Source organism: Salvia splendens, chromosome 1 (genome assembly GCF_004379255.2).
Source record: "Salvia splendens isolate huo1 chromosome 1, SspV2, whole genome shotgun sequence".
NCBI classification, from domain to species: Eukaryota; Viridiplantae; Streptophyta; class Magnoliopsida; order Lamiales; family Lamiaceae; genus Salvia; species Salvia splendens.
The window spans coordinates 5,299,293-5,364,463 of record NC_056032.1 but is presented as its reverse complement, the minus strand read 5'-3'; the positions used below and the strand labels follow the sequence as shown (position 1 = coordinate 5,364,463).

Here is a 65,171-nt window from a genome sequence, read left to right as displayed (position 1 = left end):
GCTTGGAGAGCATATCGTTCCTCTGAAAATGGAAAAAGGAAAGAGTCAACAGGGGCCACCAAAAAAATACAGGAAAAAAGCAAGGCCAGAAAATCAAGAAGAGAATTCACCTCGGCAAAATCTGTGGGCCATAAAAATGGCTCACAGATATGTTCCGAAGGAGGCGCCAAGACCACGTCTTTCTCTGGCGCTCTTGGGGGCTTCTGGGTCTTCCCCTTCCCCTTTGCCGAAGTCGACTCCGGCTTTTTTGGATCCGAAGAAGAGGTCTTTTGCCTCTTCGGATTCTTCTCGGCATCAGGCGCCGAGCTGGTAGCCTTCTCTTTCTCCGGCCTCTTAAGCTCGGAGGATTTGCGGCTAATCTTGTTTAGCAAGTTCACTGCCAAAAAGCAAGAAAACAAGGTTAGTTTTCGTCGTCAAGGCAGTAATGCATAAAAAAGAAATCCTCACCCTCAGTCTCTTCGTCCGAAGACGAGGAGTCGAACACGAAGTCGCCCTTGACGAGCTCAGACTCCGAGTACTGCTTCCTAATCATGGGAATCTTATTGAGCTCGGCCTCGAGCTCGTCCAACGGTTCTACCCGAGGATGAGGAATAACGGACTTCGGCCCTCTCCAGGAAAAGTCCGAAGCCGAAGTCCTATTATAAAAAAAGAAGCGATTTTGCCATTTCGGCCATTTGGTTTTGCAGAAGGCCCTAAAGGGCTGTAAAGGGATCAAGTAAAACCAAGATCCCTTCCTCTTAAACTGGAAGAAATTAAGGATTGCCCTCAGAGACAGATCCTTATCTAGCCTACGCAGTTCGGCAGCAAAGGCCGATAAGTGCCTCCAAGAGTTCGGAGTCACCTGACCTAAAGGGAGTTGAAAAAAATCTAGCAGCTCTACAAAGGCAGGGGGAAGAGGGAAACGAAGCCCGCATTCCAAGCTGGCTTCATAAACGGTGGCGTAACCCTCCGGCGGCGAGTCAGCCCTATGAAGGTCGTCGGGAATCGCAACCTTCCCCCCAGGAAAAAAATATTTTTCGTGTAAGGATATCACAGTATCCTTACTCAAGATGCTGTGAAAATACTCTACGGTCTTCTCCCCGGATTCTTTCCGGCTAGAAGACCCCTTACCCCCTTTCCTACCGCTACCTGACTCAGAAGAAGAAGAAGAAGACATGGTTCTTACTCTTTGAAAGTCTGAAAAAATTCTGAAGAAATTCTTGAAAGCGGAAGGAAATTTTTTCGCAAAAGAGAGAGAATGCAGAAGAAGCAATAGCAAAAGTGATCAAATGATGAAGAAAGGACGTATTTATCAGATTCGGAGAAGATTTCAAAATCATCGCACCGTTTCGAATCCCACCTTTTCAGGATTCAACGGCCGGATTTTACTGTCGCATTTAATGCAGTCACGCGCAAGGCACGTCCCCTGACGTCAGCCTCCCCCGTACCTTTATCCAGAATGCCGAAGTGACTCGCTTCGCCGAAGTGATTCACTTCGCTTTTCGGGGGGGGGGTAGTGATGGGGTACGTACTAAACAAGCCCAATAGCAGTGACGGCCCATCAGCCCAAAGCCCAAGGAAGAGTATCAGTTCGGCATTACCAAAGAGTTCGGCCCCAGCCTACAGCTCGGTAAAAGCCAACCAATCAGTTCGGCATTACCAAAGAGTCCGGCTCCAGCCTACAGCTCGGTAAAAGCCGACCAATCAAGCTCTACTCTCAGATCGGCAAAAGCTGCTCGGCAATAGTTCAGAAGTTCGGTCTCAGTATTCGACCGAACTGGGAGATAGTGGACTCATGCAGAACCTCCACGACCTCCACTACATGATCTATTTAGTGGTGTCAACTCATGCAGGATAGCGGACCAAACAAAGAGATAGTGGACCCATGCAGGATCTCATGACCTCCACGACATCCACTACTTAGTTAGTGGTGATGCAAGCCACGACCTAGTTAGTGGTGATGCAAGCCACGATCTTAGTTCAATGTATAAATAGAACTTAGATCAGATAGAAGAGGGCTTCTCTAGACATAAAATATCATATAGCAAGTCTGTATTTGTAAGCTGGAAAACCAGATCAAGCAATACAATCTTGCCCTCCTTTCTTCCCGTGGACGTAGATTTACCTCAGTAAATCGAACCACGTAAATCTCTGTGTCGTGATCTGTATTTTCCTGCATTCATCACTATCAAAAATTCGCCCAACCATCAATTATCATTATCAAATTATAGAATTCTCCCACTAATTATTGAAAAGTCGTACTGAAATACTGAAATCAAACTAGGATTAATTCCTAAAATTTGTCATGTGATCAATATGGAAATTAATTCCTAAAATTTGTCATGTGATCAATATGGAAATGGAAATGGAAATGGTATGGATAAGCCACAAACGACCGGCCAATCACGGCTTCTTCACGTTCATTGGTCCACGTAATTATTCTTCTTTTTTATTTATGTATTTGTTTTTGGAAAATGCTTTGCCCAATTTGAGCTATGCCCACACCGAGAGATTAGAGATACAACCCGGATTTCCACCAAGGCCCGAAATGGGATATTTGGGCCAGCGAGTTTATACTCGGCTGCGCCGCCAACCAGAATAAAAATTACGCTCTGTTGACGTGGCAAGACCTAATTCGGTAGATCTACACCCTCTCGTCTCTCTCTCTCACACACACACAACACACACAACCCGTCTCCAGTGCTTAGCTCGGAAGCAAGCGTCAGATTTTCGTCTTCAGCTCAAATTTGGAGAATTGGAGTGATTTCAATCTGAATATTGTTACGAACTTGTATCTATTTTAACTATTCATAAATTTTAGAATTTGGTAATCTTCTCCCCCCCTCCCCCAAATAGCTTTAAGATCTTTTCTCCTTCTGTCAATATTTGATTTGAAGATATGATATTTTCGGCCTGCGCTCTAATAAATTTGAATTAAATCCTTGGTGGTAAAGTGCATCTAGTGCTGATCAATTGTATTAGTAGTTTGCTTATTAGAATTTGATTGCGTATCTCATTCCCTGTTTAACAGTTGTGCCGTGTGATCTATATATATTATCCCCATTTGCTGAGATTTTACTTATATATGGTGCGCTTATTGGAATGTTCTTATTCTGTTTACTCATTGCCATGATATATGTCAGTGTTCAATCACATTGTTTCTTGTATCAGCAAGCGTTGCTTTATAGTTTATGATTTGCATATATATGTACGTGTACAAATTAAGGGACGCATTTATGATTTCAATGACATCCAATTTTTAATTTCGAATTGATGCTTATTTTCAACAGATGAAACATTTGAGATATGCAGACTTGTTTAGTGATTCTTTAAGAATTAGAAATCTAAATTATTGTATATCATATTCATATTTGTTCTTATTTAGTTATTGATGTGTGCCTTTTGAAATTTCTTTATGTCAGTGAGTGTCTTATACATCCTTAGATATACTGGGTGGCAGAGAAATAACTCAGCAAGGATAGTTCAAACATGGTGAGTTTCTTATTTCTGGAAGACGATATGATATTTGTGTACCACTCTTGTTTGCATTCTCATAGCTACATAAATATTGGTTCTGATGTTATGCTTAATGAATTTTCAGTCAGCTCTCTTCAATTTCCATTCATTCCTGACAGTAGTATTGTTAGGCATCTGTTCCTGCACATATGTGAAGATGCAGTTTCCTGCACTTCTTGAACAGAGAACTGGGTAAGTTTTTTTCACGTTCACTGCTAGTTTCAAATAAAATGGTAAGCCGTTTCCATTGGACTTGGTCCAGTTAGCTGCTCTTATTTATTTATCCACCTTCACACAATAGCAACTTGTCACATGTAATGATAGGCCAATTGCTGCAGCAGGGTTTAGAAACTTGAAATCTTGATTTTATTGTTGCTATGTGACTGCTCCTCGGTGCTTATTGCCATTTCTGTGCAAAAGTTATTTTGGCTTTGGTGTTCTAGACTAGACTCCAGATAAATGCTTGTTATCTCTACAATCAAATGGCGAGTGAGAAAATTGAAAATGTATTGTTTTAAATCCGGTCCACCATCTTTTGGAACTTTATGCCATCATACTTTTTAATTGGCTATCTGGGCTGGTTATATGTCATGTCTCTGAAAACATGATGCTACTTCCATTCTGATATTTTGTTGTTATGGCAGGTTTCGAGGCGTTTTCTGGAAAGCTGCTAGAATAGGTATCCTCTAATAATAATTTCCAATGCTGATTGAGTTGTAGGACTCGTTTATTCAGAAAAGCGTGTTGTGGAAAAGCACTCGGACTGAAATTTTTATAAAATCGATAATGCCACTACAAGTTTTAAGCACAAAAGCCCAGCATTTGCTTTCTTATTTACCCAAGACCATGGATCATTTGAGAATATTGGTTTCTGAGGGATGTAATGTCTTTGTGAGGGTATATCTAGTGTGAAACTAATATAATAGGAGTAATAGTTTGATTCTAAAAATCATATTCTATTTTTTAATTATTACCGGTGAAAGTTATACTCTGCTGAACTAACAAATTCCACTAGCTGGTCTATTATTAGGTTAATAACTATGGTTCATAACTTGAGATTTTATCGATGCTTGTCAAAGGCTCAAATGTACTTGGGCTCTGAACAAGCGATAATTGATCCTATTTACAGGTGAGAGACTCAGTCCTTGGGTAGCCGTGGGGAGCTTTGCAATGGGAGTTTCAATAATTTTCTTCTAAACAGACATCACTGTATGTTAAACATTATTACTGATTCTATCATGTAGCTGAATGGTTTGAGATTCGCCTTGGAATTTTTGGTTCTGGATGGTGTATTTTCTACTACTTTGAGTTGGATCATGATACTATTTGTATGATAATTGAATGGAAGATGCAGCATAGTACTTTTTTCTGGCGTTTCTTCCAAAACTGTACTTTTCTAAGAGTAAATGCTTCTTCTTTTTTTTGCGTGATTTGAGTTTATTGGGTACTTAAAAAAATATCAGCCAGCATGATGCGCAATGTTTTGTGGGAACATCATGGTGTTAATTGCCTGTGGTTAGCCTACACCTTGGTTTGCAGAGGAAATTGGAAGTTCATTTAACCATCTTTACAGTATGAATAGTAATCGAGAGTTCCATTCCTTCCCATCCTCGCCATCCAGCTCCTTTAAAATCATTCTTAGAATGGTTAACGATTGAAACTTTATATAACTACATGGGCTTGTTGTTTATATATTTTTGCCTAAGTTGATTTGTTGGGCATAGACCTGATTGTCATCCTCCTCTAATTCATAAGGTTGGCTGTTTCTCATATGAGTAAGTGCACACAGTCCATCAATTATTATAGTTCCCTGTGTGATGAGAATACATACAATGATACTTGCAACTTCTGGTTTAGAAGTGCTTGTTTTTTTTATAGAATGAGCTCCAGACAAGGGATGACTCCTTGCAAGTTGATATATTTGGACGTGTTCTGTAAAGATTAGCACTCTATATATGCAAGTACACAAGGCTCAAGATCATATGTAAAAACATCAGCTATTTCAGCAAAAGATTCATTTAACTGATATCAGTACAGCAGGTACTTTGAATTGACAGGCACACAATTAACAACATAAATAGTGATCTTATGCTTGAACCTTCTGAATACTAGAATCCTCTCCTCTCCCCATCGGACCGCTGCAAGGACTATCTTCTTAATTGGTTTTTTCCTGTTTATTCTTTTTGTGACTTTTGCAGGTTCTTCTTTGCTGTGCTTAGTTGCTGCTGCTTCAACGCTTTCTTCAGCCTCAGATTCCGTGCCCCAGTGAAGCGGATAACTCCTCAGGAACACCCTTCTTGTGTTGTAGTCTTCGTCCCTGAAACTTTTTGCTCTCAGCCCATCTCCCTCCATGCCTTTGATATCTGTTTTTACCTACTCAGGACACTCTCTTTTATAGGTGTTTTGGTGCAATGAGTGTGTGTGCTGCATTTCTTCTGGGGACAGGGACAAAAGATTTCACAAAATACTAAATTAACAATCCCTTTTGAGTTCCTAATTGTGTTAAACTATGTAGTTTTGTTTATTATAGCGCGATTGTCGTTTCTTTTATGCGCAGCAGAATCGATTTCAGGGGTGAATACTTTAGCAATATGGTGCATTCTATGCTGCTGGACTTCCTAGGTAATTTTTGTTTCATTTTCGTTACTAAGTGCCATGATTGTGCTATTTTGAAATCTTGGGGTCTGTCCAATTTATTGATCTTGTTTGCTTAAAGGTATTTTCTATTACTTTCATGGATATACCTCCTTTTCCATTTTCCTCTTTCTTTAATGGTGTATATGTTGTCTTATCTGGGGTATTTAAAACCTATGTGGTGTTTCTTTCTTGTTTTTTCTCTTATGTTTGCCACTCGCAAGTAGTGATTGGGAACAATTAGAGAGTACAATTGTATCCTCATTTTTTTAGTATCAATTATTAAGTACTAGGAGTACTATTTATTTATATCTAATTATGTATTCCCTAAACTAATTAAAAGTCAAATATAGTGAGACGTTACTTGAGATAGCATGAGAAAAAGAAAGAAAGGATGTTGATGATAGTTTGTTTTCTATCTACTTTCATGATGACTCGAACCTTCGATCTATTGGAGGAGAAACGTCTTATCAACTAAACTGTTATTCACATAAACAAATCGAAAATTCTAGATATGCCATAGCTTGCAAATTTGGGTGGTGTTTGGGTTATCTGGTATATCATATTTGAATGACTCAAAAAAAATTTCGTTTTGAATGACGCCTGTTGAATACGCGTGAAATGAAAAAGGTGTTGATTCATCTTTATCAACTAAGTTACTACATTCGAATTATGTTATGAGGGAAGAATCATATTTATGAGGAAAGCTCGATTCTTGAAAGTACTTTTGTGGGGTGTTCGGTTGGCAAGATTAAATCTCATGATTAAATATGTATCATGTTTGGTTCATAAGATTGAACCCTTCAACTTAATCATAGATGGATAGTCTCATGATAATTAGTCATAGTCTTCCCTCTCCAACTAAAATAATTCCACAACTTAATCCTAGATGGATAGTCTTATGATATTAGTCATGGCAACCGAACGCCACCTTGATAGACTGGCATAACTTAGTTTATATGTATGGTGCAGGATTATATGGAAATATAGAAAATGCCAAATCATCTCTCTCTCTCTCTCTCGACGTGGCTCCATCACTTTGACTACAAACAAGGATAAATGGAAAACTATATTTAGCGTTCCTCTTCAAAATAGTACTAGTATATTACTACTATAATTTATAATCATATTTTATTCCGTAATTAAGAACACATAGACAAGTACCTTCTTTACTTTATTGATTTCTGAGTAACTTTCATAAAACACTAGTATAAATATGTGATTGCTTTATCTTTGAATGACTGCATGCTTTATGATATTGACCAACGAAATAATGATAAGAAGAATATATTTTGCGATCATCGAGGTAAATAGGGTTTATAATTTTACAGGCCTCGTAATGGCAATTGTAATCCTAATTACAAAACGATAACAATTAACAATTTCGTACTCCATTTGATATAATTACATTAGTTAAACACTTAAACTACATGCGTCAGTTTATTGGTTGTTATTCAGTGAGAGTGTCATGTATTTCCACTTCATAAATTATAGATTAATCAAAATGTCATTTAATTAATAAATACAGTCTATAAATATTTATCATCAATAAATTGGATTTGATGTCAATATTAGAATTTGATATAGGATTTACAATCAAGATAAATACATTAAGTAAATTCTATATCAAATTTACAAGTCACCTGTTATTGCTCTTGGGCTTTCATTATAGGACTCCAACCTTCATCACAGAAGTAAGCCCAAGAAGTAAGCCCAATAGGCCTTTTCACTTCAATTTTTATTTTAGTTTTGGTTATTTCCCTCTCATGCTATATATGTACACGTTCATACAATGGACGAATAAAATACTCCAAAATACGCTTTAAGATATACGATTTATTAATACATTAATTTATAGGTGTGTGATCAATTGCTAACTCACTCCTTAATTGTTAACTACAACTAATTTTAGACCATAGGATTTTAGAAATCTAATGATGTATAAATTGTCATGTGTAATTTCATTTTATTATTATTTAAATTTTTAAAAAAATAAAAAACTATAAATTTAGGGTTTTGGATCAAAATATCAATATAGTATTGCCATGCAATATCCCTAACCTAGCTCACCCCAAAAGCTGAATACTTGTAGCTTTGATGTTCTTGAATCCTTCTTCATGCAATATCCCTAACCTAAAACATACACTATTTTATTGCCATTATGTTATCATTGATATTATAGGCAGTATTGTAAAAAAAACGGTACTTTAAGTCTAGAAATGTCCAAATTTGAATATGTATAGTTACAATATAATACTTGTGTGCCTACACTTATATTTATGCATACACTTAACCATGCAAATAAGATTTCAAAGCATTGAAATATAAGTAGCTAACAAAAATAATAAAATACATAATAGATTTTAGCATATATATATATATATATATATATATATAGATGTATTCATTTCCTTTTTGTATCTTTTGTTCTTTGTTCTTTTTAATCTCAGCCCTACGATTTTGTCATCCGACGGTTAGATTGGTGCCACGTGTCATTTAATAATGCAGATTTTCAGTTGAATAATGCACACCGACTAATAATGCACCATTATAGTGTAATAATGCAGATTTTCAATTGAATAATGCACACCGACTAATAATGCACCATTATAGTGTAATAATGCAGATCACCTGGACCGTTGATGAATGAGATCTAACGACCCATATTAAGAAGAATAAAGGATCTAAGGGATGAATAGGAGAATAATGCTCCCATATATATATATATATATATGCATACACGTGTACATCTTTGAGGTTTACAACATTTTACTTGGAGGATATTTACTTTTGCTTCGTATATGACGTGTAACAACTAGTACATGTAAAATTGTGAGTGAGCTTCGCTTATGCTATGTGTATTTTGGTTAGACAATGTGTATAGTCATAGTATCACTAATAGAAAATTTAACTTTGGTAGGATTTTGAAGGAGGAAGCTTTCATATTTTTTGTAAAAAATGCATGATGCTAAAGCTATTAGAAGTGGGTATTCTAGCAGAATTAAAATAGAAAAGTTTTAGTGAAGTTAGTGAAGAATACGAGAGATGCAAAGCAGAATTACATGATTGAGAATTGTAAGTTCAAAAAGTAGAAGTAGGAGATCAGTTACATTATTAGTAATAAGGTGAGTATAAATCACATTATTAATTTTTACATATGTTATTGTTTCGCAGTTCATTGCTATATGTAAGATTGGAGCGAATATTTAAATTGTATGATGTGAACCTAATTTAGAGCATCCGCAATGATGCCCGTCTCGGCGTGCCGGACGTCCGCGCGGGATGTCCGTCATTGTGCAAAGATGACGCGGATACAGACGTCCGCTGTGGACACCGGAGTTCCGCGGCGTTCCCGGGACGTCCGCCATTGCGTTGACCCCACGGACGTCCGCGCGGACGTCCCAATTATTTTATTAATTTTTTTTTTGAAAATTCTATAAATACGGCTCGTTGAATTTCATTTCATTCGCCCCACTTGTATTAACGAGTATCTCTCTCTCTAAATACTTTTCTTTCGAAGATAAATGGAGCACTGTCACGACCACAACTTCCTAGTCAAAGAAAGCGCAGCTATTTCGCGACTAAAAATTCTAAACGGTCTCAACACATCATCATAATTACTGAAATTAAGGAAATACTGTCTAAAAGTCATCAAAATAGCAAATTATTACATCAGAGTGAAAAGGGGGACATTGTCTTTACTGAGACAAAGCTAGGTCTATGCAGCGGAAGAGTTCCAAGACAAGTATAACATGTATGGAGACATACTACACTAGCTACCCTTCTTTTATTTCATCTTCAGTCCCAACACCTCCTCTGCCTCGATCGATCAACCTGCACATTTAGGAAAACAATATGCAGGGCTGAGTACTTGATATACTCAGTGGCTTATGCCGAAAACTGTTTTTCTTTTAATTGTCTGCCAAGCTGAGTAAACGCGGGGTTTTTCTGAAAACAAGTCCCGGTCACTAAAATCTGTTATTTCTTTCTGAAATAGACTGCAGTCTTTTAACTTTCTGATGATATACCATGTCAAGCTGTGTGAATCGGGAATGTGGCCACATTCCACGATCACTGGGTCGGCCAACCTGGCGCTAGCTCACGACCCACGAACCGGCCAACCTTGCGCTAGCTCACGGTCCCTATGTGTACACTAGTCCGAGTAGGATTTACTGACCTACTGGGACCCGAATTCGTTTTAACCATGAATGGCAATCACAAAATAAAACATGGCATGACAATTCATTCAAACGTTCACACTTATTCTCATAGAGTTCTGTAAATAAAAAGGAAAGAAGCCCACACCTCAATTGCTTAACTCTTGCAAAATAGGTGCTTTCCCCTGTTCTGAGATTATGCGTCGAACGACGACGTTCCTTTACAAAATTAATATATTTAAATTAGACCTCAAAAATCTTGCATGAATGCATGCCTAAGCGTGTGCTTATTATTTTAATTTCTGCCTTCTAAAATTAGAAGTCTTAAATCTTTAAATCGGTGATTTAATTTGTTCTGTAACCGGCTGACCCGTTCGGTATTAGAATTCTCGGATTATCTTAAGTATTTAAGAAATACTTTCTGTGACTATTATAGTCCGCCTTAATTATTCACTGGCCTTTATTTCACTCACGGCTTATAAGTTCTTTTCTTCCGTGGCTTAGGAAATAATTTCCATTATACTTGAAAAGAGGCTCTTCACTAAAAGTATTAAACCGAGAACTAATTTCTTAAGTCCAGCAAGGAGTTTACTTAATCTGGGCCAAGGTATTATTTCATTAAGCATTTTCGGTCCAGCTTAACTAATTGGCCCAATTCTTTTCTTCTTCTCATTTAATCTGGCCCAGCTTAATTAATTCCAGGCCCAAGTGATGAATAGTGGAAAAGGCCCAAATACCCCCTTCACCAACCATCGTCACTATCTCTCTCTCATTTCTCAAAAAATCCCCAAATTGAAAATGAGGAACCCTAGCCCCCTTTCTCTCCTTCCTCTCGGCGATTTCGCACCCCGCCACCTTCAGCGCTCCTCGCCGGCGTGTGAGGAACCGGAGTCAGCCCATTTCTATTCCGTTCCTCTCCGCATCGCACGACCGCTCCCACCCTCTGTCTCCTACTCGGCAAGAAGGGGTCTAAAATTCGGAAACCTGGGGAGGTGGAGGACTCGTCGCTGTCTAACCGGCGACCCACTACCCACCATCTCTTCCCCCTTTGAGGCATAACCTTGTACGGGCAATCTTGACGACGTTTTGTTCGCGGAGGGGTCACCCGTGGAGGGAAGACGTCGTATTCTCCGTCCTTCAGCGGCATCCCTCGGTCCACGCTGCCGTCGCCTCCATCTTCCTCCCTTCGGCGACGCTGGACCCCTCGGCTTAGGGGTGACACGCAGACGGCGGTTCTGCCGCTGCGGAGACCCTCGTAGCAGTGCGCCGTTTAATCAGGCAGTCGCCTCGCCGAAGCTAAGTTCCTACTAGTTATCTTCTTTCTCTTGTCATAGTCTAGTCCTAGTTCGCGTTTGAAAAGCAATGTGGTTGTGCTTCTATGTGACTGATTCTGTGTGGAAGACACCATTCCATGGTTCCTTTCCTCCAGTCTCAAAAGTGCTACACTACCCTAGACATGCATCCTAATGAGGCTGGGGTATGTGCAAGGGAGGTTTACTGATTTCTCAGATTCTCATGTTATCATAAATCGTTTCCATGTTTTGTTTCTATCATGCTCGAATGATGCCATTAAACTTGAGATTTAAGCTGATGGGTGTTACCTTTCCCTTGTAACTCCGCTGAACTTGCTAAGCTACTCCCTTCCTTGGTCTTGACCTCTCTTGCTCCTCCGTTTGCTGCTCCGTTTAGTAACTAGTTTGTTGTGTGGTGGGGGATGGAACTGAGGAGGAGATTGGCATATTTATGCACAGCTTGTAACTGAAAGCTGCACAATGACTGAGGTACTTGGCTGACCTTGCAGCATTCTTTAACTGATTTTGGTGTTTTGTGCTGCCTTGTACTCTGATTCATTCATGAATTTGTCTTCTTTTGCAGGTGCACACTAGAGGTGGCACTGTGGGGGCTGATTTCCGGACTATAACCGGTTTGGGTAGGGAAAGCAAGGGCTGTTACCTGCAGCTTTGCAGAGTATTAGCTGGAGGGGAGCCTGCTGGCTGGAGTTTGCTTCTTTCGGTCCAACACTCACTCACATTTCTGCAAGGTATTGTTTCCCCTTCCCTTTCTTAATACACTTCTCTTGTTGTCTCTGTAAACGATTGAGGAGATCTAACGGCTGTTGAAACGAGTTGTCATAACAGCCGAGCTCTTCTTCATGTTTTGATCTTTCTCTCCAGATCACGGAGTTGCCGAGCTTGGTGCCGAACTGCCGAGCTCGGTGCCGAACTGCCGTGCTTGGTGGCGAACTGCCGAACTCGGTGCCGAACTGCCGTGCTTGGTGGCGAACTGCCGAGCTCGGTGCCGAACTGCCGTGCTTGGTGGCGAACTGCCGAACTCGGTGCCGAACTGCCGTGCTTGGTGGCTGCTCGTTTGGCTGGTGTGAGCCGTGGAGTGCAGGGATAAAGCAACCTCTTACCTTTCTTTTTTTTTTCGGTAAGTTTTGGTCTTCAAAGCTCAAAGTAGGTTTGTTCCTTATCCTTGCTTACTTTGCCAACTAAAAGCTTTAGTGTCTTATGTAACCTCTTGTTTATCTTGTTGTTTTCTGGCAGGGACAAGAGGCTGACTCTTCTCGGTTGCTGTCTCGTATGTGATACGAATTGGTATGAAATGAGCACTTTTGGTGAGGCGATCGATTACAACCCAGATGGCCGTGTTTCCCCGTTGTGATTTTGGCAATCCTGTCACAAAATCCATTGCTATATGCTCCCATTTCCATTCTGGAATCTCGAGAGGCTGCAACTTTCCATAGGGTCGTTGATGCAAAGCTTTCACTTGCTGACAAGCCAGGCATTTTTCCACAAATGACGCTATGCTTCTCTTCATGCCATCCCACCAAAATTGCTTCTTCAAGTCCTGATACATGTTCGTACTTCCAGGATGGGCAGTATAGGGTGTCTCATGAGCTTCACTCATGATCTCATTTCTGAGTGTCTCCTTATTGGGTACGCATAATCTCCCTTTGAAAGTGAGAGCATTATCCGCCTCTTCGTGGTAGTATTCCCCTTTTCCCGTCCTTACTCTGAGACGGATCTTTTCTAGAGCGTCATCGTCTCTCTGGGCTTCCACAATTCTGGCTCTTAAATCTGGTTCTATGACCAAGGTGGATATTCTGCTGTCCACTGTCTCCGGGGCTCTTACTATTTCCAGCCGCATCTTGGCGAATTCCCGGATAAGCTCTTCCTCTTGTGTGAGGAAAACAGCTGCTTGAGGCGCTGTCTTTCTGGTCAAAGCATCTGCTACTACATTGGCTTTGCCTGGGTGGTAGTTTATACCACAGTCGTAGTCCTTGACTAGTTCCAGCCATCTGCGCTGTCTCATATTCAGATCTTTCTGTTCGAAAAAGTATTTGAGACTCTTATGATCTGTGAAGATCTCACACCGAACTCCGTAGAGGTGATGTCTCCAAATCTTCAGCGCATGGACCACTGCTGCTAATTCCAGATCGTGCGTCGGATAGTTCAACTCGTGCGGCCTCAATTGGCGTGACGCATATGCTATCACCTTACCCCTCTGCATCAGCACGCACCCGAGTCCGACCTTCGATGCATCTGTATACACCACATAGTCGACTCCCGCCTCTGGTACGGCTAGCACCGGCGCTGTGGTCAACTTTTCCTTAAGCAATTGGAAACTTGCTTCACATTCTGGGGTCCAGTTGACTTTAACTCCTTTCTTGAGTTGTTGAGTCATCGGCCTTGCTATTTTAGAAAACCCCTCAATGAATCTTCGGTAGTATCCTGCCAGTCCTAGGAAACTTCGAATTTCATTGGGCGTTGCTGGTGACTGCCAACGTTGCACGGCTTCAACTTTAGCGGGGTCTACTCGGATCCCTTCTGCTGTCACTATGTGTCCAAGGAAATTCACTTCATTGAGCCAGAACTCACACTTGCTGAACTTAGCATAGAGTTTCTCGGCTCTTAACGTTTCCAAGGTGGCTCTCAAATGTTCCTCGTGTTCCTTTTCGTTCTTCGAATAGATGAGCACATCATCTATGAAGACCAGAACGAACTTGTCCAGGTACGGGTGGAACACGCGGTTCATTAGGTCCATGAACACAGCTGGAGCATTGGTAAGCCCAAAAGGCATTACCGTAAATTCATAATGGCCATATCTGGTGCGGAACGCAGTCTTTGGTATATCGTCTTGTCGAACTCTCAACTGGTGATAACCCGATCTCAAATCCATCTTCGAGAACACTCCAGCTCCTTGCAGCTGATCGAAGAGGTCGTCGATTCTCGGTAAAGGATACTTGTTCTTGAGGGTTATTTTGTTCAGCTCTCGATAGTCGATACACATCCTTAAGGTGCCATCTTTCTTCTTTACAAAAAGTACTGGTGCGCCCCACGGCGACACACTGGGTCGAATGAAGCCCAGGTCTAGTAGTTCTTGTAATTGCATTTTGAGTTCCTCTAACTCCCTTGGTGCCATTCTGTAAGGCGCCTTTGATATTGGAGCTGATCCTGGTTCCAGATCGATGCTGAACTCCAATTGCCTGTTTGGTGGCAAGCCTGGTAGCTTTTCTGGGAATACATCAGGATATTCTCGTACTATTGCCACGTCCTAAATTTTCTTGTCCTTTTTCTCTTCTTCGTTCAAAAAGACGAGGTATGCAGGGCATCCTTTCCTCATCATGGTTGTTGCTTGCAGGGCAGAAATAATCGATTTTCGTTTCCTCATGGAGATCCCATGAAACATTACGGGTTCTGTCCCAGGGTATTGTAGCGCTATCTGTCTCTCCTTACAACGGATTGTGGCGTAGTTCTCGGCTAACCAATCCATTCCTAGTATAATGTCGACGCTCCACATCAACATCACATGTAAGTTATGAGCTACTAGGTTCAGGTTTCCCATGGAAAATTTTATGTTTGAGCACGTTCGTGTGATATCTATCAGGCCTCCTACGGGTGAGGACACCCTCATACTATGTTCCATCACGTCCGTAGGCAAGTTCAAAGTATCCACACAAGATGTTGATATAAAGGAGTGTGATGCACCGGTATCAAACAAAAGGGCGATTGGTACGTTGAGGAGAGTTCCCATACCTGCCAAATTGCCTTGCTCCCGTTTCCCTTCCTCGGCCCTGGCCTGCTTCTGCTGCAGTGCGAAGGCTCTTGCCTGTGGGGGAAGTCTCGGGCGTAGCTGTCGCTGAGGACGTGGTGCAGGGAGCATCGCCTTCTCTCTCCTTGGTTCAACCTGGAGTGCCCGCAGTTGCGGACGCTGTCCTCCCGTTCCAGTCGCCTTGCTCGGGCAGTTTCTGGCAAAATGTCCCTTCTGCCCGCAGTGGAAACATCCACCAGTCCCGGCCTTACACTCGCCGTCATGTCTCTTCGAGCATCTCGCACATAGAGGTGCCTGGGCTCCGCGCTCCGCAGCTGGAGTCGGGGCAGTTTGGTACCAACGGTTCTGCTGTGGCTTAGGGGCAAACTGTGGTTGCTTAGCATCAGTCGGGACTCGGTCTCCTTCCCTTTTCCTCTTTTCTCGAGGGAACCGCTGCTGTGGCGGCGGTGGAGCAGTGGTGACATGTGTCGTCGGCCTCTCTTTGGGCATAGCTGCCTCAATGTCCAGGGCCCGGCCCAATGACTCGACATAAGACAGACCTCCATGACTGGCCAGAGCCATTCTTATTTCCGATCTCAGGCCAGTACAAAACTTTTCGGCCATTTTCTCGTCCGTGTCTACTAGTTCAGGCGCATAGCGTGACATGTCACAGAATAACCTATCGTACTCGGTCACTGTCATCTTTCCCTGTTTCAAACTGTAAAACTCCACCTCTTTGGCCTTGCGGTAGCTCTTGGGGATGTACTTGCCGTACAGCTCATTCTTAAACTCCTCCCAGGTCAGGTGCTCCAACTGTTCGCGAGTCATAACCTTTCGCCTAGCTTCCCACCAGAAGTCGGCGGACTCAACCAGCTGAAACTTCACACATGAGAGTCGCTCTCTGTCGGTGCACCGAAGAAAATCAAAGATGCGCTCGATCGCACGCACCCAGGTCTCTGCTGCAGCAGGATTCCCCAGACCATTGAACACAGGTGGGTTCTGTTTGAGAAATGTTTCTTCCACTCGCCTCTCCGGCACTGCAGGAGGCGGTGGTGGAGGAGGTGGCGGTTGTGCTCCTGCTCCCCCAGCCTGGTCTCTCCTAGGTATCTGCTCTGGTACTTGCGCGTACCTTCTCGGCCTGCCTGCTTGTCTTCTGGGAGGCATTCTGTTTATAAAGTGATGTTAGTACTAGTTATTCACTTTCTTCAATAACAAAGTGTGTATCTCTTTAGGATTCATTTCATATCTTATGCATTTTCTTTCATGCATATACTTAAAATAAATCAATAGGAGCCATAATTTGTGCAACGTCATATGCATTCATCATAGAGTGGAAAATTGCCTCTCGCGAGGTCTTAATATCTTTTACATATGACATCATCGAAGTTCTACAAAAGAAAGGAAACTAATCTACTACGCTAGCACGGCTATGACCCGTCTGACCGACCCCTACTCCAAGTCACTGTCGATCCACATCGGGTCGTCGTGGCTCGTCCCAGGGAGGGGCATCTCTATAGGTGACCATACCTCCTCCTCGCCCTCGGAGGCGACGACCGGCTGCGGGATCTCTGGGGCCATGCAAGGCGCCACTGGTACGTCGAGGTCGGAGACGAAATCCTTGTCCACATGCTTGGCGTAGTAGTATAGCCCCTTGTAGAACGCCTCATCTATTGGGTGGAGGGGCTGCTCCAACTCCTCGGGAAATGGCTCCATGGGTGGTGGAGGAATCTCTGGTGGTGGCTCGAGGGGCTGTGGAGGGTTGACCCCCACTATCTGGTCCGTGAGACTGCCAATCTGCGGCTCCTCGTCATCATCATCGTCCCCTACTATGTCCTCCTCGGGATCCTCCTCCTCTGGATCCTCCTCCTCTGGATCCTCCTCCTCTGGATCCTCCTCCTCTGGATCCTCCTCCTCTGGATCCTCGTTGCTCTCTCCACCTCCTGTGCCACTCTCCATCGGCTCAAACTCGTCGCTGGACTCCGACACATCTCCTATCTCTGCCCTACTCCTGCGACGGCCGGGAACTCGGGACGACTGTCCCTCCTCAAATACCCCGTCTGCCGCCCGCATCAGGGCCAAAGGTGGCAGGCTACGGAACCGCTCACTCCCCGGGGCCTGCATGTCTGGCGGGGGCCCGTTCCCAAAGTGGAAACACCCTGCCGAGACTGCACTCAAGAAACCCGGCATGTCTCCTATCGGCTCATAGGTCGGAGGCCGCGAAGAAGTGTACAACTGGGCTGTGGTTGCCATCCACCCCTGCCACTCCGGTGGGAACAACTCCACCAGTCTCATGATGCCCTCGTAGGGTTTCACCCCATGCCAATTCGCCTCCTCCCATAGCTTACCATAATGGGCGACGAATTCGGCGAGAGTGTCCCCGTGGCAACGCCGGTACGTCCTGTAGTAACGTACCACCGCATCTGGATCAGCACCTGTCCGGAGTGGGCGTCGGTGGGTAAAACGCTGTCGTGCCATCTCTACATAAAAGAAGAAAAGCCCTCAAAACGGCTCGTAACTGAAAGTATGCATATACAAGTATGCGAAAAGCTGTAAAAGATGGTATGAACTGAGTCGTTGTCTCTCGAAGAGGTCGTACTAGATTTGTCTGTGGCTATGTCTCATAACCGGCTGGTATACACATATATCTATATATGTACTATCTGTATGCTCAAAGGAATGGACTTCCTTTCTTTGCTGTCTATTGATATTGCAACGATACTTTCTGGTTCGTTGTTGATTGATTTTTTTTTTTTTTTTTTTTTTTTTTTTTTTGAAATTCTGTGGAATTAGGGGTTCTCCCTAACTGATGAGTTCAGTTGGTCTCGTCGCCGTGGAAGGCGGTAACAAGTTCTCAATCTGCTAATACTTGATTCTGCATGTCTCACCTAAGGTACTTCTCTAAAGCACTCTAGGTTCACATACATAGTCCCCATGACATCTATACATTCATGTCAAGCTCATAAAACACAGATACAGTAAGCATATCTCATGCAAAGTATCAGCTATCACGTTGCATCTTGCAAGCATTTCAAATAAACATTTTCGTTCCCATGAGGGCTGTGAAAATTATTTTCTTTTTCTGGAAAAACTTAGAAAATTTCATTTTCTTTCTCAAAATGAAAAAATATTTTCTTTCTTCAGAATTCTCTTTTCTGGACGAGCGGGCGTCGACCCCTGTTTCTGGTGCAGTTGATCGTGTCGAGCTGAGGTGTTGGGATCTTGTACTGATCATTCTGTTCACTTTCTAGCCTAGTGCTACTGTTCTGGACTGAGGCTTAGAAAGGAGGTTCTTGGGTCAGAGCGAAAGAAAAGTGCTCTGATACCACTCTGTCACGACCACAACTTCCTAGTCAAAGAAAGCGCAGCTATTTCGCGACTAAAAATTCTAAACGGTCTCAACACATCATCATAATTACTGAAATTAAGGAAATACTGTCTAAAAGTCATCAAAATAGCAAATTATTACATCAGAGTGAAAAGGGGGACATTGTCTTTACTGAGACAAAGCTAGGTCTATGCAGCGGAAGAGTTCCAAGACAAGTATAACATGTATGGAGACATACTACACTAGCTACCCTTCTTTTATTTCATCTTCAGTCCCAACACCTCCTCTGCCTCGATCGATCAACCTGCACATTTAGGAAAACAATATGCAGGGCTGAGTACTTGATATACTCAGTGGCTTATGCCGAAAACTGTTTTTCTTTTAATTGTCTGCCAAGCTGAGTGAACGCGGGGTTTTTCTGAAAACAAGTCCCGGTCACTAAAATCTGTTATTTCTTTCTGAAATAGACTGCAGTCTTTTAACTTTCTGATGATATACCATGTCAAGCTGTGTGAATCGGGAATGTGGCCACATTCCACGATCACTGGGTCGGCCAACCTGGCGCTAGCTCACGACCCACGAACCGGCCAACCTTGCGCTAGCTCACGGTCCCTATGTGTACACTAGTCCGAGTAGGATTTACTGACCTACTGGGACCCGAATTCGTTTTAACCATGAATGGCAATCACAAAATAAAACATGGCATGACAATTCATTCAAACGTTCACACTTATTCTCATAGAGTTCTGTAAATAAAAAGGAAAGAAGCCCACACCTCAATTGCTTAACTCTTGCAAAATAGGTGCTTTCCCCTGTTCTGAGATTATGCGTCGAACGACGACGTTCCTTTACAAAATTAATATATTTAAATTAGACCTCAAAAATCTTGCATGAATGCATGCCTAAGCGTGTGCTTATTATTTTAATTTCTGCCTTCTAAAATTAGAAGTCTTAAATCTTTAAATCGGTGATTTAATTTGTTCTGTAACCGGCTGACCCGTTCGGTATTAGAATTCTCGGATTATCTTAAGTATTTAAGAAATACTTTCTGTGACTATTATAGTCCGCCTTAATTATTCACTGGCCTTTATTTCACTCACGGCTTATAAGTTCTTTTCTTCCGTGGCTTAGGAAATAATTTCCATTATACTTGAAAAGAGGCTCTTCACTAAAAGTATTAAACCGAGAACTAATTTCTTAAGTCCAGCAAGGAGTTTACTTAATCTGGGCCAAGGTATTATTTCATTAAGCATTTTCGGTCCAGCTTAACTAATTGGCCCAATTCTTTTCTTCTTCTCATTTAATCTGGCCCAGCTTAATTAATTCCAGGCCCAAGTGATGAATAGTGGAAAAGGCCCAAATACCCCCTTCACCAACCATCGTCACTATCTCTCTCTCATTTCTCAAAAAATCCCCAAATTGAAAATGAGGAACCCTAGCCCCCTTTCTCTCCTTCCTCTCGGCGATTTCGCACCCCGCCACCTTCAGCGCTCCTCGCCGGCGTGTGAGGAACCGGAGTCAGCCCATTTCTATTCCGTTCCTCTCCGCATCGCACGACCGCTCCCACCCTCTGTCTCCTACTCGGCAAGAAGGGGTCTAAAATTCGGAAACCTGGGGAGGTGGAGGACTCGTCGCTGTCTAACCGGCGACCCACTACCCACCATCTCTTCCCCCTTTGAGGCATAACCTTGTACGGGCAATCTTGACGACGTTTTGTTCGCGGAGGGGTCACCCGTGGAGGGAAGACGTCGTATTCTCCGTCCTTCAGCGGCATCCCTCGGTCCACGCTGCCGTCGCCTCCATCTTCCTCCCTTCGGCGACGCTGGACCCCTCGGCTTAGGGGTGACACGCAGACGGCGGTTCTGCCGCTGCGGAGACCCTCGTAGCAGTGCGCCGTTTAATCAGGCAGTCGCCTCGCCGAAGCTAAGTTCCTACTAGTTATCTTCTTTCTCTTGTCATAGTCTAGTCCTAGTTCGCGTTTGAAAAGCAATGTGGTTGTGCTTCTATGTGACTGATTCTGTGTGGAAGACACCATTCCATGGTTCCTTTCCTCCAGTCTCAAAAGTGCTACACTACCCTAGACATGCATCCTAATGAGGCTGGGGTATGTGCAAGGGAGGTTTACTGATTTCTCAGATTCTCATGTTATCATAAATCGTTTCCATGTTTTGTTTCTATCATGCTCGAATGATGCCATTAAACTTGAGATTTAAGCTGATGGGTGTTACCTTTCCCTTGTAACTCCGCTGAACTTGCTAAGCTACTCCCTTCCTTGGTCTTGACCTCTCTTGCTCCTCCGTTTGCTGCTCCGTTTAGTAACTAGTTTGTTGTGTGGTGGGGGATGGAACTGAGGAGGAGATTGGCATATTTATGCACAGCTTGTAACTGAAAGCTGCACAATGACTGAGGTACTTGGCTGACCTTGCAGCATTCTTTAACTGATTTTGGTGTTTTGTGCTGCCTTGTACTCTGATTCATTCATGAATTTGTCTTCTTTTGCAGGTGCACACTAGAGGTGGCACTGTGGGGGCTGATTTCCGGACTATAACCGGTTTGGGTAGGGAAAGCAAGGGCTGTTACCTGCAGCTTTGCAGAGTATTAGCTGGAGGGGAGCCTGCTGGCTGGAGTTTGCTTCTTTCGGTCCAACACTCACTCACATTTCTGCAAGGTATTGTTTCCCCTTCCCTTTCTTAATACACTTCTCTTGTTGTCTCTGTAAACGATTGAGGAGATCTAACGGCTGTTGAAACGAGTTGTCATAACAGCCGAGCTCTTCTTCATGTTTTGATCTTTCTCTCCAGATCACGGAGTTGCCGAGCTTGGTGCCGAACTGCCGAGCTCGGTGCCGAACTGCCGTGCTTGGTGGCGAACTGCCGAACTCGGTGCCGAACTGCCGTGCTTGGTGGCGAACTGCCGAGCTCGGTGCCGAACTGCCGTGCTTGGTGGCGAACTGCCGAACTCGGTGCCGAACTGCCGTGCTTGGTGGCTGCTCGTTTGGCTGGTGTGAGCCGTGGAGTGCAGGGATAAAGCAACCTCTTACCTTTCTTTTTTTTTTCGGTAAGTTTTGGTCTTCAAAGCTCAAAGTAGGTTTGTTCCTTATCCTTGCTTACTTTGCCAACTAAAAGCTTTAGTGTCTTATGTAACCTCTTGTTTATCTTGTTGTTTTCTGGCAGGGACAAGAGGCTGACTCTTCTCGGTTGCTGTCTCGTCTGTTCAGCCCAACGGGCCATCGGAAACTGGGCCGAAACCATGCTAGAAGAAGGGCCCGAAGCTAGTAGTTTCATTTGTAAAGAGATAGGGTTTCTATTTGAAATTCTCTCTTTTTCTTAACATGTAAAAGTTTATTGGTGTGTATTTAATTCCAAACACTTGAAATTTGGTGGCTTTGAAATTTCTGAAGTTGTACTTGTACCCTTATTCAAGAAATAAAAATACTCTTTCATTCGTCAATAAAAGTTCTAGTATTTTATTTCATAATTCCCGAGAAATCTAAGTCTCGGCTATTACATTCTACCCCCCTTAACAAAAATTTCGTCCCGAAATTTTGTCTCAGTTAGGTAAAAAGCTGTGGGTACTTCTCTTTCATCTGGTCCTAGAGCTCCCACGTCGCCTCCTCGCGGCCGTGATGCTTCCATAGGACTTTCACTGTTACAATATTCTTATTTCTCAACTCTTTAACTTTTCTGTCCAGAATTGCTTCTGGCTTTTCTTCATAGCTCAAATCTGGTTCTAACACCATTTCTTCTTGGTGCACTATGTGTTTGGGGTCAAACACGTACTTTCTCAACTGTGATACATGAAACACATTGTGAACATTCCCGAAACTTGGCGGGAGCGCTAATCTGTACGCCACAGGGCCGACTGTTTCTAGGATCTCATAAGGTCCGATAAAACGCGGTTTCAGCTTGCCCTTGACGCCAAATCTGGTTATCCCTTTCGATGGGGATATTTTCAGAAAGACCTTGTCTCCTGTCTTGAACTGTAAATCCGTTCTGCGAGCATCTGCATAGGATTTCTGTCTATCTTGAGCTTCCTTGATTCTCCCTCGGATTTGTCGGACAATTTCTATCATTTCCTCTACCGAGTCCGGTCCGAGAATCCTTCTCTCACCAACTTCATCCCAGTAAAGTGGTGATCTGCACTTTTTCCCATATAATGCCTCGTATGGAGCCATGTCAATAGTTGCCTGGTAACTGTTATTGTAGGCGAACTCTATAAGTGGAAGTACTGACTCCCAGCTCACTCCACGGTCGAGCACTACAGCTCTTAACATATCTTCCAATGTCTGGATCGTCCTTTCGGACTGTCCGTCCGTCTGTGGATGGAACGCTGTGCTGAAATTCAGCTGAGTGCCTAACTCTCGCTGTAGGCTTATCCAAAATCTAGAAGTAAATTTTGAATCTCGATCTGAGGTGATCGTTACTGGGACACCATGTAAACGTACGATCTCTCGCACGTAAATCTGTGCCAACTTGTCTGAACCGTATGTGATACGAATTGGTATGAAATGAGCACTTTTGGTGAGGCGATCGATTACAACCCAGATGGCCGTGTTTCCCCGTTGTGATTTTGGCAATCCTGTCACAAAATCCATTGCTATATGCTCCCATTTCCATTCTGGAATCTCGAGAGGCTGCAACTTTCCATAGGGTCGTTGATGCAAAGCTTTCACTTGCTGACAAGCCAGGCATTTTTCCACAAATGACGCTATGCTTCTCTTCATGCCATCCCACCAAAATTGCTTCTTCAAGTCCTGATACATCTTCGTACTTCCAGGATGGGCAGTATAGGGTGTCTCATGAGCTTCACTCATGATCTCATTTCTGAGTGTCTCCTTATTGGGTACGCATAATCTCCCTTTGAAAGTGAGAGCATTATCCGCCTCTTCGTGGTAGTATTCCCCTTTTCCCGTCCTTACTCTGAGACGGATCTTTTCTAGAGCGTCATCGTCTCTCTGGGCTTCCACAATTCTGGCTCTTAAATCTGGTTCTATGACCAAGGTGGATATTCTGCTGTCCACTGTCTCCGGGGCTCTTACTATTTCCAGCCGCATCTTGGCGAATTCCCGGATAAGCTCTTCCTCTTGTGTGAGGAAAACAGCTGCTTGAGGCGCTGTCTTTCTGCTCAAAGCATCTGCTACTACATTGGCTTTGCCTGGGTGGTAGTTTATACCACAGTCGTAGTCCTTGACTAGTTCCAGCCATCTGCGCTGTCTCATATTCAGATCTTTCTGTTCGAAAAAGTATTTGAGACTCTTATGATCTGTGAAGATCTCACACCGAACTCCGTAGAGGTGATGTCTCCAAATCTTCAGCGCATGGACCACTGCTGCTAATTCCAGATCGTGCGTCGGATAGTTCAACTCGTGCGGCCTCAATTGGCGTGACGCATATGCTATCACCTTACCCCTCTGCATCAGCACGCACCCGAGTCCGACCTTCGATGCATCTGTATACACCACATAGTCGACTCCCGCCTCTGGTACGGCTAGCACCGGCGCTGTGGTCAACTTTTCCTTAAGCAATTGGAAACTTGCTTCACATTCTGGGGTCCAGTTGACTTTAACTCCTTTCTTGAGTTGTTGAGTCATCGGCCTTGCTATTTTAGAAAACCCATCAATGAATCTTCGGTAGTATCCTGCCAGTCCTAGGAAACTTCGAATTTCATTGGGCGTTGCTGGTGACTGCCAACGTTGCACGGCTTCAACTTTAGCGGGGTCTACTCGGATCCCTTCTGCTGTCACTATGTGTCCAAGGAAATTCACTTCATTGAGCCAGAACTCACACTTGCTGAACTTAGCATAGAGTTTCTCGGCTCTTAACGTTTCCAAGGTGGCTCTCAAATGTTCCTCGTGTTCCTTTTCGTTCTTCGAATAGATGAGCACATCATCTATGAAGACCAGAACGAACTTGTCCAGGTACGGGTGGAACACGCGGTTCATTAGGTCCATGAACACAGCTGGAGCATTGGTAAGCCCAAAAGGCATTACCGTAAATTCATAATGGCCATATCTGGTGCGGAACGCAGTCTTTGGTATATCGTCTTGTCGAACTCTCAACTGGTGATAACCCGATCTCAAATCCATCTTCGAGAACACTCCAGCTCCTTGCAGCTGATCGAAGAGGTCGTCGATTCTCGGTAAAGGATACTTGTTCTTGAGGGTTATTTTGTTCAGCTCTCGATAGTCGATACACATCCTTAAGGTGCCATCTTTCTTCTTTACAAAAAGTACTGGTGCGCCCCACGGCGACACACTGGGTCGAATGAAGCCCAGGTCTAGTAGTTCCTGTAATTGCATTTTGAGTTCCTCTAACTCCCTTGGTGCCATTCTGTAAGGCGCCTTTGATATTGGAGCTGATCCTGGTTCCAGATCGATGCTGAACTCCAATTGCCTGTTTGGTGGCAAGCCTGGTAGCTTTTCTGGGAATACATCAGGATATTCTCGTACTATTGCCACGTCCTAAATTTTCTTGTCCTTTTTCTCTTCTTCGTTCAAAAAGACGAGGTATGCAGGGCATCCTTTCCTCATCATGGTTGTTGCTTGCAGGGCAGAAATAATCGATTTTCGTTTCCTCATGGAGATCCCATGAAACATTACGGGTTCTGTCCCAGGGTATTGTAGCGCTATCTGTCTCTCCTTACAACGGATTGTGGCGTAGTTCTCGGCTAACCAATCCATTCCTAGTATAATGTCGACGCTCCACATCAACATCACATGTAAGTTATGAGCTACTAGGTTCAGGTTTCCCATGGAAAATTTTATGTTTGAGCACGTTCGTGTGATATCTATCAGGCCTCCTACGGGTGAGGACACCCTCATACTATGTTCCATCACGTCCGTAGGCAAGTTCAAAGTATCCACACAAGATGTTGATATAAAGGAGTGTGATGCACCGGTATCAAACAAAAGGGCGATTGGTACGTTGAGGAGAGTTCCCATACCTGCCAAATTGCCTTGCTCCCGTTTCCCTTCCTCGGCCCTGGCCTGCTTCTGCTGCAGTGCGAAGGCTCTTGCCTGTGGGGGAAGTCTCGGGCGTAGCTGTCGCTGAGGACGTGGTGCAGGGAGCATCGCCTTCTCTCTCCTTGGTTCAACCTGGAGTGCCCGCAGTTGCGGACGCTGTCCTCCCGTTCCAGTCGCCTTGCTCGGGCAGTTTCTGGCAAAATGTCCCTTCTGCCCGCAGTGGAAACATCCACCAGTCCCGGCCTTACACTCGCCGTCATGTCTCTTCGAGCATCTCGCACATAGAGGTGCCTGGGCTCTGCGCTCCGCAGCTGGAGTCGGGGCAGTTTGGTACCAACGGTTCTGCTGTGGCTTAGGGGCAAACTGTGGTTGCTTAGCATCAGTCGGGACTCGGTCTCCTTCCCTTTTCCTCTTTTCTCGAGGGAACCGCTGCTGTGGCGGCGGTGGAGCAGTGGTGACATGTGTCGTCGGCCTCTCTTTGGGCATAGCTGCCTCAATGTCCAGGGCCCGGCCCAATGACTCGACATAAGACAGACCTCCATGACTGGCCAGAGCCATTCTTATTTCCGATCTCAGGCCAGTACAAAACTTTTCGGCCATTTTCTCGTCCGTGTCTACTAGTTCAGGCGCATAGCGTGACATGTCACAGAATAACCTATCGTACTCGGTCACTGTCATCTTTCCCTGTTTCAAACTGTAAAACTCCACCTCTTTGGCCTTGCGGTAGCTCTTGGGGATGTACTTGCCGTACAGCTCATTCTTAAACTCCTCCCAGGTCAGGTGCTCCAACTGTTCGCGAGTCATAACCTTTCGCCTAGCTTCCCACCAGAAGTCGGCGGACTCAACCAGCTGAAACTTCACACATGAGAGTCGCTCTCTGTCGGTGCACCGAAGAAAATCAAAGATGCGCTCGATCGCACGCACCCAGGTCTCTGCTGCAGCAGGATTCCCCAGACCATTGAACACAGGTGGGTTCTGTTTGAGAAATGTTTCTTCCACTCGCCTCTCCGGCACTGCAGGAGGCGGTGGTGGAGGAGGTGGCGGTTGTGCTCCTGCTCCCCCAGCCTGGTCTCTCCTAGGTATCTGCTCTGGTACTTGCGCGTACCTTCTCGGCCTGCCTGCTTGTCTTCTGGGAGGCATTCTGTTTATAAAGTGATGTTAGTACTAGTTATTCACTTTCTTCAATAACAAAGTGTGTATCTCTTTAGGATTCATTTCATATCTTATGCATTTTCTTTCATGCATATACTTAAAATAAATCAATAGGAGCCATAATTTGTGCAACGTCATATGCATTCATCATAGAGTGGAAAATTGCCTCTCGCGAGGTCTTAATATCTTTTACATATGACATCATCGAAGTTCTACAAAAGAAAGGAAACTAATCTACTACGCTAGCACGGCTATGACCCGTCTGACCGACCCCTACTCCAAGTCACTGTCGATCCACATCGGGTCGTCGTGGCTCGTCCCAGGGAGGGGCATCTCTATAGGTGACCATACCTCCTCCTCGCCCTCGGAGGCGACGACCGGCTGCGGGATCTCTGGGGCCATGCAAGGCGCCACTGGTACGTCGAGGTCGGAGACGAAATCCTTGTCCACATGCTTGGCGTAGTAGTATAGCCCCTTGTAGAACGCCTCATCTATTGGGTGGAGGGGCTGCTCCAACTCCTCGGGAAATGGCTCCATGGGTGGTGGAGGAATCTCTGGTGGTGGCTCGAGGGGCTGTGGAGGGTTGACCCCCACTATCTGGTCCGTGAGACTGCCAATCTGCGGCTCCTCGTCATCATCATCGTCCCCTACTATGTCCTCCTCGGGATCCTCCTCCTCTGGATCCTCCTCCTCTGGATCCTCCTCCTCTGGATCCTCCTCCTCTGGATCCTCCTCCTCTGGATCCTCGTTGCTCTCTCCACCTCCTGTGCCACTCTCCATCGGCTCAAACTCGTCGCTGGACTCCGACACATCTCCTATCTCTGCCCTACTCCTGCGACGGCCGGGAACTCGGGACGACTGTCCCTCCTCAAATACCCCGTCTGCCGCCCGCATCAGGGCCAAAGGTGGCAGGCTACGGAACCGCTCACTCCCCGGGGCCTGCATGTCTGGCGGGGGCCCGTTCCCAAAGTGGAAACACCCTGCCGAGACTGCACTCAAGAAGCCCGGCATGTCTCCTATCGGCTCATAGGTCGGAGGCCGCGAAGAAGTGTACAACTGGGCTGTGGTTGCCATCCACCCCTGCCACTCCGGTGGGAACAACTCCACCAGTCTCATGATGCCCTCGTAGGGTTTCACCCCATGCCAATTCGCCTCCTCCCATAGCTTACCATAATGGGCGACGAATTCGGCGAGAGTGTCCCCGTGGCAACGCCGGTACGTCCTGTAGTAACGTACCACCGCATCTGGATCAGCACCTGTCCGGAGTGGGCGTCGGTGGGTAAAACGCTGTCGTGCCATCTCTACATAAAAGAAGAAAAGCCCTCAAAACGGCTCGTAACTGAAAGTATGCATATACAAGTATGCGAAAAGCTGTAAAAGATGGTATGAACAGAGTCGTTGTCTCTCGAAGAGGTCGTACTAGATTTGTCTGTGGCTATGTCTCATAACCGGCTGGTATACACATATATCTATATATGTACTATCTGTATGCTCAAAGGAATGGACTTCCTTTCTTTGCTGTCTATTGATATTGCAACGATACTTTCTGGTTCGTTGTTGATTGATTTTTTTTTTTTTTTTTTTTTTTTTTTTTTTTTGAAATTCTGTGGAATTAGGGGTTCTCCCTAACTGATGAGTTCAGTTGGTCTCGTCGCCGTGGAAGGCGGTAACAAGTTCTCAATCTGCTAATACTTGATTCTGCATGTCTCACCTAAGGTACTTCTCTAAAGCACTCTAGGTTCACATACATAGTCCCCATGACATCTATACATTCATGTCAAGCTCATAAAACACAGATACAGTAAGCATATCTCATGCAAAGTATCAGCTATCACGTTGCATCTTGCAAGCATTTCAAATAAACATTTTCGTTCCCATGAGGGCTGTGAAAATTATTTTCTTTTTCTGGAAAAACTTAGAAAATTTCATTTTCTTTCTCAAAATGAAAAAATATTTTCTTTCTTCAGAATTCTCTTTTCTGGACGAGCGGGCGTCGACCCCTGTTTCTGGTGCAGTTGATCGTGTCGAGCTGAGGTGTTGGGATCTTGTACTGATCATTCTGTTCACTTTCTAGCCTAGTGCTACTGTTCTGGACTGAGGCTTAGAAAGGAGGTTCTTGGGTCAGAGCGAAAGAAAAGTGCTCTGATACCACTCTGTCACGACCACAACTTCCTAGTCAAAGAAAGCGCAGCTATTTCGCGACTAAAAATTCTAAACGGTCTCAACACATCATCATAATTACTGAAATTAAGGAAATACTGTCTAAAAGTCATCAAAATAGCAAATTATTACATCAGAGTGAAAAGGGGGACATTGTCTTTACTGAGACAAAGCTAGGTCTATGCAGCGGAAGAGTTCCAAGACAAGTATAACATGTATGGAGACATACTACACTAGCTACCCTTCTTTTATTTCATCTTCAGTCCCAACACCTCCTCTGCCTCGATCGATCAACCTGCACATTTAGGAAAACAATATGCAGGGCTGAGTACTTGATATACTCAGTGGCTTATGCCGAAAACTGTTTTTCTTTTAATTGTCTGCCAAGCTGAGTGAACGCGGGGTTTTTCTGAAAACAAGTCCCGGTCACTAAAATCTGTTATTTCTTTCTGAAATAGACTGCAGTCTTTTAACTTTCTGATGATATACCATGTCAAGCTGTGTGAATCGGGAATGTGGCCACATTCCACGATCACTGGGTCGGCCAACCTGGCGCTAGCTCACGACCCACGAACCGGCCAACCTTGCGCTAGCTCACGGTCCCTATGTGTACACTAGTCCGAGTAGGATTTACTGACCTACTGGGACCCGAATTCGTTTTAACCATGAATGGCAATCACAAAATAAAACATGGCATGACAATTCATTCAAACGTTCACACTTATTCTCATAGAGTTCTGTAAATAAAAAGGAAAGAAGCCCACACCTCAATTGCTTAACTCTTGCAAAATAGGTGCTTTCCCCTGTTCTGAGATTATGCGTCGAACGACGACGTTCCTTTACAAAATTAATATATTTAAATTAGACCTCAAAAATCTTGCATGAATGCATGCCTAAGCGTGTGCTTATTATTTTAATTTCTGCCTTCTAAAATTAGAAGTCTTAAATCTTTAAATCGGTGATTTAATTTGTTCTGTAACCGGCTGACCCGTTCGGTATTAGAATTCTCGGATTATCTTAAGTATTTAAGAAATACTTTCTGTGACTATTATAGTCCGCCTTAATTATTCACTGGCCTTTATTTCACTCACGGCTTATAAGTTCTTTTCTTCCGTGGCTTAGGAAATAATTTCCATTATACTTGAAAAGAGGCTCTTCACTAAAAGTATTAAACCGAGAACTAATTTCTTAAGTCCAGCAAGGAGTTTACTTAATCTGGGCCAAGGTATTATTTCATTAAGCATTTTCGGTCCAGCTTAACTAATTGGCCCAATTCTTTTCTTCTTCTCATTTAATCTGGCCCAGCTTAATTAATTCCAGGCCCAAGTGATGAATAGTGGAAAAGGCCCAAATACCCCCTTCACCAACCATCGTCACTATCTCTCTCTCATTTCTCAAAAAATCCCCAAATTGAAAATGAGGAACCCTAGCCCCCTTTCTCTCCTTCCTCTCGGCGATTTCGCACCCCGCCACCTTCAGCGCTCCTCGCCGGCGTGTGAGGAACCGGAGTCAGCCCATTTCTATTCCGTTCCTCTCCGCATCGCACGACCGCTCCCACCCTCTGTCTCCTACTCGGCAAGAAGGGGTCTAAAATTCGGAAACCTGGGGAGGTGGAGGACTCGTCGCTGTCTAACCGGCGACCCACTACCCACCATCTCTTCCCCCTTTGAGGCATAACCTTGTACGGGCAATCTTGACGACGTTTTGTTCGCGGAGGGGTCACCCGTGGAGGGAAGACGTCGTATTCTCCGTCCTTCAGCGGCATCCCTCGGTCCACGCTGCCGTCGCCTCCATCTTCCTCCCTTCGGCGACGCTGGACCCCTCGGCTTAGGGGTGACACGCAGACGGCGGTTCTGCCGCTGCGGAGACCCTCGTAGCAGTGCGCCGTTTAATCAGGCAGTCGCCTCGCCGAAGCTAAGTTCCTACTAGTTATCTTCTTTCTCTTGTCATAGTCTAGTCCTAGTTCGCGTTTGAAAAGCAATGTGGTTGTGCTTCTATGTGACTGATTCTGTGTGGAAGACACCATTCCATGGTTCCTTTCCTCCAGTCTCAAAAGTGCTACACTACCCTAGACATGCATCCTAATGAGGCTGGGGTATGTGCAAGGGAGGTTTACTGATTTCTCAGATTCTCATGTTATCATAAATCGTTTCCATGTTTTGTTTCTATCATGCTCGAATGATGCCATTAAACTTGAGATTTAAGCTGATGGGTGTTACCTTTCCCTTGTAACTCCGCTGAACTTGCTAAGCTACTCCCTTCCTTGGTCTTGACCTCTCTTGCTCCTCCGCTTGCTGCTCCGTTTAGTAACTAGTTTGTTGTGTGGTGGGGGATGGAACTGAGGAGGAGATTGGCATATTTATGCACAGCTTGTAACTGAAAGCTGCACAATGACTGAGGTACTTGGCTGACCTTGCAGCATTCTTTAACTGATTTTGGTGTTTTGTGCTGCCTTGTACTCTGATTCATTCATGAATTTGTCTTCTTTTGCAGGTGCACACTAGAGGTGGCACTGTGGGGGCTGATTTCCGGACTATAACCGGTTTGGGTAGGGAAAGCAAGGGCTGTTACCTGCAGCTTTGCAGAGTATTAGCTGGAGGGGAGCCTGCTGGCTGGAGTTTGCTTCTTTCGGTCCAACACTCACTCACATTTCTGCAAGGTATTGTTTCCCCTTCCCTTTCTTAATACACTTCTCTTGTTGTCTCTGTAAACGATTGAGGAGATCTAACGGCTGTTGAAACGAGTTGTCATAACAGCCGAGCTCTTCTTCATGTTTTGATCTTTCTCTCCAGATCACGGAGTTGCCGAGCTTGGTGCCGAACTGCCGAGCTCGGTGCCGAACTGCCGTGCTTGGTGGCGAACTGCCGAACTCGGTGCCGAACTGCCGTGCTTGGTGGCGAACTGCCGAGCTCGGTGCCGAACTGCCGTGCTTGGTGGCGAACTGCCGAACTCGGTGCCGAACTGCCGTGCTTGGTGGCTGCTCGTTTGGCTGGTGTGAGCCGTGGAGTGCAGGGATAAAGCAACCTCTTACCTTTCTTTTTTTTTTTCGGTAAGTTTTGGTCTTCAAAGCTCAAAGTAGGTTTGTTCCTTATCCTTGCTTACTTTGCCAACTAAAAGCTTTAGTGTCTTATGTAACCTCTTGTTTATCTTGTTGTTTTCTGGCAGGGACAAGAGGCTGACTCTTCTCGGTTGCTGTCTCGTCTGTTCAGCCCAACGGGCCATCGGAAACTGGGCCGAAACCATGCTAGAAGAAGGGCCCGAAGCTAGTAGTTTCATTTGTAAAGAGATAGGGTTTCTATTTGAAATTCTCTCTTTTTCTTAACATGTAAAAGTTTATTGGTGTGTATTTAATTCCAAACACTTGAAATTTGGTGGCTTTGAAATTTCTGAAGTTGTACTTGTACCCTTATTCAAGAAATAAAAATACTCTTTCATTCGTCAATAAAAGTTCTAGTATTTTATTTCATAATTCCCGAGAAATCTAAGTCTCGGCTATTACAAGCACCGCGATAGTGATTTCCCCTCCACGAGCGAGTCACAGAGACCGATCTTTCCCGTTGGCGGAAGTACCCCAATGTCCGCCACGATGTCCGAAATGGCGGGGATGATGCCCCAACCCCAAATGACGGCAGGGATGATACCCGGGTACTACAACATGTACCCGCCTTGGTATGGGATGATGCCCTAAATACCCGGGGTGAGTGCCGGAATGACCCCAATGCCGGGGATGATGCTTGGAATATCGGGGATGATGCCGCCCCAGATGCCCGGGATGATGATGCCGGGGATGATGCAGGGCTCGCCTGTCACTGGGGGGGGGGTATGCAGGGGGTCCCCAATCACCGGTGAACAATGTCTATCGTCCCTATATGGATTTACTGTCGACGGACAACCCCTCGAGTACTCCTCTCAAGACTCAGTTCACTGGCATTGAGACGTTCTCGATGGAGGAGTTGGGGCTATCTCCGATCCGGGATTCTCCCACAGACGCACCAACGGCGACAGGGAAGAGGGGGAGGATATGGAGAGGGAGGGGCATGGGACAGGGCACTACCTCGCCTGCGGCGGGGTACGATGGTGAAGCGGGAAAAAGAGGACCATCTGGAGCACAGAGGAGTGCATCGCGCTTGCGAAGGCGTGGATCCATATAGTGGAGGATCCATATATCGGGGCTAACCAGCATATCGACAGGATGTGGTGGCGCATTAGTCAAAGCTACCTCCAATTCAAACCGCCAGGCGGGAAGCCTCACTACGGAGAGCAATGCCGGAAACAGTGGGAGCGGCTGAAGAGGCAGCTCAGCCGATTTGCCGGCATTTACCCAAACAACCTTCTCTCGGTAACCAGCGGCATGTCTGCCGAGGATGTGAAGCTTCTTTCTCACCATCAGTTCAAAGACGCTACGGCGGACTTCGAGGAATTCAAATATTGGGATGTGTATCTTGTGGTGCAGACTTCAGCCAAGTTTACTGCGGTGTTGAATCTGGCTGGCCGAAGCGGACGAAGATCATCGCCTCCGGGGAGTACAGTAGCAGTGCTGGTTCCCACGAACTCCCCCCCGCCGAGGCAGAGTTCCCGACACATTCAGCGTCGGCCCGCCGCCGTCGCCCGGTGGGGCAAAAGTCTGCGGCGCAGATGGCGAGTGAAAGCGCCAGCGGGTCCGCCGAGGCCCAATCGACAGCTCCTACCCAAAACGATCCCGAGCTCTCCTCACTCGCCTGCATCGTGCAACATGAAACCATGTTACGTGCAATGGTTGAATGGCGGACATCGATCGATCGCATTACAGGTCGTCGCTGAAGGATATCGTCAACAGTATGCGGCGCGATTTGGGGTTGGGAGACATGGCGGAGAGTGGCGACGAGGGGACTACCGGCGGGGACGACGAGGGTACTGGCGGCGGGGAATCCGAGGAGTGAGACGACGGTTTTTTTTTAACTATGTAATTTTTTTAATAATTATGTATGTTTTTTTTGTACTATGTATGTTTTTTTTTAAAATAAAGTGGTTGCAATTTCTCCATATTTGTGTCAAAATTTTAATTCCGTAAATTGTTTGATTCCGTAAATTATTTAATTTGGTGAATTTGTGAATTTTTATTATTGTGGGAAGTCCGCCGGGATGTCCTTGGGGATGTCCACCACTGTGCAGTGGGATGTCCTTATGACGTGGCATGAGGTGTTTTTGAGATGTCAGCTGGAACATCCGCACCACTGTGGATGCCCTTAGTTATGTGATAGTTGGAATTATTTTGTGGAATGTGATAAGAATATCTGACTGGTGCATTGGATATGTTTTATATATTGTAAAGGAATTATTTGATGGAATATGATAGAAATATGTAATTGATGCAATGGGCATGTTTACACATGATTTTGGATTTATTCGAATCATTGAATTAAATAAGATCTGTGACAGTCTTGCACCGGATCTGAAATCACAGTGGATATATTGGGACCTTCAGGTCAATCATATTGGGACCTACGGGTCAAATCATATTGGGACCTACGGGTCAAATCACAGTGGGACCTTCAAGTCAATCATATTGGGACCTACAGGTCAAATCACAGTGGGACCTACGAGACAATTATATTGGGACCTACGGGTCAATCATATTCGCATATTGGAAATCCCGAGCAGATACCAGGCTTGATTTGTCACAGAATAATAAGCTGGGCATAGAAGCATATGCATATGGATGTGAAATTGTTTATGATATTTAATGTTTATGGTTATATGTGTTGCTAAGAAAATTTGTTTGATAATTGTAATGTGAATTAAAGGTGAAATTTATACACTGAGTTAGTGGCTTATATAAACCATCAATATTTTTCGGGAGATATAGATGAATATTGTTTTTTTTAATGTATCTATATTAGTGTTTTATGTGACATGTGGGCTAAAAGTTTTAAATTTTTTTGATTTATTTACTATAAGAATATACGTTAGAGGGGTAAAGGTGTGACACTCCAGCTCCTTGCACAATGAAACACTCTAACTTTTAATCTCTAGAAAATATGTTGCAAAAAGAGGATCCTAATGATGAAGCTTGAGGGGCTATATATAGGGGAGAAATCACCCCCTTCAAATAAGGCAAAGGGTTGCAAAATATGGTAAATCTTGGAGAGAAAATTAGGGCAAATATGCTCGCCGCATTTTTGTGGCGGACCGCTGCACCTTGGCCAGCGGTCGCCATGCATTGATCCGAGGCTTCTGACTCTTAGGTGGCGGTCGCCACGCCTTGCCCAGCAGTGTTGGGATTGTCTTCATTCTATGCACAATATTCCCGGAACAGGCCGCTAAGCGCCGGCGGTCGCCAACAATGTTGCAGCGGTCGCTAGACACTCCCAGAAATTCCAGATTTCCTACTTCGCGTTTTGACTCCATTTTTAAGCTCAAATATGCATATTTCTCACAAAACGTGTCAAAATACCAAAATATATGAAATATGCAAATAATGGACATGGAATGCAACTTTGATATAAAAAACGGACCAAATAATGGCCTTAAAACAGTGCAAAATCCGAGCGTATCAGGGAGGTTCTTGGCCTGGTGTAGTCGCTGTTGCGACCTGAGCCACATCTCTGCTTATTCTTCCTTAGTTGCTTAGCTCTGTTGTGTTCTTGATCCGATAGGATCAATTCCTTATAATACTAACGGTGCTACTCAGTGTGCAGGTATACAAGTAGGATGAAGCTTGGTGGTCTGACCAGTGGTCAACTGACCTGTAGCTAGGGTTTCCTATTTTGTATTGTTGTACTTAGATTTCTTGTAATCTTGGTTCTACCTTTGTATCTTGGATTGTATCTCTGAGATTAGCCATCTCAGAACAATATCAATAAAAGAAGTCTCGGTAATTAGTGAATCCTGGATGATCTGATCCCTATAAAACCCAATCTCAAAATTTCAAAGAACAACATAATGCAGTAAATAAAATTCGTAGTAGTAGTATTTATTTTTGTATGACAAAAAAAGATTATTTATGTCTTTGGTTAATCTTGTTGATCCTCAAAACTGGCACATCCTCGTTTCTTTCCATGTATATATATGAGTGATTAAAAACTTTGTTCAATAATCGATTCATGAAAAAATTATTTGATGAATACAGACCCAAATTCAAATCTAAACGGAAAATTTATTTTTCCAATGCATTTGATTTTAAATAAGAATGCATTTATTTTATACGTTGAATGCAAGCGTTTTATAATAACAATATTTTGATTTTATATCAACTCCACATATCTGTCAACCCTTATTTATCTTGGAGGCTGGAGCTATATTATAAATTAATCTAGCAAGTTTAATTCTGTGGAATTGAAGTCGTGGAATAATTTTTTTTAATGAGACATGTGTGTAGAGATCTAATTCAGTGAAACAAATAATTTCCTAGCCCATTTTTTTCAAAGAATTATTAAGAGTTTATTGCATGAAAAATAGGAGGAAGAGTGGAAAACTACGCTTAAGTCGCGAACTCTATATGTAAGTTTGTAACTAACATAACTACCATCAAATAAACAATGGAAAAAATGAAAATAATTCCCTCCCGAAAACTGTGGCCCTCAATTCACATAGGCTAGTACTATCTAATTATGGACACAAAGTAAAAAAACATTAACCCTATTTTCCTTCCAATTTAGTCGATTATCCATCAGTTTATTTTTGTATCATAATCCTCCATTGAATTCAAAAGACTTGATATCCAATCACGTGTCACTTCAATAATAGGATGAAATCTTTTCCATTTTACAGCATGAAATTAAAAAGTGAGAAATATTTCGATTCGATAATTTGATCAGAAAGAGAGAGAATGGCATCATCATTCACTGGAACTCAGGACAAATGCAGTGCTTGCGACAAGACAGTTTATTTTGTGGATTTGTTGTCTGCTGATGGACAAACTTATCACAAATCATGCTTCAAATGCAGCCATTGCAAAGGCACTCTTGTGGTAATTAGTTAGAGAAAAAGAGACATTTGATTATGGGTTTATTTAATGTGCATGATGTTATGATTATTTTGTTAATATATTTACACAAATAATTAATCATAATTTTGAATTTTTTTATGGTAGATGAGCAACTACTCTTCCATGGATGGAGTTCTCTACTGCAAGACCCATTTTGAACAGCTCTTTAAGGAGTCTGGAAATTTTAGCAAGAATTTTCAACCTGGTGATAATTCAGTTTCTACATAGTATATTGCATTTGTCTATGGATTATATCCCTTTTTATTGATAATTTTACTTTTTCTGTCTCTTGTAATGAATGTGAAACAGGAAAACATGAGAAGGACCTGGTAAGTACCTCAAAATGTTTGATTTTGTTATTCCATGTTATGATTATATAATTATTAAATACTATTAACTTATATACATATAATGATATAATCATGCACCCATAAATTCAGAACTACCATTCTATCCTGCAATAGGAGTCCATTCTTTACCATTTCAATTCATTTCACTCAAATTTATACTTGAGTCACTTTGATGCTAACCCCAAATCGAAAATCTTGAATATGAAACAACAATGTCATGAATTATAGTCGTACTACATGTGACAATATGCAGACAAGGGCACCAAGCAAAGTGTCTACTATGTTCTGTGGGACCCAAGATAAATGCCCTGCATGCGGCAAAACTGTGTATCCACTCGAGAAGGTGATCTTCCATTTCTAGCTAGGGCTTATTTCCCCTCTTTGGAAACCCTAATTTTATTTCATGGAAATGCAGATAGGGCTGGAGGGAGAGTCGTTCCACAAATCGTGCTTCAAGTGCGCGCACGGCGGGTGCGCGCTGACGCACTCATCCTACGCCGCTCTCGACGGGATCCTCTACTGCAAGCACCACTTCCAGCAGCTCTTCTTGGAGAAGGGAAACTACCAGCACGTTATCGAGGCTGGCAGGAAGAGCTCGGCCGAGAACGACGAAGAGCACCGTGCAGCAGCTGCAGCCGCCGCTGCAGCTGCTGACGCGGCGGGGGAAGGGGGTGAAGAGGATGGCGGGGAGGCAAAGGCGGATCCGGATGAGGCCGAGGCCGAGGCTGAGGCTGAGGCTGAGGAGAAGGCTGAGGAGGAGAAGGCTGAGGAGGAGAAGGCGGAAGACTAGTTATAGAGAGATGGCGCTTCTCTCTTTTTTTGGTATATTAATTAATTAATTAACTATACAGCCGAGATTTTCTGAGTTGTTTTTCCACGTTTTGGTTTAGGTTTAGGTTTTCAAGTTATGTTGTTCGATTTGTTGTAATTCGAATTAATTACACACTTTGTGTGGGGGATTTTCCAGGAATGTAATTGTGTATGTCTTATTCATAAGCCAAATTCAATTCTATGTATGACTGTGTTTTTATTTATTTTTATAATTTAGCGAGTGGTAAAATATCTGTATCCAGTATGCCCCATAAAACAAGAAACTCAGTTTTCATTTTTCAAATAATAATTCATAGTAGTAGTATCTTTTTTTGTTAATTGATTATAAGGTCAATGAGCTTGTAGTTTGTATTACTGCATTATTCAATACGATTACGAGGAATATCGATATGTACATACTATACGTTAATAATTTATTGAGTGGTAAAATATAGTAAAAATATTGACACTCAATTAATTATTTAATTTGCATCAAGAACTACTAGTTGAAATATGAGGGAGAGACAAAAACATTGTTCACGTATGTATTAGAATTAAAGTGTAAAAATTGCTATTTACCATTTCATCTGAAAGCTATAATATTGTGCCAAATATATTAGGTTGAGTCGTGCATTTTGTTTAGTGAACTGTATATGAGTACTCCCTACGTCTACGAAAATAAGTCTTATTTTATCATTTTGGGTTGTGCATTAAAAAAAACTCCCATTTTTAAAAATGGAAAGTTTATATCTCATGTTTTATCTATTTTTTCTCTTCTATCATACTTCAACCACTTTTTCACTCTCTCTACCTACCTTTTCTCCTCATCTTACTCATTAAAATCCGTGACGCCCATAAATGAGACTATTTTTTATGGACGAAGAAAATACTTTCTCCGTCCCACTCAAGATGTTCAATTCTTGAGTGACACGAGATTTTATGAGTAATTGTTAGGTGAAGTAAATATAGAGAGAAAATAATAGTTGAATGGAGTATTTAAGTGAGAAGAGAAAAGAGATAAATTTATTTACAAATATAGAAAATAGACATCTTAAATGAGATAAACTAAAAAGAAAGATGAACATCTTGAATAAGTCGGAGAGATAATAATTTTTTTTAAGAAAGTTCATGAAGTTCTTTGCAATCTACTACTATCATTCTAGTACACTAGAGTCCTAGACTACTAGTAGTAGTAATTTTATTTCTAAAACAAATCTATTATAGTGGATCTCCAATAGCCCCGCCCCTTTTTTTATCCACAATCCCACTTTTTTGTCCATAGCCTCAATTTTTTCCTCCACTGCCTCACTATAGGCGGACACTTCCAATAGCCCCAAAATTTTATAACCAATTTTTATTTTAATTTTTTCGTTTCGATTTTAAATCAGCTGAATTGAAATAATTATAAAACGAGGTAATTGGGACCGAATATTCGTTGTATTGGCAAGGTAAAATTATACAACGAACGTAAAAAAAATACAAATAAAAACGCCGCCACCGTCTAATCGGTGGCGTCGTCCGATTCCTCTTCCTCGTCTCCATCCCCTTCTCCATCGCCTTCAACGTCTCCCTCGCTGCCGCCGCTGCCCCAGGACCCTCATTAGCCAAGCGCAGAATGCGCCGGATCCGACGTATGAGGTCGGAGTATATATTCTTGATGTACGGGTCGGTTGCCGCCTTGTATTTGCTGCAGGCATCATTCAATTCATGCGCCAGCTGCGCATATACGTTACCCCTCAAGATCTCGTTGGAAAAAGGGGCCCTTGAAGCCGGTATAGGCGCGGGCTGCGGGGCGCGTGATCCAGAAGCCGCCGACGATCGTCGGGAGGAACCGCCGGCATCTCTAGCGCGTCGGATAGAGGCACGTTGTCCCGGAGGGCGGGCGCGCCTAGAGTGTGTAGCGGAGGGTTCTGCGGCTTGCTCTTCGTTCATGTCGAACGATTGCGAGCCGGTTCCGCTGCTGTAGTCCCCGGCAATGTTGTGTCTTATCCGCTTCGTCGCCGGACCCTGCTCTTGGGCACAGATGGCCTTGAATTTCGGGCAGTCCTGGAGAACTAGAAACTCCTCCCACATTGTGAACTTCGGATGGCCGAGCGTGTGGTATTGCTCCATCGAAAGTTCATTCCCGTCAGCCTCGTTTCGGCCACTCTCCGCATGGAGCAGGTTGTTCTGGTATATGCCCGCGAACCGCTGGATCGCCGGCAGAATCCTAGACCACTTCTTGCGGAGCTGTTCCCCGTCACGCGGGAGGGCGTCGCGAGGTTTGAACTCGTTGTACGCCTGCACGACGCGCTTCCAAAAGCTAAACTCGGTCTGATCGGTGCCCACTATGGGGTCTGATGTGGCGGCATCCCACGCCCTCGCCACAGCAACAGACTCCGCTTTGGTGTAGTGGATGGACTTTTTTTTCCGACTTGAACAGAGCCGCTGGCCGAACCGCCACCGGAGCCGACGCCGCTGCCCGATCCGCCGGCTCCGCTGACATTGCCCGATCCTCCACCGCCACCGCCACCGCCACCGCGTTCGGACTCTCCGACTCTCGTCGCAACGGGCGCATCCGGTATGCCGGAACTAAGTAGATTGAACATCGTATCCAGTGCGTCTTGATCTGCCTCAGTGAAAGGAGAGCTGCTGGATTGGAAAGGGGTATCCGGACGCGCATGGTGAAGGGCGTCGAGGTTGGGTCTGTAATCTCCAAACGCCGAGCGGCTCAGATTCCTCGCCAAAGGTTGGGTGGGAGAAGACCTCCAAGGCTGAGATGGTGGCGGAGTTGGACTCGATGCCCATGGCTGGGGAGGTTGATTCCAACTCCATGGCTGAGACGGAAAGCCGCCATATCCCGACGGTACGCCGCCATATCCCGACGGCTGGGAAGGATTGCCGCCATATCCCGATTCGTGCGAGCCGGGGGATTCGTCGTCTCCAACGTGCATTTTTTTAGAGTGAAAGTGTAGAAAGTGAATGCGGGGAAAGTGTGTGAAAATGAAGTGTGTGAAAGTGTGTAAAAATGGATGGTGGAGGAGGAGTATTTATAGATGTAATTTTTGAAAAAAATTAAAAAAAAAATAAAAACTCAAACGGGGCGGACGTCCATAGCCCGTCGCCTCATTATAGATCGCCCCGGATCGCCCCGCCGCCACCACCATCGCCCCGTAGGAGGCGAAGCCTCTATCGCCCCACCCTCGCCCCATTTTTCTTGTCCGCCCCGGGGCGGACGTCCGATCCACTATAGACCGCCCCACCCTCGCCCAAGATTTTCGTTCGCCCCCTTACCTCCTATAGTGGATGCTCTTATTCCCAAGATTAAAATTTGGTGCTACAAATTAGCGCAATGAAACGGCGCCGTTTTCTTCAAAATCTTCTTCCTCGACCTTTGTTAAACTTCCAGCGAGGAAACCCTCAAGAGGCAGAGTACCTTACTTTTGCAATTTCCCGTTTAAATCACTTCTAGAACCCTAATTCATACATTCACACATTCATAAATCAAAGCAAAAGCAGAAGAGCAAGCATAGGGCTGAGATTCCAGCTCCAATTCCTCCGTCTCAAGATGGCATCCGCCGCCGCCACCTCCTCCACCGCCACTATGTTCGGAACCGCCGCCGCCGCCTCAGATGGCTGCTCACGTCGAGTTTTCGTTACAACCACCGTCCAGGTGCGCGCCTCGCGGAGTTCTCCGGCCTTCCTCAGAACGAGTAGAGCTATCAAAACTTACTCCTCCTGCAGCAATTCGTCCGTTGTAAATGGTGAGAGCATGCTTTTCTGCTCATATTTGCTCAAGTTTTGCGTATTGGTTAGTTTTTGAATTGGTTGTGCTCAATTACATCTGCGCCTGGATTGGAGTTTGCTTATGGATGAGCTTTATGCATTTGTGTTGTGTTGAGAAGTGATCGTGTGACCGATTTATGATCGATTATCGAATATTCCTTATGAAAAACTCTTGGCACTGAATTTTCGGGTTTCATTGGGGGTTGGGGGAGCATATTTTGGCTTATGAAGTTGTCTATTGGGGAGAGGGATGCTGGTAAATAAAACAAAGTTGGTAGCTTAACTTCTTGGAGACTTGATGGTAAAGCCATAGCTTGTTTGTGTTTCAGAACCTCGAGTTGGATTTTGTTTTCTTGAATTTTACTGTAATTGTATAAAAACGAGATTAAGTAGTGATGAGATGATATAGTGAATTTGGTTAGTCGTGCAATTATGCCATAATACACAATCAAGTGAAGCAATACCTTTTTTAATAACTCAAGTATGATCAGTCTTTGCTTTAATTTATATATGTGGTATGATTGAGCTTCGTCAATTCATTTGCAAATGAGCTGAGTACAGTATCAAGCTTCCTTTTTGTAGAATTCTTAAGAGGCTTACTGATATCTTACTCTATTTAAACCATTTCATTGTAGTCTAATAACACTAAAGTTGACACATTATATGTTAGTTTTAGATGTATTACCGACATCAGGGTTTAGAGACTACTAACTTGAACTATTTTTTATCACCAATTTGTAAGTTGGCCCAAATCTTTTGAATGTGTATCTACTTTTTATATTGAGGCATGTGGTGGCAGTGTTTGGTGATGGATGTTATGTATTCACTGCATTGTGTTTCTTCTTGTAACTGTAGAACACATGTAGTAGTTGTTCTTTTGAATGCATTCTTATTTCACATTGGATGTTATACAGCTGCATTGGTCACTGAGGTATCTGCTAAGGTTATTGATGGAAAAGCCACTGCGAAAGAGATCAGAGAGGAAATAGCTGCTGAAATATCAAAAATGAAGGAATCTAGCGGTGTTGTTCCTGGACTGGCTGTTATTCTTGTTGGAGAGAGGAAGGATTCTGCAACTTATGTACGCAACAAGAAAAAAGCCTGTGAATCAGTTGGGATCAAGTCTTACGAAGTACACTTAGCTGAAGACTGCTCAGAGCAAGAAATCCTTCAGCATATCTCAGCCTTCAACGATGATCCTGCAGTTAATGGTATCCTTGTTCAGTTGCCTCTACCTTCCGTAAGCCTCCAAATTTGAATATTATGTTTCCTGTGGATTTGTACTCTGATTTGCCTCATGAATTATGCAAATTTCTAACACAGAGTTAGAGAATTATGATTGATATAGTAGCAACTAAGTACATATTAAATTCTTCTAGTAGATTTGGCTCAGATAAATTAGTGATGTTCCTAGTGATGTTCCTGACAGCACATGCAATTCAGTAAGCATACTTGACACCCTTGTCGTACAAGATATGTCTTGTATTATTGTAGTCGTGTAAATGAAGTATAACCTCAGCAACCATTTCCTTAGATTGCTCTATATGTAAAAAGAGTTCATAATTTTTCTTCGTTATTACCTTCTGATTATGAAATATCATTATATCTCGTGTCTTCTGCCAGAATATGAATGAGCAAAATATTTTGAATGCGGTCTGCATTGAGAAAGATGTTGATGGATTTAGCCCACTGAATATTGGCCGCCTGGCAATGAGAGATAGAGAACCACTATTTGTTCCGTGTACGCCCAAAGGATGCATAGAGTTGTTGCACAGATATGGTGTCCCAATCAAGGGAAAGAGGGCCGTTGTAATAGGCAGGAGTAATATTGTCGGAATGCCAGCTGCCCTTCTCTTGCAAGTAACATGATACTCTACTCAGAACCTTAAAAAAAAAACTTACCACCTCGATCAAACTTGACTTTAATCTAATGTTTCTTGCTCTGCAGAGGGAAGACGCCACTGTTACAGTCGTCCACTCAAGAACAAAGAATCCTGAGGCTATCACTAGAGAAGCAGACATTGTAATCACCGCGGTGGGGCAGCCAAACATGGTCAGAGGTAGCTGGATCAAGCCTGGTGCTGTTGTCATCGATGTTGGAATCAATCCATTTGAGGTTTGCCTTCTATTGTTGGAATCTCCTTCCTCGTTGCAGTTTTTTCCTTGCATGCTAAATTCATGTTTTTTTGCACAACAGGACACGAGCTGCAGTCGTGGATATCGGCTCGTTGGAGACGTATGTTATGAGGAGGCTAGCAAGATTGCTTCAGCCATCACCCCGGTTCCTGGGGGAGTTGGGCCTATGACCATAGCAATGCTTCTCTCCAACACTCTTTCTGCAACTAAGCGAGCTTACAATTTGGAATGACATTGTCTCAGCTATGGAGAATAAGGAGCAAAATTTTGGGTTGAAATTTACCTCGCTTTAGCATCTCCTCTTAAATTGAAAGATGTAACGCTGCTTATTTAGTAGTAATGCGTTTTCCGTGTTCCGAATTATCGCATTTCTTCGAACTGAATTTGGAAAGGCAAGTGAAGATTATAGGCTACTGAATCAGATCTCAGCAGAAGCCAAGTGGCTGCCCGACAAGCGTCTTCTTATTCGATCGCCGCCATTGTGTATGATTTTAACAGTTTTACCAAATTACATACAGATTGATTCATCTTCCTTTACTAAACGTCCCATGTTAATTGACTCATTTCCTTTTTTTATGGGGGAAAAATTAAGTCTCTTCTCTCTTGTACTTTATTACTATCATCCAATTTAACTAGCTAAACATCTTTTTCTTAATTATTGTTCCTAGAAGAACCGTCTCATTTTAATCCGGGACGAAAGGGGTAAAACTTTTTTTTTTTTGTTTACAATGATTGCCGGAACATCTATATCTCATCGAATAGTATAACACTTTAGATGGAAATATCAACTCAAATCCATTTATTCATGTAGCTTCCCATAGATGGAATAAATAGTGTAATAAACACGAAATAAATCACAAAGACAAGGCCTCCGATCGATGAAAGAAGGTGCCCGACGGCCCTCCATCGGGCAGCAACGCCATCTTCACCGGAGCCTCAGCGGCTTCGGCTTCACTCAGCGGGCCATGATTGTATGTAATATCCGTCCTAGCAAAACCGGGACACACAGCGTTGATGAGGAAGCGCGGGTGTTGTTGAGCTGCAAGCCAAGTGTAAGCGTTGAGAGCCGCTTTCGACACTTTGTAGGCTGCAAGGTGAGGAGGCCACTGCTTCTCTTCTACTTTATTCTCTTTCAAATCTTTGATGAATTCTTGCACAACTTCATCTACTCTTTCTTCAGTTAACCCCTCTTTGCTGCTCAACACCCCTTTTGCCCATTCATTCGGCTGAAGCTGAATTACATACACATAAGTATATAGTAAAATGTAGTATTATGAATATATGAGCAATTATCAAGTGTGAAGAAGATTACCATACCACTAAACAACCTAAAGTGGAGGAGACATTAACAATTCTTGGTGAATGAGAGAGTTGCAGAAGAGGAATGAGGGCTTGTGTTACTCTTTTTGCAGCGTAGTAGTTTGTTTCCATGCATTCTTCCGCGCCCTTCAATGTCTCCACAAGCTTTCCCTCTGCTTTTGGGTGAAATGGCTGCGTCTTTACATGAATAATTTAAATCACAAAGTCTAGTCAAATTTCATTTAGAATCAATATCACAAAGTCTACGTTCCAACAATAACAAACCTGTCCACCAGCCTCGAAAAAGCTGCAGTCAGCCAAAATATACTCTTCAAGAACCGAAGCATCACCATCCACATCTACTCCACGAATTCCTGCATTATTCACCTGCACACCAATCAATTAGTAGGAGTACTAGTATATTTTATCTTTTAAAACATAAAAATAAGTTTAAATCAAGAATAATTGAATCGTTTTGGTTACCAAAATGTCGAGCCTTCCAAATCTTGATTTGATGAACTCAAAAACAGCAGCAACGCTAGCAGGATTAGCAACATCGAGCTGATGAAAAACCACATTATCGAATTCTTTAAGCTTTTCTCTTGCTTCAATGCCTCTCTTTTCATCTCTTGATCCTAAAATCACCACTATTCCTTTCGAAGCTAACTGCCTGCATATTTCCAACCCAATCCCTTTGTTACCTCCTGTGACCAATGCATACCTTTCTTTTCCTGCATCTGCCATTGTTTTTCCCTTTTATTTTCTCTCTCAAATCAGACTTTGTAATTACCAGTTTGTTGTTTCAAATTCAATCTAGCTCTGCTGCCTTTTATATTGATTTTTTTTCGTGTCGTTTTTTGGGAAAGTACGGAGGAATTACAAATATTAGTGTATGATTTTTCGCTACACGCAACCTAACTAAAAAAGTCTGATTTTTCTTCCTAATAGAATGAAAATTCACAATTTCCAAAAACGTTTCCATGCATCGCCCATTCCCACTTGTTTTTAAATTTGAGGATAATGTACTTTAAATACACCTATCAAATTATTTCCAACTATCGATATCAATAATATACTATTCCTTCATTCCCATTATAGATGAGAAGTTTCTTGGGCAGTGACAAACTCACACTTTAAGATTGTTTTATGAGTGATTAGATAGTGATTTTGATGATTTAAGGTGTTTAATATAGGTTTTCACCATATATACACTAATTAAGTGAGTTAATGAGTTTGTCGTAGTTTTGTGATGAAAACAGGTTGAAACGGCATGAAAAACAGACTGAACGAGCCGAGGCAAATTTTGAGGAGAATTCCAGTAGGTTCACCCGGCCGGGTGTTTTCCATTTTCCAAAACACCCGGTCGGGTGTTTCGTACAACTTGCGGGATCTAGAGAGAAAACCCGGTCGGGTGTTCAGCCACCTGCAGATCACTCAGTCGGGTGTTTTCAGCTGTTACTCGTTTGACCCTGATTTTCACTCCGGATATAAAAGAGGACTTCACACATTCGAGCCCTAACCTCCCACACTGCAAAATCAAGAGAGAAATCAAGAGATTGAAGGCAAGGAGGCTACCATCTTCAAGAGATTGAAGAAGAAGACTCTCCCCAACATCAATTCCACCTATAAGGAGTGCTTGTTTCCATTTCCATTATGTTTTCATTTGTTTCTTTTGTATTTTCTTTTGTTTGACTATGAGTAGCTAGATTTCCTTTAGGGATGTGGTGATGTTTGTATGAAATCCATGGGTTGATCCTTGATTTATGCTATCTATCTCTTGTGTTGGTTTATGTTGATTATTGAGCTCTTATTATCCAATTGCCTAGCTAACAATTTGATATATCTTGTTCTAATTAATGACATTGAGAGATGCATGATTAGAATGGTTAGGTAATCAACAACTACGTGCGTTACATGTAATCGAGAAATGCATGAGCTAGAGAGAGGACTTGGGTCCGTTGTTATATGGAGTTAATCTTGAATTGTATGGAGGAGACTCATACATTAGGGATTAATCCACAAGTTAGATGCACCCGAGAGGGGGTCTAACCAATTAACCCGACCTTCCTAGCCACACATGAGAACTAATAGATGAGCATGATCCCTAGGTGAAACCCGTGATCCATATTAACGGATCCATATCCCTACCTTTCCAAATTTGTGTGAAAAACCATCCTTTGTTTGTCTTGCTTAGTTATTTGTCTTTACTTGATTAATTGTTTTTTTATCTTAGTTATAGAAAACCAAAACCCCCTTTTAGTAGTCTAAATAGTGTTCAAAGTTGCATCGTAATACTCAAACCGGCTTTTAGTTTTCGAGGATCGATAATTTTAGCTTACCATATGCTATTTAGCCCGTACACTTGTGGGTGACGCTTTTTAATGCAAAATTAGCATGAGCCAGTTTTAGGCGCCGTTGCCGGGGACTAAATTTGCTTTTGTGTTTGATATTGTGACAAGATTGAGAATACTAGTTTAGACATTTTACTTGCTTTATTTAGTTTAATTTTCTTATTTAGTTCTAACTTCCCTTTGTTCTTCTCTTGTGTTGTGTAGGTGTGTATGCTCACGCGCTCAAGGCGTCCACCCCTTGAGTCGATTGACTTGGAAATAGAAGCCACCAATAGAAGGAGAAGACGACAAAGGAGGAGAGCACGAGCTCAACATCTAGTTGAGCCAATGGAAAATTCACATGGAAACAATGGGGGAGTTCCCCCTCCATTGAATCAAGACCAAATCATTCTCCAACTACAACAAGAAATGGCGGAGATGAGAAGGGAAATAGAGGAGGAAAGGAGGAGAGAAGCACCGGTTAGAGATGCATTTGGGAATGTCCATATCCCAATTCCACCTTATGATACAAGGGTAAATGCCAATAATTTTGAGTTGAAGACGACATTGATTCAATTTGTGGAGCAACGTGTTTTCTTGGGAAGGCCCACGGGGGATCCTAATAGGCACCTAGCTAAATTCTTGGAGATTGCCAATACAACTAAGCTTAATGGGGTTCCCGACGATACAATCAAGCTTAGGCTATTCTCATTCTCATTATCGGGATATGCTAGAGATTAGTTTGATAACCTTGAGTCGGGCTCGGTTACAAGTTGGGACGACTTAGCCCAAAAGTTCTTGGATAGGTTCTTTCCTCTTAGCTCCACTCTCAACCTTCAAGCGAAGATCTCTTACTTTAGTATGAAGAGCCAAGAGTCCATGTTTGAAGCATGGGAGAGATTCAACGCTTTGTTGAAGAAGTGCCCCAACCATGGGCTATCTCCGGGCCATCAAGTGAGCCTCTTCTACAATGGATGCTCGGAGTTTATCAAGAGTCAATTAGACTTTGGCTCGGGGGGATCATTCTTGGACAAGGGAGTCGATGAGTGCAAGAAGATGCTTCAAAGGTTTGCCTATACTAGCAAGGGTTGGAGCTCGGGCCGAGATGGTTCAATGCAGGTAGCTTCGGTCGTGGATGCGGTACTTTAAAATGATGATGTTGAATCAAAAGGTGGATAGCCTTAGTGTGGGGGTGGCACCCATGGGAGAACCTCAACCGACCGTTGAAGATGTGAATTACATCCATCAAGGAGGAAACCAAAGAAATTTCAACAATTATCACCCTAACAATGGGGTGGTAATTATCAAGACTACCGCCCACCTTTCAACGCGCATCCAAACCTCTCATATGGGAATCCGAGTAATGCTACCTAACCAACTCCACCTCCCGGATTTGGAGCACCAAGTGGGACGGCCAATGTACCCGGCACTTTAAAATCTTCGAGTGATGTCACCAATGAGCTTTTGAAAGCATTCATGGAGAAGACCGATGGGATCATGACACACTCCACCATGAGGATTAATAAAGTGGAAACCGCGGTAGTGGAGGTCACCACAAGATTGGGAGCCTTAGAGCACCAAGTGAGTCAAATTGCCCAAGCCGTGGGACAAATACATCAACCGGGACAATTCTCAAGCACTACAATTCCAAATCCAAAAGATTGCAAGGCAATCTACTTGAGAAGTGGGACGAGCTATGAGAGTCCTCCTATGCCCGAGGTGGAAGCTAAAGAAGTGCCCGAAGGGAAATAAGAAGAGGAGATAGGGGTGGAATCACCTATTATGCCATCCGAGGTTCAACTCGAGGCAATTGTTCCAACAAAGCCAAAAGAAGTCAAAATTCCTTTTCCTCAAGTGGTGCAAAAGAAGAAGTTGGATGAGAAGTTTGCTAAGTTCCTTGAGATCTTCAAGTACTGAGGCTCTCCAACAAATGCCCGAATACCTCAAGCTCTTAAAGGAGATAATGTCCAAGAAGAAGAAGTTGGTTGATTATGAAACCGTGAGCTGACCGAGAATTGTAGTGCAATCATCCAACAAAAGATGCCGACAAAGATGAAAGATCCGAAGAGCTTTAACATTTCTTGTGTGATAGGAAATGATAAGCAAACTAAAGCCTTGTGTGACTTGGGGGCAAGCATAAATCTCATGCCCTTAAGCTTCTTCCGGAAGTTGAAGTTTAGTGTCTTGAAGCCAACCACCATTACCCTTCAAATGGCGGACAAATCCATCAAGTTCCCCAATGGAGTCCTTGAGAATGTCTTAGTGAGGGTGAATGATTTCATCTTCCCCGTGGACTTTGTTGTTTTGGACATGAAGGAAGATCCAAATGTCCGTCTCATCCTTGGAAGGTCATTCCTTGCAACCGGGAAAGCTCTAATTGATGTCACTAAGGGAGAACTCACCCTTAGGAATGGAAACAAGACGACTATCCTCTCTATGTTGGACAAGATGAAACGTCATGAGGTGGAAGAGTCTAAGAGAGTGGAAGAGATGCTCTTGAAAGTTGAAGATTGCAAGATGATACAAGTGGCACATGAGAAAGCTAAAGATGATGAGGTTGATAAGCCTTTGGAGGAGATATCTATCCCCAAATAGTTGTTTAAGCTTGAGGAGGAACATAGTTCGGGGGAGAAAAAGAAGAAGGTGGCCAAATTGGCAAATTGAGGATCTAAAGGAAGTGTTGTTGGGGAATATGTGAAGCCCACTTGGTGGAAGAAGCGGCTATACAAGCTCTATTTGGCCGCTAAAGCAAAGACGATGACATTATCCGAGTAAGGTTGGAAAATAGGTGCTAAGCTTGAAGACCGTCGGGCAAACGACGCTAAACAATTGCGCTATGGGGAGGCAACCCCTAGTTGGTACAAGTTTAGAGTTTATTTTATTTGAGTCAATGTGTTTTTCTCTCATTTTTAGGAGTTTTCTTAGTGTTTGTTTTGGTGTTTTTAACGAGCCCGAATACTTTCAGGTTGGGTTTGTTTTTGTTTTAGTGTGTTGGAATAGGAAAATAGGCTTGGATGGGTGAAAACGGAAGGAACGGAAAAAAATGGGTTGGAGTCCAGAGAAGAAACCCGGCCGGGTGTTTATGCCGAGATAGAAAACCCGGTCGAGTGTTTTGAGGAAGCGGTCGGAGTCCAGAGAAGAAACCCGACCGGGTGTTTTCTAATTTCCAGATCACTTGGTCGGGTGTTTTTTAGCGCATATATAGCTGCCATCGCGGAATCACCCGACAGAAAACCAGGTGCCTCCTCTCTCGCGAACTCTAGTCTCCCAAATCCGAATTCTGGCAAATTCCTCCCAATTCCCCTCTTCCAATCTAACTTCTACACTCTAATCTCTCTCCTACTCTCTCTTTTATACATTTTTAACCGATTAATCGGTGAATTTTGGTAAGAACAGGGCCAGAAGCTAATTTTTGATTTCCACTTCAATTAAACCCGAAAGGTATGAATTTTTCCCTCTTATCTTCTTTACCCATGAATTATTGTTGACTATTGAGTGATTTATGCAAGAAAATGATGAATTTGTGCATAGTTGTGGGTTTTTGAGGATTTTTTAGGATGTGTTGTTTGTTTGGTTTGTTTTGGTGTTAATTCTTGAATTCATTGTGGAATGAGGACTTGAATGAGTTGATTTGTGGCCTTTTTTGGATAATGTACTTTGAACTTGGTTGTTGTTGAAACTTGTGATTGAGATGAGTTGAATTTTTAGAAAAAGTTGTGAGATTGTGTTCGAGCGAGGTGTGAATTGTTATATGTTTGATTAATTGGATCTTGGGAGTGATTTGTTGGTGTGGAGTGTTGAATTGTGATATCTTGGAGTGAAATGTTTGATCTTTAAATGCTAGAACAAGTGTATGATAGGTTTGTGCATCACTTGAGCTTTACATTTGGATTTTGTGCTTAGTGCTTAAATTCATCTAGTATACCTTATAGCGCTTAAATTTGTACTTTACCCCGTGCATTATTGTAGTCTACAACTGCATTACTACTGATTGAAAGATATACTAGCCTTACAACCACAACGCTTAGACAACTTCCTGCGCTTGATACTGAAACCAGACAGGACATTCAGCTGGTCATCTTCGTCCGACTTCTTCTTTCCTTCCCTATTGCATACAACGAGATACCAGGTTGTGACATCATCCACCTTCCTCATCGCTTGTTTGCGCGTATCAAAGCCAACTGCGCGGGCATATACCTCGTATAAAGCAAAAGCGAATTCCAAGGATTGGAATTTCAGTCCTACATGAGGCTTCAGCTCCAGAGAACATTCAGGAACAACACTCACTATACAGAAAAGCAAAAAAGGGGTTAGCAAAAATGTACAATGCAGCATTCTAATGTTCTGACAAGTAATGCACCTTTTTCATAACTTTGTTCTGTAAAATATGTAAATTACAAAAATACGTGATTTATATATAGGTCAGACATGCGCTATTTTAAAACGTTGTTATTAATGTGTACGTACTATACCCAAGCCCCTATGCTTATTAAATCCTTAGGGTAAACAAGAAACGTGTGCCAAACATCGAAACACGACACATCTAAACCCTAAAGGAATGAGGCATACTCGCACTCCTTCATTAAGTCCTCCAACGTATTATGCATTATACAGACAATAGATATCATTATGCATAATCATTTGGTGCATTATATGTATCCGGTTAACGCCAAAAAGGTATGATTCGTACTCGCGGGTAGTCATTGTTTCCTCCAACCTATACATTGCCGAACACGAATTATGCATTATATACTCAATACAATTCATTATCCATCATCACTTGGTGCATTATTTGTATCGTTTTAAACTACTACCCTAGCCACGCCGAAAGCTAAACCCAACCCCCGAACGAATGATTCATAATCACGTTCACTCATTATTTACTCTATCCTATACATTGCAGTTCCCAAAGTACGCATTATATAGTCAATAAAATTCATTATCCATTCTCATTTGGTGCATTGTTTATACCGATTAAAACTAGTACACTAGCCACGCCGTTATCTAAACCCAAAAGGAATGATACATAATCTCGGGCCTTCAGAGAAGTTTTGTCTCTCACCCTATACTACGCCCCTAGCCCCCAGAATTGGGCAACCCTATAACATAACATGAACCCTAAACGGCAACAAATCAAAACTGGACATCATGTTTAAACATGATTTCACAATACTCGACATACATGCTCAATAAGTAGCAAATACAAGGACTGATCTGAATTGGTATAGAGACCTCCGATACATAAACAAATACACGCATACGGAGCAAAAATGCTTGCATTACCTTCTTCCATTATTGAGAGAACAACGATTGCTACAACGCCGGTGATAAACGATTGAAATACCGAGGATCCGGTAACCAATAGGCTAGAATTTCAACGTGTAAAAACTAAAACGAAAATTGCAGATCTTCAAGGGAGGAAATCAAGGAAGTTTTCATAACCACCAACTTAATGTTTCCCTATTATGACCTTCCACGCATTTAATTGAATAAAATGTACTGGTTTTATTGAATATTTTCGCCCACAAGATGGAGACAATCAACGGCTGAGATCAAGAAGGAAATAGGAGGAAATATGAAAAAAGGAAATGAATACATCCCTATATATATTAACTAAATATATACTGTACTTAAAAGGTTATTTGAATATGCTCTATCTAAATAGATAGACCGAAATAGAAAAATGGAACACGTGTTATTATCGGATGGATGGAGAGTGTACTAAACTTAACTCGTGGAATAGTATATATATATAAGAGTATATACTAACAATAATATTTTCAATACGTTCAAATAACACTACTCACAATGTAGTAAACCCATATATATATATATATATATATATATATATATGTATAGGTGTGATCAAATACAAACTCTCTAAAATACAAACTATACAAACTATGTCACCGGAGTGTACAAATTCTGTCACCGGAGTGTACAAATTATGTCAACGGACTGTACAAATTCTGTCACCGGGGGTCGATGTCAACGGAATGTACAAATTATGTCATCGGGGGATGTACGGAGTGTACAAATTCTGTCGACGGGGGTGTCCAAATTCTGATTTTTCGATGTCAAAATGTTGACATTAGAAAAATCTCTTATATTAACCGTTGATTAATTGTATTAAGTGAGTATGATTAAAGTTTGTATAGTTTGTATTTTAGAGAGTTTGTATTTTATCACACCCCTATATATATATATATATATATATATATATATATATATATATATATATATAGGGATGTATTCATTTCCTTTTCCTATATTTCCTCTTTTTTCATTCTTAATATCAGCCATTAGATTAGAGAAATGGACGGTCAAGATCAACATTGGGTAATTAATCCCGTGTTGCATTATTTGTCCTATTTTGTGCATTATGAGGGTACAATAGTAATCTAATCTAGGCTGGAAACCGCTACGAATAATGCACCACATGGTCACGAGTAATGCATATAAATGCCTATATAATGCACAATATGTGAACTGCAATGCATACGAACAAGATGTGCTGTGTTATGATGTTTGACACACGTTTCTTGTTTCCCCTAAGGATTTAATAAGCTTAGGGGCTAGGGTATAGTACGTGGACATGTATGTAATCTTCACATGGTAACGAGTAATGCATATAATTGACTATATAATGCACAATTTGTGAACTGCAATGCATACGAACAAGATGTGCTGTGTTATTATGTTTGACACACGTTTCTTGTTTCCCCTAAGGGTTTAATAAGCTTAGGGGCTAGGGTATAGTACGTACGCATTAATAACAAATTATAAAACGATACGAATAATTCACCAAATTGTCACGAGTAATGGATGTTATTAACTATATAATGCACAATATGTGAACTGCAATGCATACGAATAAGATGTACCATGTTATGATGTTTGACACACGTTTCTTGTTTCCCCTAAGGGTTTAATAAGCTTAGGGGCTAGGGTATAGTACGTAGACATTACTAAATACACGTATGTAATCTTCAATCTGTTGATTAACCCATATACACAATACCTCTAATAATGCATAATATACTGAGATATTGACAATTAACAGCTACATAATGCACTACCTAAACCAAATAATGCACATACGTATATTCCAATAACAACAATTTGTTAGTAATGTCTACGTACTATACCCTAGCCCCTAAGCTTATTAAACCCTTAGCGAAACAAGAAACGTGTGTCAAACATCATAACATGGTACATCTTATTCGTATGCATTGCAGTTCACATATTGTGCATTATATAGTTAATAACATCCATTACTCGTGACAATTTGGTGAATTATTCGTATCGTTTTATAATTTGTTATTAATGCGTACGTACTATACCCTAGCCCCTAAGCTTATTAAACCCTTAGGGGAAACAAGAAACGTGTGTCAAACATCATAACACAACACATCTTGTTCGTATGCATTGCAGTTCACAAATTGTGCATTATATAGTCAATTATATGCATTACTCGTTACCATGTGAAGATTACATACTTGTCTACGTACTATACCCTAGCCCCTAAGCTTATTAAACCCTTAGGGGAAACAAGAAACGTGTGTCCAAACATCATAACATGGTACATCTTATTCGTATGCATTGCAGTTCACATATTGTGCATTATATAGTCAATTATATGCATTACTCGTGACCATGTGGTGCATTATTCGCAGAGACCAAAATGTGGCAGTTACTTTTCCGTCAAATGTCAATAATAACCCTGTAATGCATACAACCACCTTCTATAATGCAACACGGAACCAGTTTTATAGAATCAATTTGATCCGTTGATGCCTTAGATCTAACGCGTAATATTAAGAAGGAAAAAGGATCTAAGATGTGAAAAGGAGAATAACGCTCCCCTATATATATATATATATATATTTACTATGGAAAGGAAATAGTGTAATAAGCTCTAAGTGATACAAGTAAACTAGTATATGTATATATGAAATCAACACAAGATAGAAATCACAAAGACAAGGCCTCCGATCGATGAAAGAAGCTGCCCGACGGCCCTCCATCGGGCAGCAACGCCATCTTCACCGGAGCCTCAGCGGCTTCGGCTTCACTCAGCTGGCCTTGATTGTATGTAATATCCGTCCTAGCAAAACCGGGACACACAGCGTTGATGAGGAAGCGCGGGTGTTGTTGAGCTGCAAGCCAAGTGTAAGCGTTGAGAGCCGCTTTCGACACTTTGTAGGCTGCAAGGTGAGGAGGCCACTGCTTCTCTTCTACTTTATTCTCTTTCAAATCGTTGATGAATTCTTGCACAACTTCATCTACTCTTTCTTCAGTTAACCCCTCTTTGCTGCTCAACACCCCCTTTGCCCACTCGTTCGGCTGAAGCTGAAGAAGATATATAAGATCATGATCAGTCATCAATCATGGAGTACAATTTCCCAGCCACGTATTAATATCGTCGTATCAATTGCTCCCTCCGTCCCCCATTAAAAGTTCATATTTGTTAAGAAATATGAAGAAAAATGAGTTAGAAAAAATTAGTTGAATATTATGAGTCTCACTTTTATATACTAGTAGTACTACTACTTATTAGCTTTGTTATAAAATGTAAGTTTAATGAATTAATGGAATATGAGAACTAATTTCTATTTATGGTAAAAAAATGAAAGTGGACTCTTAACGGAAATTGTTATGTCGATCGAGTAATCTAATTACGCATATTCCTTTTTACTCCATTATTAATTAATGTGAAACAGTTATTATGAAGTGAGAAGAAGATTACCATACCAGTAAGCATCCTAACATGGAGGAGACATTAACGATTCTTGGTGAATCAGAGAGTAGCAGAAGTGGAATCAGTGCTTTTGTCACTCTTTTTGCACCATAGTAGTTTGTCTTCATGCATTCTTCCGCTCCCTTCCATGTCTCCACAAGCTTCCCCTCTGCTTTCGGACGAAACGGCTCCGCCTGCACATCAATAATACACATTTAAATCATAAACTTAATAAAATTAAATCACATAGTTTCAACATCACTAACAAGGAGCTAGTAACAAATATTCTGATTTTTTCATGCACATGAATGAATGAATCATAAAAAGTTGGATCTTTGTGATTAATAATTCTGTTTTCAAATCTTATTGAGGTGGTCAGAATTCGTGATTTAAACGTCTATTATCCTTACTTTTCCGACAATTACTAACCTGTCCACCAGCAACGAAAAAGGCGCAGTCAGCCGCAATATACTCTTCAAGAAGTGAAACATCACCATCAACATCTACCCCACGATTTCCTGCATTATTCACCTGCACACCATTGATCCAGTATCATACTTCAAAAAAATCAACAACATTAGTAATGATCGTATTGATTGGATCGTTGTTGGTACCAAAATATCGAGCCTTCCGAATCTTGATTTGATGAACTCGAAAACAGCAGCAACGCTAGCAGGATCAGCAACATCGAGCTGATGAAAAACCACATCATTATCTAATTCTTTAAGCTTTTCTCTTGCTTCAATGCCTCTCTTTTCATCTCTTGCTGCTAAAATCACCACCATCCCTTTCGAAGCTAACTTCCTGCATATTTCGAACCCGATTCCTTTGTTTGCTCCTGTGATCAATGCATACCTGTATATTATGGTAACATTCAGTTCGATAGATAAGATAATAGTAGGATGTAATATGTCTCTAATGTAATTTTGGCACTATATGGACAGGCCAAAATACATTGTGAGGGCCCAATTTTTGAGAAAAAAGACAGACTTTAGTCATAATTTATTTTCATTGAACAAAATCTTAATTACCTTTGCTTTGCAGGTTGGACAGCTGCATCTGCCATTGTTTTTCCCTTTTTTGTTTTTTTTGTGTATGAAATGAAAGAATGTAATTGTGATAGTTCAAACAAGATGTGCTATCTTTATATTGTGATATTAGACTATTAGTATTACAACAAGCCACCAGAGATAGGGCTGGCAAAATATACCGTAATACCGAAATACCGCACTTATCGTACCGAAAAAAATACCGAAAATACCGAATTTGCGGTATACCGCAAGTTGCGGTACGGTATGATACCGTACCGATATCTATCGGTACGGTAAAGGTATAGATTTTCCTATACCGCGGTATACCGCAATATACCGCATTTACGATATTTGCCAAAAATTTGATATATATGTTGTATTTAAAATTTATATAAAAAATAGTTAATATGTTAAATTCTCTAACCATACTTTCATATTTTAGTTCAACCGCCCCCAACCCCAAACATACATATGCGAAGATGCAAATCAAGTCCACTGTATAGATTTGATTATGGTGTAGTTTTAATCTTTTGGAAATTATTTAAATAAGTGAAATTTTATTTTAAATATTTGGCTATAATAGAATTTTTTTGGTATGAAACACCGGTATTACGGTATGTCATACCTTATTTCGGTATACCGTACTCGATATGTCATACCTTATTTCGGTATAATGTAAAAGTACGGTATTCCGCAATACGGTATGGTATACCGCATAGACGATATGGTAACGGTATCGAAAATAATCATACCGAATTTTGCGGTATACCGCAATGAGGTATACCGAAAAATTCGGTAAGGTATAGGTATGATATTTTCTCATACCACAATTTGCGGTACGGTATGCGGTATGACATTTTGAGTGCGATATACCGTACCGTGCCACCCCTAACCAGAGATGAAAAAGTCTTAGATCTTTTATTGCTTATTAATATTACAACACGCCACCAGAGATGAAAAAGTCTTAGATCTTTTAGTAGCAATAATCCTAAAGAAAAAATAGTCACAATTTTTCATAGCTCTGCATAGCTCTGCCTGCCTATGACTATTCGGTCCAACTTGAGTTATGTGATAGAGGGATACACGCCCTTACCTACAGTCCACACAACAATTGTTTTTAATTAACTAGATATGTGCCAATACTATTAAAAAAAATATGATAGTTACAAATTTTAGTCAAATTCTCATAACTACTTCTAAAAGCAAATTATTGAAAGAGTAATTAATTAAAATATGAGGATATTTACAAATTTTAGTCTCATAATTTACTTACTAAGCAAATTGTCGAAAAAATAATACAGTAAATTTTGGCCAAATAAAATTCTAGTCGGCCGTCGCCAATTTTACTTAGTAACTAACAAAACGACATTTGAGCATCGGAAAATGGCCCTGGGACTTATTAGATAATGTATTGTGGTTTCAATTAATAATTCAAACATTATTGAATAAACAGATTTAGTGTTGAACAGAGTCTTTACCAAAATTTCATATTTGAAACAGCAAATAGCCCTAGACATATGTTACATCTAGTGAGTTTTGATATCATATCACACAGCCATTCATAAGAGTATTATACTAATTAAGTAGTTATTTCAGAGTATAATAACACTCAAAGTGTTACTCCTATTAAATTCAAAGTAAAATAACAATAACAATAAGGGACTAGTACGTCTAGAACAATGACAAGACTTCCGCCTGGCGGAAGATGGAGCCGGAGGGGCCTCCCTCTGGCGCTAGGGCCAGCTTCACCGGAGCCTCTGCACCTTCGGTATCGGTAAGTAAACCAAGATTGTAGGTAAGTTCCGTTCTTGTGTAACCGGGGCACACGGAATTGATGTAGAAAGCCTTGTGTTTTTTGGCCATTAGCCGAGTGTAGGCATTCACAGCTGCCTTGGACACTTTGTAGGCTGAAATGTGAAGAGGCCACTTGTTCTCTCTCAATGAACCCTCTTTGAAGTTTTTGAGATATTCTTGCACAACTTCATCTATTCTCTCTTCCTTGAGCCCATCTACACTGCTCAAAACACCTTTTACCCATTCATTGGGCTGAAGCTGTTACCAAATAAAACACGAATATAAGAGAGACGGAAATAAGAATTATTTAGCCAGTTCGATATAATGTAGTACATCTACATCAGCTCTATACATAAACAATGTACATAGTCTTAATTAAAATATATAGTACATACTAGTAAATAATGGAGTGATTCTATTTTCATGCTTCATACTCTTAACAGAAATCAAATACTATATATGATGAATTAGACCAGAAATGGAGTTTGAAAGTGTACCACTAAGCTCCCTAATGTGGAGGAGACATTGACAATTGTTGGTGATTCAGATAGCTGCAAGAGAGGAATGAGGGCTTCGGTTACTCTTTTTAAACCATAGTAGTTTGTGTTGACGCATTCTTGTGCCCACTCCAATGTCTCCATAAGTGTTCCCTTTGCTTTCGGATGCACCAATTCTTGTAGCTGCAACTTAAATAAATTACGGTAAACACAAAATTACAATATGTGACATTTAATATTAAGGGTGTGTTCAGTTTCCTGGTTATAGCAAGTTAAGGCCTCAATTCTTGGAATTAACAAGTGTTCACTTTCTGAGAAATAATTCTTGTTGGCCCTAGAAATAACGTCGGCCCTCACTGTTCCTTGCTGAGATAATCAGTTTTGAATTCTTGCAAAATTGGTGTTAATTGAAACTGCATTGGAAATTGAATCAAGAATTGCAGGCAAAATACCTTCTATAACCCCCTATTTTCAATGTCTACTAGGAATCTTTAAGATGGAAGAGTGAGGGCTTTTTAGTCAATGTTTACTAGGAATCTTTAAAAAATATTATTTACATTACCAAATCTGGTGTTATTTCATGCAAACTAAACATCAAATAGTAGAAACGTTTCTGTGGGCCATCCCCATTCAATTATGACCTTGATATAAATCTGTTGAATATATAAAATGGAAAGTGAACACACCCTAATAGTGTACATTTCAAGTAACAGGAGTACTTAGTACTAGTATTACTTGTTCATTCATTTTTACTCGGTCATGAACAAATAAATACACTAAAATATATTTACAGACTCTGACAAATCCCAATAAAATATAATATAATTAAAAATCATGGTATATATCAAAATTTCCAACAAATTCATTTCAAGTATATACCTGATGCGACATCATTTTTTACACACTCTCTACTTACTACTTTATCCCTTCTACTTAAGTAAGAAAATATAAAATTACAATAATTATCCTTCTACATTAGAGTATATGAATATCAATATGTCATATATTCTCATTAGTTTTTTCTTCCCCCCTCTCTGTTGAGAGAGACCTAGTGAGAATTGGATTTTCCGTGAAAAATTAGATGACGAATAAACACATAAAATCAATGAACAAGAGAATTTTCAGTCCTACAATTGAATGTAGTAGGAGTAGATGTTACTGTCTCATTTCTTTCCTACAATTGACATGAATATAAAGTGTAATATAACCTCTCCAGATGAAACTGAAGCAACATCTGCCTCGAATTGCTCATGAAGAACCAACACATCTCCATCAATCTTTAGTCCTAAACTTGCAGCATTATTCACCTGTATCAAGAGGAAATCGTGTCAGTAAATCTCAAAACTCTGTTGATATCTGAACATTTATGCTGGATTTCCGACAAAATTGATTCCATACCAGAATATCTAGCCTTCCGAATTCACTTCTTACGAAATCAGCAACAGCAGCAACACTAGCAGCATCGGCAACATCTAGTTGATGAAAAACCACATTACCCAATTCCTTCAGACTTTCTCGAGCTTCAAGCCCTCTTTTTTCATCTCTTGCTGCTAATATCACCACCATTCCTTTCGATGCTAACTGCCTGCATATTTCCAACCCAATTCCTCTGTTGGCGCCGCTAACCAAAGCATATCTGAAATAGTAGTAAAATATAGTAAAAGGAAAATATGGTAGTACTTCGTCAATCATCAACAATAAAATTAAATACTACTAGTACTATTTAATTAATTTTAATCCAACATAAAACTTTTTATTACCGTCGTGGTGAGGGGTGGTCATCTGCATCTGCCATTGTTTCGAATTTTTTATAAGTGGAATACTGTTTATGGATACATGAATGTGTGGTTTTGTTTTATAGACGAGACTAAAGAAGGGGTGATTGGGACATATGCATATCTGTTTCAATAGTAGTAAAATATGGTAGTAAAAGTGAAAAAAATAGTAGTACTTCATCAATCATCAATCATCAACAATAAAATTAAATACTATTACTACTAGTACTAGTTAATTAATTTCAATCCAACATAAACAATTTTATTACCGTCGTGGTGCGAGGTGCAGGGGCGGACGCAGAAATTTTCGATAGTAGGGGCTATACTATATTCTCTCCATCCACAATAAAATAGGCAATTTGAGAATGGTATAAATTTTAATACATAATTAATAAAGTAAGAGAATGAGAAAAAAATATAAAATAATATACTCCCTCAGTTTCCCGTCACTTTTGCGAACCCATTTTATAAAAAACGATAATAAATAATTAAAGTAGAGAAATGGTAAAGTACGAGAGAAAATAATGTTGAGAGAATTATCACTTTTGTAAAACGAGTGCGTAAAAAGTGACCGATACTCTTAAAATTGGACGAAGAGAGTAATAAATAATAGAACTCATAAATTATAAAGGTAAGAGTGAAATAGGAAATGTTTCCATAAATTAGTGTGCACTCCTAAATAAAAAGATTAATTTAATACGATGAACTTTTTAAAGCATCAGTTTTATTAAAAATACATTTGAATTTTCAGTTGGACTTTTAATTTAAAATAATAAGCTAATAAGTGGAATCATTTAATGCAGCCGGTGCTTTATTAATAAAATAATATTATATTTTAATTTTTTAAAATTAAGTCTCTTCCTCAATAAGACACAACTGTCATTGTTCTTTCTTTCTACCGCTACAAATATTCAGTTCAGCCCCTCTTCTTACTCAATTTCTGATGATTTACTCTTCAATCACCTAAATTTGGTGAGGGCTAATGACCGTTTTAAAAATAATTACAAATTTTAGAAGTAGAGAAAACATAAAAATAAGAATTTGGGGAAGGGCTTAAGCCCTCCCCTTCCCTTTACTGCGTCCGCCCATGGCGAGGTGGTCAACTGCATCTGCCACTGTGATACGATGATACTCGTATCGGTTTCGGCAGCGCGAAGTCGCCGGAAAAGGGTTAGGTTCGTTCGCGGGGTTTCCCCGTCGAGCAGCCTAGATTTCTCGGCCAATTAGGGTTTGGCGAGATGAATTTGCAGTGAAAGTAAATAACTAAAAGTAAAAGATGAATAAAAAAGATAGATTGTATTTCTTCAATGAATGATTCAAAAGATAACAAATGCTCATATTTATAATACTCCCTAATAACATAACTTAGTGATCAAGAAATAGGAAATATATGCTAAATCAATAATATATAAAATAATAGAGATATGAGAATATCTTGTAGATATACTCGTATCAACTCCCCCACGGTTAAAATTCACATTGTCCTCAAGGTGGAAACCACGACAAAACGAAGAGTGTGGCGAACAAAAGCTTTGGCGAGGTATCCCCACCTGTATCAAATGTATACATACGCCCACGAACTCTCCCATTTCCCGGTACATCAAGCAAAACATCAACAAAATACTTCTCTCCTTCCTTCCCCTCATGAGAACATCCTCCATGAATTCGTTGGTGAGCAACATTTGTAAGAAGGGATACAAGTACTCTTGCCAACTTCAATATTATTCCCATGCTTCTTGTACCGCCGAGATTTGAGAAGTCATCCATTAGCTGACTGGATTTATGCCTCGCAAGAAGATAGTGCGTGTGACTAGGGAGCTTGTCAACGCATCCATGCATGCCCAAACATTGCACGTTATTGCACGGAGGAATCAACCGTGCATCAGCGTCGAGGAAAGTTGATCGATGATTAATACTTGTAACATTACCAACATGCCAAACCGCATATACACAGGCAATTACCTTCTTCATATCCTTAATGGAACCATCTTCATATCCTCAATGGAACCATCTTCGTCCTCTTTCAACAAAAATGAATCAATCTTGTTGCTCAACATTGTAATATCCAACCTGTTATGCTCCACCACATGTATAGGTTCTCGGCAAGTAAAAACAACATTACATGGATCATCTATGCCATCTTTACTACCATAAATTGGTCCACTAACATCAACACTAGAATGAATAATATTTTTTTCCTCTTCATCATTATCAACGATAATTAATTCCATCGAGTCATACCCGAAATTGGAGTAGCACGACAGAGATATTGTGGCTGGTGGAGGCGGGATAGCAACGACAACAGGCAGCGAGCTTCTAGATGGATCGTGATGGAGATCAGCTGGGGCGGCGGCGGTCATCTGTGGTAGGGGACACGATACCGGCTCCGTGTACATGACACTGGCTGTAGGGTCTGGTGGAGGTCGTGTCGCGGCGTGTGGATCGCCCAGGCAGCGTTTGTTTGCATCCATCCGAGACGTCAATTGCTTGATAGTTGCAGTCAAGTGCTCAAGCTGTGAGACCAAGGTAGCGAACTGTAGGTTCGGTTCCAAATTCGACGTCACCGGATCACGTGCCAAGCTGTGGGCTAGATTAGATTAATATGGATTAAATAATTATAGTTGGGCTATAATTATAATTAGTCCATAAGCCCAACAATCATGAAACCCTAATGACTCTTTGTCTATATAATGGTTATTTATTCTCCATTGTGGGAGATGAGAAATATCGTAACATTAGAGAGAAAATACGTAAAGCTTTGTAGAGAATTCCTAGCTTTCTCTATAGAGCGATTGTACAGAGGAATTGTTCCTGCATCGGATCAGAATACACGTGGACCTCGATAGTAGTGGATTCAACTTGCAGGACACAATCGTAGAAGAAAACACAACAACAAGTAAGATTTAGTTCCGTTGTGTATTACGTGCTCAACTTGCAATATGATTATGAATCTAGATCTGTTATTCTTGTCTGCAATTTCCGCTGCGCTCATTAGATGAATATAAGAATTCCTAACACGGATCACGTGCCATGCCGAGAGGCTCCGAACCCGGATATGGCGGTGGTTCCGGCAAATCAAAGCCCGTATAGGGCGACTGCGCAGGCAGCTGGTCAACAGCCCGTTGCTGGTACGCTTCTAGTTGGTAGTGGGCGTCGTGAGCAAACTGATTCTGGACTAGTGGGGGATGGTACCCAAATTGGCGGCTATGATACTCTGATGTTTGATAGGGCATCGGCAAGTCCCAGCAGGTAGATGGCCAGCCGGTTGGGGATTCTTGAACACATGATTTGTACTCTTGCTGCAAGTGATACCAAGGCGGGTCCCAACAGGAAGAGGGTCGTGGCTGCGGCGGTTGTGTGTGGTGGTCGAATTGATGGCCCTAGTGGTATGGATCGGGTTGTAATTGATCCGCCGCGCTAAACGACGGCACATCATATTGCAATCCTTGGTCGAGCGATTGCAACTCCCAGAATTGTCGTTGCTGGTACATGTTGACGGATAGAGGCGTGGCAGTGGCAAGGAGAAATGTCTGTCGAACTAGTGATGGACGTAGTCAGTGTAGGTGTATGATATGATGGCGGAAATACGGAGGATGAGATCACAATGAAAGCACCAGATGATACTCGTATCGTTTCCGGCAGCGCGAAGTCCCCGGAGAAGGGTTAGGTTCGTTCGCGGGGTCTCCCCGTCGAGCAGCCTAGATTTCTCGGTCAATTAGGGTTTGACGAGATGAATTTGCAGTGAAAGTAAATAACTAAA

General features: G+C 42.1%; 7 protein-coding genes, 1 long non-coding RNA gene and 1 other non-coding gene across 15 annotated transcripts; 5 read left to right on the top strand and 4 right to left on the bottom strand.

Moving 5' to 3' along the window:
* The first annotated feature begins 2,480 nt into the window (after positions 1-2,480).
* On the top strand, positions 2,481-7,194 carry LOC121809688 (protein kish). Of its 6 annotated transcripts, XR_006052295.1 has the most exons (7): positions 2,482-2,806; positions 3,402-3,471; positions 3,581-4,174; positions 4,625-4,704; positions 5,374-5,535; positions 5,694-6,117; positions 7,102-7,194. XR_006052295.1 is itself a non-coding variant. In XM_042210448.1 (3 exons), the coding sequence occupies exons 1-3, from the start codon at positions 3,557-3,559 to the stop codon at positions 4,690-4,692; spliced, it is 234 nt and encodes a 77-aa protein (XP_042066382.1). In that variant the 5' UTR covers positions 3,478-3,556; the 3' UTR covers positions 4,693-4,860. The 6 variants fall into 6 exon arrangements, 1 of the variants encoding a protein (XP_042066382.1); XR_006052293.1 differs by lacking the exon at positions 7,102-7,194 and having other exon boundaries at positions 5,694-6,236; XR_006052296.1 differs by lacking the exons at positions 5,374-5,535; positions 7,102-7,194 and having other exon boundaries at positions 5,694-6,236.
* Positions 7,195-21,523: 14,329 nt separating this feature from the next.
* On the top strand, positions 21,524-22,095 carry LOC121799213. The gene is made up of 2 exons (XR_006050191.1): positions 21,524-21,702; positions 21,819-22,095. It is a non-coding gene; the product is annotated as an uncharacterized LOC121799213 (long non-coding RNA).
* Positions 22,096-36,725: 14,630 nt separating this feature from the next.
* On the top strand, positions 36,726-38,024 carry LOC121757837 (LIM domain-containing protein PLIM2b-like). Its single transcript, XM_042153311.1, has 5 exons — positions 36,726-36,866; positions 36,990-37,089; positions 37,194-37,213; positions 37,488-37,577; positions 37,650-38,024. The coding sequence occupies exons 1-5, from the start codon at positions 36,726-36,728 to the stop codon at positions 38,022-38,024; spliced, it is 726 nt and encodes a 241-aa protein (XP_042009245.1).
* A 3,371-nt stretch (positions 38,025-41,395) lies between these two features.
* LOC121794557 (bifunctional protein FolD 4, chloroplastic-like) lies at positions 41,396-44,553 on the top strand. Its single transcript, XM_042192771.1, has 5 exons — positions 41,396-41,787; positions 42,724-43,049; positions 43,433-43,669; positions 43,758-43,925; positions 44,007-44,553. Exons 1-5 carry the CDS (start codon positions 41,592-41,594, stop codon positions 44,175-44,177), a joined length of 1,098 nt encoding a protein of 365 aa, XP_042048705.1. The 5' UTR covers positions 41,396-41,591; the 3' UTR covers positions 44,178-44,553.
* Positions 44,554-44,723: 170 nt separating this feature from the next.
* LOC121796801 ((-)-isopiperitenone reductase-like) lies at positions 44,724-46,028 on the bottom strand. Of its 2 annotated transcripts, none has more exons than XM_042195582.1 (4): positions 45,728-46,028; positions 45,530-45,631; positions 45,263-45,442; positions 44,724-45,177 (listed from the first exon to the last, which is right to left on the bottom strand). In XM_042195582.1, exons 1-4 carry the CDS (start codon positions 45,986-45,988, stop codon positions 44,800-44,802), a joined length of 921 nt encoding a protein of 306 aa, XP_042051516.1. In that variant the 5' UTR covers positions 45,989-46,028; the 3' UTR covers positions 44,724-44,799. The 2 variants fall into 2 exon arrangements, with proteins under 2 accessions (XP_042051516.1, XP_042051523.1); XM_042195589.1 differs by having other exon boundaries at positions 45,263-45,436.
* A 2,377-nt stretch (positions 46,029-48,405) lies between these two features.
* LOC121757958 lies at positions 48,406-48,512 on the bottom strand. The gene has a single exon (XR_006041281.1). It is a non-coding gene; the product is annotated as a small nucleolar RNA R71 (small nucleolar RNA).
* A 1,102-nt stretch (positions 48,513-49,614) lies between these two features.
* Positions 49,615-50,169, top strand: LOC121757828. The gene has a single exon (XM_042153303.1). It carries the CDS (start codon positions 49,615-49,617, stop codon positions 50,167-50,169), a length of 555 nt encoding a protein of 184 aa, XP_042009237.1.
* Positions 50,170-55,415: 5,246 nt separating this feature from the next.
* On the bottom strand, positions 55,416-57,441 carry LOC121796498 ((-)-isopiperitenone reductase-like). The gene is made up of 5 exons (XM_042195338.1): positions 57,346-57,441; positions 56,929-57,169; positions 56,744-56,845; positions 56,329-56,508; positions 55,416-55,926 (listed from the first exon to the last, which is right to left on the bottom strand). Exons 1-5 carry the CDS (start codon positions 57,378-57,380, stop codon positions 55,549-55,551), a joined length of 936 nt encoding a protein of 311 aa, XP_042051272.1. The 5' UTR covers positions 57,381-57,441; the 3' UTR covers positions 55,416-55,548.
* Positions 57,442-58,818: 1,377 nt separating this feature from the next.
* On the bottom strand, positions 58,819-61,502 carry LOC121794551 ((-)-isopiperitenone reductase-like). Its single transcript, XM_042192759.1, has 5 exons — positions 61,397-61,502; positions 61,035-61,272; positions 60,845-60,943; positions 59,637-59,819; positions 58,819-59,397 (listed from the first exon to the last, which is right to left on the bottom strand). Exons 1-5 carry the CDS (start codon positions 61,429-61,431, stop codon positions 59,017-59,019), a joined length of 936 nt encoding a protein of 311 aa, XP_042048693.1. The 5' UTR covers positions 61,432-61,502; the 3' UTR covers positions 58,819-59,016.
* Between the last annotated feature and the right edge of the window lie 3,669 nt (positions 61,503-65,171).

Bases quoted from the DNA above. Each gene is read 5' to 3' on its own strand.
- LOC121809688 (XM_042210448.1), top strand. From the start codon at position 3,557: ATGTTATGCTTAATGAATTTTCAGTCAGCTCTCTTCAATTTCCATTCA. The intron at 3,688-4,139 runs GTAAGTTTTTTT...TTGTTATGGCAG, and splicing joins CTTCTTGAACAGAGAACTGG to GTTTCGAGGCGTTTTCTGGA. The intron at 4,175-4,624 runs GTATCCTCTAAT...TCCTATTTACAG, and splicing joins CTGGAAAGCTGCTAGAATAG to GTGAGAGACTCAGTCCTTGG.
- LOC121757837 (XM_042153311.1), top strand. From the start codon at position 36,726: ATGGCATCATCATTCACTGGAACTCAGGACAAATGCAGTGCTTGCGAC. The intron at 36,867-36,989 runs GTAATTAGTTAG...TTTTTATGGTAG, and splicing joins ATTGCAAAGGCACTCTTGTG to ATGAGCAACTACTCTTCCAT. The intron at 37,090-37,193 runs GTGATAATTCAG...AATGTGAAACAG, and splicing joins TAGCAAGAATTTTCAACCTG to GAAAACATGAGAAGGACCTG.
- LOC121794557 (XM_042192771.1), top strand. From the start codon at position 41,592: ATGGCATCCGCCGCCGCCACCTCCTCCACCGCCACTATGTTCGGAACC. The intron at 41,788-42,723 runs GTGAGAGCATGC...GATGTTATACAG, and splicing joins CAATTCGTCCGTTGTAAATG to CTGCATTGGTCACTGAGGTA. The intron at 43,670-43,757 runs GTAACATGATAC...CTTGCTCTGCAG, and splicing joins CAGCTGCCCTTCTCTTGCAA to AGGGAAGACGCCACTGTTAC.
- LOC121796801 (XM_042195582.1), bottom strand. From the start codon at position 45,988: ATGGCAGATGCAGGAAAAGAAAGGTATGCATTGGTCACAGGAGGTAAC. The intron at 45,632-45,727 runs GTAACCAAAACG...ATTGGTGTGCAG, and splicing joins TTGGAAGGCTCGACATTTTG to GTGAATAATGCAGGAATTCG. The intron at 45,443-45,529 runs GTTTGTTATTGT...ATTCATGTAAAG, and splicing joins TTTTCGAGGCTGGTGGACAG to ACGCAGCCATTTCACCCAAA.
- LOC121757828 (XM_042153303.1), top strand. From the start codon at position 49,615: ATGCCGACAAAGATGAAAGATCCGAAGAGCTTTAACATTTCTTGTGTG.
- LOC121796498 (XM_042195338.1), bottom strand. From the start codon at position 57,380: ATGGCAGATGCAGCTGTCCAACCTGCAAAGCAAAG. The intron at 57,170-57,345 runs GTAATTAAGATT...CATAATATACAG, and splicing joins GTCCAACCTGCAAAGCAAAG to GTATGCATTGATCACAGGAG. The intron at 56,509-56,743 runs GTTAGTAATTGT...ATTGATGTGCAG, and splicing joins TTTTCGTTGCTGGTGGACAG to GCGGAGCCGTTTCGTCCGAA.
- LOC121794551 (XM_042192759.1), bottom strand. From the start codon at position 61,431: ATGGCAGATGCAGATGACCACCCCTCACCACGACG. The intron at 59,820-60,844 runs GTTATATTACAC...TTTAAGTTGCAG, and splicing joins CTTCAGTTTCATCTGGAGAG to CTACAAGAATTGGTGCATCC. The intron at 59,398-59,636 runs GTACACTTTCAA...ATTTGGTAACAG, and splicing joins CCACATTAGGGAGCTTAGTG to CTTCAGCCCAATGAATGGGT.